The following is a 60948-nucleotide window of genomic DNA, read 5'->3' as shown; positions in this document are numbered from 1 at the left end:
ACATCCAAATTTGTTGAATATGAGAGGGATACTTCCATAGATGTGACTTCTCCAGTGAAGGTGGACAATGTGGAGGTAGTAGCTGAAAAGGAAGCCTCACTTAGGGTGTCTTCAATGGATGACAAACTGCCTAGAAAAACTTGCATCAATAAGGCTCTTGGACTTGCAAATCCAGACTCAGAGATGTCTTCCACAGGGTCTGTGAAGGCCAGGCTATTAAGTATGACTAGTCAGGGGGTTGTACCAAAGCATAAAATTCAAATCTCCCCAGCGAGCAAGAGACATTTCAAGAAGAAGAATGCTTCTCCAAAGCCTAAAAAGGTAGCTTTTGCAGTGTGTCTTTGACTCGAACAAAGGTTACCTGCATAATTACCGGTGATAGTTTAAGGTGATTAGAATTATACTAAAGTTTCAAATTCAACAGGCTCGATGCTGTAAGAAAAGGAAGCAACCATGCAATGGCGATAATCCAGATTGTCGAATCGAAATAGTACGTAAATACTTATAAAAATGATTTGCATGTTACTGTTTGATATTTATGTCTAAACAAGTGGCTAACCATACTTATTATAGGGAGATATTGTACTAGAGATGGGGAATTACCACCGAAAACACGTGCGAGACTAATTGATCTACTTTTTGATAACAGATTGCCAAGATAGTAAGTTTGACTTTTGGTTAACTTGTGTTAGATTTGTTTACCCATGAACTGGAACTAGGAACACTGGTACTTATGTATCATAGACATAATTAGCCGTCAGATTTTCATTTGCGACTCTGTACCCGATAGCGATGCTATTAACAAATAAAGGGAGAATAATGGCAAGATTGTTGTGAGTGACAACTAGGTGCTTAATCTTGTTACATTTCCTGTAACTAGAACTAACTTGATTGATGTCTACCAATTAATGATATTTGAGCAGTGTGCAGCAATTGAAGAGGCACTGTCATATGGAGTTGGCCGTGGACATAAAGGAGATATGAACAACTACAAATTTACTAGGCCTGAAAATTGTCCCAAACAGGGCAATGGGTAAGAGTTATTGTTACTTTACCATAAGACGAATTTATGTAATGTGACTTGATCTAGAATGCTATTTTTTTCCTTATTCAGCAATGATTGCGGGGTTTACATTGCAAAATTCATGGAACACTGTGGTGATGTTAAGTCTAGCTTCAAGTTACATGTAAGCTAACTAAGGAATGAGCAATTTGATTTATTTGTTCTCTTTATCTATATTTTACTATTGCATTCAACTACGAATGAAAGGTGATGCATGTTAAAAGGTGACAAGTTTGGATCGTCTGAGGATTGCATTCGACCTTTTCCTGGACTTAGGCAATGAAGTTCGACACCTCTGCATGTATGATTTCGGCCGGATTGGAGAACTTGTTCGGATGATTACGTTGTAAACTCATGTGGAGCTCAAAAAGCTGCAAGATTTTAGAAAATTAATTGTACATGTTTTTTGCCGTGATATTAGATGGGCATGATGAGTAACTATATCTTTGTTGGTGGCTTGTTATTGGTCTTTTGTAATTTGATTGGTCAGGCCGTTATTGGTCTTTTGTAATTTGGATGACTACGTTATCGGTCTTTTGTAATTTGGTGGCTTACACATTCTATCAAATTAATGACACACAAATTAATGACAGTAAGTTGATATTTATTTACATTAAATTGTTTTTTTTAAACTAAGCAACTAATAATATCTAAAATATCACAATCAAAATTCTGTTATGATCAAAGTTACTGCAGGCAGCACCATTAAAAACGAGAGTGACGGTTACTGCAAAAATTGACTTGTATTTTGCTCTTATCACAGTACAAAGCTTTACAGCCTTCTTCTCCTTCTACCACCAATCATCGAGTGCTATCAGTAACATGAATAAAGGTGTCATTGAATGAAGCAAAAATGTTGGCAACCCCAAAAACTTGCTCTCCGTCCCTCACAGCAGGGCCGAGGGTTACGTTCTCTTCCTTTGGCTCTCTTGTCCAGAAAAGACGACATGATGTTAACTGCAACACACTTTGATGCGAACGAGCAAGAGGCCCATGGTGTTCAAGTAGACCCCGTGAAAGTCCCTCAAGACCCAGTGACACGAGCACGAGGTAAGAGATTCAAGGAGTCACTTCAAGCCTTAGTTCATGCCGTCCAAGCTCAAGAGAAACCGCCCATTGAAGGAATCAACATGGAAGACAGCGTGTTCCCCTACGGTCTAGGCTTTTGCTTCCGCACTCACATCACACTTCCTTATCTAGAAGACGTTCTCTTCCTTTGGCTCCCTCAAGAGTAATGACTTCAACCCCACTTCCTTTAATCGCAACACATTTCAAATTTGAAGTTACAAATGCATTGATATCTGGGTTGCACTTTGAATTTGAAGTCACAATTGTATGCAATGTTCGAGCTTTGCGCCAATCGGTGCTAAAAGTGATATATCAACTTTTGTGTACAATCCTATTTACCAAAGCCTGACCTGCAATAATGACATTTGGGAGCAAGAGGCATGTTATACACCAAAATTGTGGGATTCAAATGAGTTTTTTTTTTATACAGCTGTTATCATTTAGCCATTAAAAAATATTTCATTATACACCAAACAAACAACTAAATAAATATTTCTAATTCAAATAGGCTATAGGTGCAGCTGCATATTATAGATCACAAATAAATGAAAGTTTGGAGTCCGGATCTATTAAGGTAGTTGCAAGGAGTCCATCCAATTCATCTTTATCACGCAACATCGCTTCACATATAATGGCCGGAAAAAAGTACTACGTTATTTTCTCCGACAGGAGAACCGGTGTGATGCAAACTTGGGTTGAATGTCAAGCTGCCACGAACAGGTACAGCGGAGCAGTTTTTCAATCCTATAGATCATTCCTGGAGGCAGATGCGGCATGGAGGGCTTATACCGGCCATACCTCAACAATTACCCCAAATGTCCGTCAGCCCACTGATCTTCCTGTTGTGCCACCATTTGCAAACACACCACAACATAGCTATCCTAATGCCCCACTAGGTCCCTCCATATATTGGCCTTCATCTTCAGCCATCACTCACTGCTCAACAACTGCATCGGCAAGATCTCTGACTAGCAGTGTGAAGGGAAGAACCTCGAAGCCCGCTTCTATCTGTCTCAACTGCCTCATCAGTCTCATAGTCCTCATAAGTCTTATCTATCTCATTTATCTCTTCCGCAAACAAGAGGAACCATCACCAATGTCTCTATCATCCAGATTCGATGCCCCTAAATGTGATTCGAAATAGCTCCATGGCCAAATGGGCTTGAAGATCAAATGTGGCTAAACATTCAGTTGTAAAAGAGTAAAACTAAGGCTAGCAGTATGGTTAGCTTAACATACCACATGTTTTTCTGGTAAAGAAATCTGGAAATCCCAACGCACTAGATGACTCCTCTGCTTGATGGAATGCTCCTCTCACCTTGTTCATGATTTTAATTATTATGTGATTTGTCTGCAAAATGTTAATCAAAAGCTGCGTATTATCTATGTATATATATATGTGTTCTGATGATTGGGAGGAAACCAAACTAAAGGCGCCAACAGCGTAAAATGAAAATTTTAGCGAAATGGCGCCATATAATTGGTAGTCAAATTTTCAATTGAATGGACAGATTTTCAAATTTTCATTCACCACGCACCAACTAATTTTCGAATTTTCTTTCAAAATTTTAAATTCTCATAGCCGGCCTACTATTGTATGCAAGTAATGTCAATAGATGTATGCTACAAACATATAATTAAATAGTGTTAAGGGGCCCTAATTAAAATTGACTTGCATGATTTACCATGTTGCAACGTCCTAATCGAAATTGATAAATTACTAAATTAGTATAGATAAACTATCATAATGCACAATCGATATAGTTGATAGTTAGATTATGGTAAATAAAATTAGTCAGTGACATTCAAGTCCAAAAAAGTTGAAATTGAGAATTGCAAAGTTTTTTTTAAAAAAAAACATATAATCTAGCTAAAAATTGATCTGAACATGTCGGACATATGTTCAATCATTAAAATTATTAAATTTAACAGAATTACAAAAAAAAATATATTATGCTATCTAAATTGTAGATGTGCAAGGGAATATATAGTTGAGTTATTGTCAATCAAGAATCTTAAGGGGCCCTAATTAAAATTGACTTGCATGATTTACCATGTTGCAACGTCCTAATCAGAATAGATAAATTACTAAATTAGTATAGATAAACTATCATAATGCACAATCGATATAGTTGACAGTTAGATTATGGTAAATAAAAATAGTCAGTGACATTCAAGTGGTTACAAGTTGAAATTGAGAATTGCATATTTTTTTTGGAAAAAAAATATATAATTTTTTGACATATAATCTTGCTAAAAATCGATCTGAACGAGTCAAACATATATTAGATCTAAAAACTTATTAAATTTAACAGAATTACAAAGAAAAATAGATTATGCACTGTAAATTGAAGATGTGCGAGGGAATATATAGTTGCGAGGGAATATATAGTTGAGTTATTGTCAATCAAGAATCTTAAGGGGCCCTAATTAAAATTGACTTGCATGATTTACCATGTTGCAACGTTGTAATTGGAATAGATAAATGACTAAATTAGTATATATAAACCATCATAAAGCACAATCGATATAGTTGACACTTATATTGTCAATCAAGAATCTTAAATTGCCCTAATTAAATTTGAAATCGGGAAATTGCTATGTTGCAATGTCTAACTTAGGGGTGAGCAAATTCGGTACATATCGAATTCATAACGGAATTCATATTATGAATTTGGTAATTTGAAATCGGCTATTTGGTAATTTGGTACAAAATTGGTACGTACCACATTCGGTAAAATGAAATAGGGTACCCCATTACCGCATTCGAATACCAAATTAGTTTATAAAATTCGGTTCATAAATAGATAAATGCTATTTAGTATTAGTATATACTACTAATATAGTATTATATTATATAGGTAAATGCTATTAATAAAAGTTAGTATACGATATTATCATGTACTTATAATAATAATAATATATAATAATGTACACCATCCAATTTTAGCCTATGGTTGTATAGTCTACGGTTTATTATTACTAATCATTGTATAGTCTAAGGTTTATTCTAGTTTAAATTAATCACTTTTTATGTGTTCCTTAAATCATAGACTAAGGATTCTAGGTATAAGTGATCAAATAAATGTCAATTAAATTAAACCACAAAATGATTAGAACATATGTAATGTGTTAAATTATGAATAAATTTGGGGATTCACATCAGTAATAATTTTTTTAAAAATCAATTTTTTTTATAAATGAATTCGGTTAACCGAATTCATTACCATTTCTGAATTCGAAATCGGTAGCCTAATTAAAATTCGGTTATAACCAATTCGAAATTGAAATGGTTTCTATAAGTCAAATAACCGAATTCACCGAATTCAACTAATCAGATTACCGAATTTGTACCGTTTCCTCACCCCTAGAATCAATTGGAATTCCAATTGATTAAATTGATCAATTTGTATAGGGGAAACCGTAAATAGACGATGGGTTGAATTGAACTTATGGGGTTGACAGTCAGAAGATCTTCAAATCTTAAAAGAACTGAATTGCTAACTTGTCTAATAAATGATAATAATTTCCAGTGATTTCAATTGATTGGAGACCTTGGGCAAGTATCATGGAATTGGAAAGCAATTTAATGAAATTACAGGACAAGTAAAAAAGAGGTTACTTGCTTGCCAAATAAATGATATGCCTTTCCCTTGTTTCAAAACCCGAAGTCTATTCAAAATAAATACACAATGTTTATGAAGGGGAGTAAAAACCCAACAACCACTATATGTGTAGCTTGAAACGTATGATTTCTATGGAATATATAAATAGTGTTCCATGTATGAGCAATTGGCAACCACGACAATGAGCTTGTGAGTGGGAGAAGAGCAGGTTGATCCAGAAAGGAAGGTGGATTCCAAGAAGGTAACTCTATTCTGAATCTTAATTTTTTTTTTGACATTTTGTTCCTTGTGGCTTGTTCATGTTTCCCTGTGTACTATTTGAACAGATACTTCAAGAAATAAAATTGGGGCTATTGGATAGATAAATATTTTACCTTCAAAAAAAAGAATAGACAAATATTTTATGTTAAAAAAAAACAGAATAGACAATATTATACCTCAACAAAAAAAAAGAATAGACAAATATTTCACTACGAAGAATCCAAAATGAGCCAACCATGAATCATGGTGGGCCTGAAACTGTATTAGGAGATTGGTAGTGGACTATGTTTTTGGGCCGACTAAACTACTTCTTATAAGCCAAGGAAAATACACTAGTTTCCCTTTAAATACACTTCAAATTTTTTGTTTACACGTTAGCAGAATGTTTTGTATTCTTTTGCATGCAAACTTAGCAAACACATTGATGGGGTTTCTGGTTGGATGCATTTTGAAAACAATGGCTTTCAAAACATGTATAATAGTCTGTAATGAGCACCCCTTAACATAAGATAGGACCTGTGGTGTTGAGTATAGTGCAAACATACGATGCAATCTGCTAATGATCCGAACGGAAAATGACCAGTGCAAGATTCGTGGAAAGATTTGACCATATGGGACGCCACTGATGAATTTGAAATATCAGAAGCTGAAGAGGGAACACAAGGAATGTTTGTTAGAGGACAGCTCCATGAAGGAGTGCAAGACTTCAACTATGAGGACTTAGATGAACGAGATGTGATGACAATGAAGTTCAATACAGAAAACGAAGCTGAAGCCTTCTACGTGATGCTTGGTCGAGCAACAGGATTCAGTGTCCGCAAGAGTTATAAACTAAAGGACCCCGAAACCGGTTGGGTCAGATATAGGCAATGGGTGTGTAGTAGGCAAGGGCTCCGGGATAAGAAACACATACAAAGAAAGGATCGGCAAAGAGAGCCAAAGGCGGTCACAAGAGTTGATTGTAAGGCATATTTCAAAGTAAGGCTTTCAGTTGAGGAGGACAAGCACGTGGTCAGTAATATTGTAATGCGTCACAACCACAAACTAGCAAGCCCAACAAGTACGAAGTTCCTAAAATCCCACCGCCACATCTCAGAAGCCGACTATGCTCAAGCGCATGTTCTTCGTCGTGTTGGAATGAAGACAAGTCAGATTATGAAGTTGTTCGTGCTTCAATGCGGTGGGTATAACAATGTTCCTTTCACTATCAAGGACCTATATAATAAGATGAATTCAGAAAGGATGGAAGAGATCGCGGATGGCGACGCAAAAGGGGCCTTTGCATACCTATTTGGTAAGAAAGATGTAGACCTGAACTTGTATTTCAATTTCACAGTTGATAGTGAAAGGAGACTATCAAGGTTGTTCTGGAGCGATTCCAGGTCACGTGAGGACTACAGATGCTTTGGCGATGTTATTGTATTTGACAGCACCTATAATACAAACAAATACTTGCACCCTCTTGTGGTCATGTGCGGCATCAACAATCACTTCTCCACATCCATATTTGCATGCTCGACTGTACGCGAGGAAGACGAAGGGGCATATGAATGGGTCCTTAACACTTTCTTGGAGGCGATGGATGGGAAAAAACCCATATCGGTCATGACTGATGGTGCTCCACAAATGAGAAAAGCTATAAAAAAATGTCTCCCCAACACGAAGCACAGATTGTGCTGCTGGCATTTGAACCAAAACCTTAACTCACATGTAGGTAACAAGGATTTCAGAGTGGGATTTAAAGATTGTATGTACAACAACTGTTCTATAGACAAATTTGAAGCAAAGTGGGCCAAACTGGTATGTTCGTTCAATATGGAGAACAATCACTGGGTTAAGCAAATGTATAGAAAGAGGAAGCGCTGGGCACTAGCATACTTGAGGGGCTATTTTTTCGGTGGCATGCGAAGTACACAGAGGTGCGAGAGGATGCACGCTATGTTGAAGATATACCTTCATAGGGAGTTAAGGCTATTTGAGACTCTTAGAGCTTTCGATTTGGCAAATGCATGGCTTCGCCATGAAGAGGCAAGAATGAATGTTGAGACAAAGCACACTAGTCTACTACCAGCAACCGAGACCCACTACTTGGAGCAGCATGCAGTAGAAGTTTTCACTCGAAGGATCTTTCTCAAGGTTAGAGCTGAGATGAGGAGCCAAGGGTTATACTTCAGATATAATGCCATGGACGATGGAGTCCAATGCATTCATTTTATTTCCCATTCCTATTCAAATAGGGAGTTAGGGTTTTATACAATAGAACTTCTGGCATAATGAGTTGTTCATGCCTGCAAATGGAGACCGTAAGACTTCCTTGTAGTCGCATGTTTAGGATAATGGTGATAGAAGGAATGAAGAAAATTCCACCTAATTGCATTATGCAAAGCTGGACTAGAGATGCAAGACTTGGGAGAAGTGGCAGTCTACAAGAAAGATCAGAGGTCACTAATGTTAATGAAATGGCAAGGTATGCTCGTTTGTCTAGTGGTTGCAATACTATGTGCTACTATGGGGCAAAGACTACTACTGGATACACTCAATTATTGAATGTAATAGATATACAAACTGCCGAAATGAAAACCCTATCCTTAGAAGAATCCACTGCTACGGGCAGCTCATCACAAGCGCATAGAAAGGGAGATGCATCTGGTAAAGTGGGTATCGGTGATCCTCATGCAAACAGGCTGAGGGGTGATCAGAGAACTTAAGGAAAAGAAAGACACGTCCGCAACAAATGTGGAAATTGCGGGTTAGTTTTAACAGTTGTTATAAGTTTTCGACTTTTCATATTTTGTAGTTTCTATGGCATGTTCATATTTTTGAGTTGCTTCTATGGCGTGTTTTTTTGGTGGTTTCATGTATATTCTAACTTTTTGTGGCAGTGGAAGGGAAGGCCATAATAAGAGAACTTGTCCCCTCCATATAGAAAATCCCAACGACGACTTGTCTCACGCTCTAGGCCTGTCTCGAGACATCTTTGAGGATAATACAAGCGCTGCTTGGGTGAGAGGGAGAATGAACATGCATTTTAACTCGGACAATGACTGGGATCAACTGGACCATCAGGTGGGTTGTGCAATTTGTCTTTCTAGAAAATGTTTTTTTTTTGTTTTTTTGGATACTATATTGTAAGGTGGCTATAAAATGTTATTTTTAATGTTTTTAATCATCACGGTGGATTTGTTTATGCTCTTTAATGTTAGTTGCATGATGTTGGAGTAAAGCAGGGGTTGGAGCCAATTCACGGATTCCAACAATCGGTGGACAATACGAATTATACGTGGCTGAACGATGGTAATCTTTCTAATTACCAACTAGTAGATGACGAGGAGGAGGAAGACATTGACTTAAATAGGGATATCATGTATCCAGCTTGGTGAAGGGATGTAATAGTATTTGATGTTTGTCTTTTAAACAATATGTTGGGTTTCATCTTTTTACTTTATCATCAATTGCATTTTTTGCTTGCTTGTTTTAATGGATTTGCTATCATTAGATAATCCTATCACAACAAAATCTTTTAATTCACCACTTACTTTTAAGTGTAAATTTTGATTTTTACTATGGTTTGATTATCCTTATCATTAGATCATTTTAATATTTAAAAATTCTCAAATTTTGACACTAATTTACTGGTCAAATTTGTGATTTATAGTTTGTCATGTCCAGTACAACTAGTTGCAGAGTTAGAATTTAAATTCATAACCATCTAGTTATTTCAATAGTTCAAACGTTCAATCTTTGAAACTTTTGTATTATGTGATTTATGTTTATGATTATTTTATCTACAATCTCAATTCTAGTTTCTTGGTGTATTATGTTAATTATATTTATGATTACTCATCTACAAATTTGATATCGATTTGAAAGTCACCATGTCACGTATAAGATTACTTATCTAATTTCTAAATTAAAATTAAAATCTACCAGGTCAATTATGTTACGATTCTGGTTTTTTGTAACACTATGTTAATTATGTTTCTAATTATTCATCTACAATTTTGATTCCAATTAAAAAATCACTATCTATGAGGACTTAGTTAGAGGATCGTTGTTAGTATAAACTTTTTAATATCATTTTCTAAACTTTCAATTTTATCCTTAGGGAAAAACTTTTAACTTTTGCTCTAATTGCTTAATCACATTTTGCCAATATAACTACCCTAAGTATTGTAATTACCAAATTACTATAACCTTATGAACCAAAATTCTTCAATAAATTATTGTGAAAAATAAAATTTTATAAAATTATTCCTTTTAATTATTTATGTATATAATTACTCATCTACGCAAACCAACAATTAAATTTAATCCTTAAGATTGGAGTACACATAAATACATTTATGGGCTTTTAACTTACCAAAATTGCCCTTCAAAATTTGTCCTTCATCAATTTGGCCTGGGACCTGCTCCCCAGCTGATGCCAATTTTTGGGTGTAAACAAGTGCCCATAAATTGTTGAGGGGCTTACATTTTATTTTTCGTTGAAATAGAAAGGGACCACATAATCAACCGCTTCTACCCGGTATCCAGTAGCTCATTTAATGGCTACATCTTTCCCGACCCCACAATGATGTCTTGGCCAAATTTCGTTTGCTCTTCCCACCATGCACAGATGAGTCAGCTTTCCACCATAGACGGAACCCTAGGTTGGTGATCATGATTTTCAAATTCTGAGTAACAAAACAAAAAAATAAATAAAAGTAAATTTTAAATTAGTCTTACATAATTAGCTTTTGGAGTCAAATAATTAATGCTTTTTAACCTTTTCATCCTTTTCCACATTCTTTCAATCCGTGCAGATTTAAACTCTAAGAATCCTCTCCTGATAATACTTAAACATTACACACCATAACTTGATCGGCCAGATAAGAGAGTACATGAGTAAGGATTGAGAATGCACGCTAAAGCATATATGGCATGAAGGAAATCAATGCATCGACTGGTTGGTTAAGAGCAACATAAGCAATGAACCAAGATTGCACGTGGTTAGGTAATCTCCAATTGAACTTGGAGAATTACTTGGAGCAGTTGGAGCTGACATATTAGGGGTTGCTACTCCACGTTTGATATCTGTTTAGAGGATAAACCTCACCTCTTTTGTAGAAAAAAAAATTACATATGACTATAAAATTAGGGCAAATTACATTTTATCCCTTTGTGGTTTTCGCAAAAACCACATAACCCCCCTATGATTGTAAAAGCTATACATAAACCCTCTGTGATTTGGGTTGAAGTGTCAAATAGACGAAAAACACCCATCGTGACGATTCGTGTCTTACACGCACTTGTACTACTGGTAGCAGTAAGAAACGTTCCCATATTACCCTTGACCACTTTAACGGATCCAATAAAGCCTAGATCTGTGCTCCTTATCTCTTTCAATGATGGTAATGGATATGGCTCTGCAGACGGTAATGGTGGTGGTTATGGGGCTGGAAGCGGAGGCAGCAATGACGACAGTCCACTGTCGTTGATTTGGCTCTGTAGGTGGTAATGGTGGTAGGTCGGATCAGGTGGAGGTGGTGGTCCAGGCGGTAAATATGGTTTAGATGGCGGCGGTAATGGTGATGGATGGAATGGTGGTAGCTATGGTCCTGGTGCAAGCAGTAGGGGTATGCATCGAATTCGAAATCGGTAAATCAGAAGTTTGAAATCGAAATTTTTCGAAATTTGGACATAGATTTTCTCACCGATTTCGAATTCGAAATGGCTAATTCTGATTTCGAATTCGATTCCGAATACCGAATTCAAAAACATGTTTTGCCAAGATATATTGGGGAACCAGCTCAGCAAAACCCTAACCATTAAAACCCCGCTGTATATATCCAGCCATTTTGCCATCCCAGCTGCAACCACGGTGAACGAATTGCGGCGAAAAAAGCCAGGGCGGCGGAGTGGACTAAAGGCTCCGGTAGGCCATGAAAGCCCTTCAATTGCAGGCCGAAATTGAGAACCTTGGAGGCCTTTAGTGCGAGAGCCAACATCGTAGTCACCGTCCTAGTTGAACCAGTGAGCAAAGATAGAGCGGGGTTCTGGTAACCAGAGGTTTTGGCAGATGAGTTATTGAGAAGGGTCGACGAGGAAGCGGTAATTATTGCCGGCCTTTTAGGTTTTGCCAGAGAGAAGGAAAGCCGTAGAGGATAGTTGCAGCGGCGAGGTTGTTTGGAGAAATAATGGTAGGTTTTTGGAGGATTAAGGTCTGAGAGGCTATCAGGGAAGAAGCCATCTGGTTTTGGCTGGAAACGAAATCTCCGGATTCTGAGGACTGTGGAGTTGATTCTAGATTTGCCCAAGCCGTCTTCCTTCAATTGGGCTTGAAGTAACTTATGCAAGCCTTATCTATTGTTTTTTTATTCCAATAGTAGTACTTTATTGTTAAAAAATATTATATTATATATATAAATATTATAAAATGAAATCAAAATTATATTTTCGATTTCGATTTCCGATTTCGAATTCCAATTCGAAATCGTTAATTTCGATTTCAAAAATTATATTTTCTAATTCGACCTAATTTCAACCAATTCGAAATTGGAATTACCGAATTCCATTCTAAATTACTGAATTACCGAATTCGAAATTCCAAATTCAATTTCGAAATCGGTTGGTAAATCGAAATTTTTCGACTTTCCACACCCCTAGCAAGCAGCAGGCAAGGGAGTTGGGGCAGCAGCTATGACTATGGCAGGGGCTGGTGCAGGGGCCCTGGCTTAAGATATGGTAGCAGTAGTACTGGTCATGGCAGCGGAGGTAACAATGGAGAAGGGCAGTATGGAATCACTGGTGGGGGCCTAAACAGGGACAATCAGCAGCTCCCATACAGCATGAAACCATGACTAGAGCTCTTGTTTCAGAAATCGTTTTTTTGGGTAGTTGACCAACGGAAAAGCATGGGAGAAAGAAAGATGCAGAAACCGGAATCCTATCTCTTGAAGAGAGGTGCAGAAAGCTCTCCATTTGACTCAAGTAGGCCTTCCACCACTTTGACTGTTGCGGACGCGGTTCCTCTCGTTGTGAAGAAAGAAGTAATGAAAGGAAAGGGAAGCCCAGGCCGTGTTCGTTGTTGCCTTTTTTGTATTTATATTAGGGTAATTTAGACATTTCGCCCACAAATCGTCATGGTAAGTAGTTTCCGTCTATTTGACACTTCAACCCAAACCACAGAGGATTTATGTATAGCTTTTAAAATCATGAAGAGGTTATGTGGTTTTTGTGAAAACCACAAGAGGGTAAAATGTAATTTACCCATAAAATTATACTACAAGATATTTAATGATGAATTACAAGTTGTAAATTGGTGCTTAGTACTATGTATCACTCCCCTATCGGTGTTGGACTAGGGGTCTACGGGTGCTAGGTGTAACCATAGGATCTACAGGTGCTAGGCGTAATAGTAGGGTTTCTTGTTCGTGGCTGAGATGGTCACAGATGAATTTATAGTCAATTTTGACTATCCTATTTAATTTTGATCATACAACGACCTTTACCATTATAAACAACCATTAATACCAATTTACAAATTACTCCCTCCGTCGCAAATTGATTATCATATTTCAAGCATTCAACCTTTTTAAAAATAGTTATTTGATTGTAATATTTGTATTTTTTTTTCCATCTTACCCTCACAAATTCAAATTTTGAATTTGAATAGTAACATGCATATGATAAAAGAAATATATTATATTGAAAAGAGAAACTAATAGATATTTTAACATGACAAATATTTGAAACATTTTGAAATGAAAAGTATAATACTTTTAATGGAACGAAGAGAGTATATTTAAGCTTAAAAAGCACTTTGATTGCTAAGCACATCGTGGTTAACATGGCTTTATGTTGACTTCAAATTAGGATTGCAAACGAATCGAATCGAGTCAAATTTTAAACTAATCGACTGGAGTGTCGACTTTATTTAATTGACATCGTGCTCGTATTTGATAAGCTCTCAATGTAAAGTTCGAATTCAAACTTGAATTCGAGTCAAATTCAAATTCGAGTCGAATCGAGTTTAAATTTGAGTTTAAAAAGAATAATTATTTTATTTTTTAAAAAATAAACAAAATAATTTTTCTTAATAAATAATAAAATATTAAAAATATATGTATGTAATTTCACTATCAAAATTTTAAAAAAATATATAAAATTAAATTAATTTATGAGCTAACGAGTTAAATATTTTTTAGATTGAGTTTAACTTAATCAACTCGCACTCGATGTCAAGTTTTGATTCGAGCTCTTGCAGTTGCCCGTGAACACAGTCAAAACTGAACTTTGCCAAAAAAATTGAAATTTAATTTTAGAGTCTCAAATTTAGCAACATTAATAGCTACTTGATTTAACGTGCTAATTTAGTCAGTAAAAGTCAATTGACTTCTTGACAAAAAGACGAAGCTCAGTTCTCAATTTCACTTGGGGGTTAGTACACTCTTAGTAGCAGGGTGGTTGAGTGAGTTCTAGTCCCACATCGGGGAGAGGGTTGGGGTTTGTTGGGTAGATAAGTCTCCTGGGGCTGCTCCAAGAGTTGCCGGCTTTTGGAGTATGCTCTGGGATTAAGGTTTGTTTAGTCAGTAAAAGTCAATTGACTTCTTGACAAAAAAAAAAAAAAAAAAATTTTAACGTGCTAATCATATAGCATTGCAATACCATGCAATGAATCTGGCCTCTGCGATTGTACGAACTGTTAATGGTGGAAATCGACCTAGCTGACTTCGAACTGATCTGGGCCATTGAAAGTGCTAACGGTCCTCTCTGCACCGCATCTGCACTGACAGCCTCACACTATTAGCATCTTTCAGAACAAGATCTTCTCCATTCTGTCTTGCATCTTACAAGAATGATGCGACCGGCAGATAGTAATTATTATGAATAAGATCAAAATTAATCAATTATAATTACTCGAAAAGGCCCTTCTCCAACAAGAATTATTAAATGTGGCTCAGGAGCAAAATCCTGGTTTGTCCTTTCCTTTCACCTATATTGTACCTTGTACTAGAACTTTTTTGAACAAGAAAACTATACTCCTATAATATGTTCCCTGCAGACGTAGTCCTGCTTTCAAGAGACACTCCCCTACCCTAGACTAGAAAAGGGCTACTAGTATCATACTCTTACAATCCCCAAATTGTTGGTAATCCTAAGTTCAATCAGGAATCAACAGAAGAATAACATCGATATGGGCATTTTGGAAAAGGTATCAAAAGCATTGGAGCTCAATGAAGAAAAGAAGAACAGCGTCCAAGCTTTGATGTATTTGGCGATCAGTGAATGGAAGGATTTTGATAGCCATTTAGTACTGATGCAGAACAAATTCAGTGAAGGCTTTAGTGAAATTGAGTCAAGAGAGAAGAAGCTGAAAATGGTCCAAGAATCTGTCAGCCAGAGTACTACAAAAGTCGCTGCAAGGAGATTATGGGTAGAGGAGAAGATGAAGGAGTTGGATGAAAAGGAAATCTTGATGAAAGGGCTTTTGCAGAGAATGGAAGAGGAGCAAATGCAGCTTGGGAATCTTAGGGATTTTGTTGATGAAAAGCTAAAGCACGTTGCTTTAGAAGAGAAGCATTTTGAGGGTCTATCACAAAAGCTGGAGTTGATTCAAGCTGAGATGGAGAGAAGGGAAAATGTGCTTGATTTGGAAGTGAAGAGGCAGGAGATAAGGGAAAATGAGCTTGATTCAAGAGAAAGAAAGTTGGAGGTAAGGGAGAATGAGACTGATTTGAGGGAAAAACATGTTGATAGAAGGCAATATGAACTTGATGTGAAAGAGAAAATGTTGGTGACAAAGGATAATGAGCTTGATTCAAGAGAGGAAAAGTTGGAGGTAAGGGAGATTGAGACCGGTTTGAGAGAGGAAGCTGTTGATTCAAGGCAAAATGAACTTTATGTGAAAGAGGAAAAGTTGAAGACAAAGCATAATGAGTTTGATTCAAGAGAGAAAAAGTTAGTGATAAGGGAGAATGAGACTGATTTGAGAGAGAAAAATGTTGACAGAAGGCAAAATGAAATTGAAATGAAAGAGAAAAATTTGAAGGCAAAGTATGATGAGCTTGATTCAAGAGAGAAAATGTTGGAGATAAGGGAGAATGAGACTGAATTGAGAGAGAAAAATGTCTATAGAAGGCAAAATGAACTTGATGTGAAAGAGGAAAAGTTGAATATAAGGTATAATAAGCTTGATTCAAGAGAGAAAATTTTGGAGATAAGGGAGAATGAGACTGATTTGAGAGAAAAAAATGTTTATAGAAGGCAATATGAACTTGATGTGAAAGAGGAAAAGTTGAATACAAAGGATAATGAGCTTAATGCTACAGTGGAATATTTGGACAAAAAGCAATCAGAGCTTGATAGAAAAGGTAGAATTTTTCAGAGAAAGGAGAATGAACTAGATATGAAGGAAAAAAATTTGGAGAGGAGGGAAAATGATATTGAATCTAAAAAGAAAGAGTTAGAGGGAAAGGAAAATGAGTTCAGTGCAAAAGAGAAAAAGTTTAGGCAAAGTATTTTGGATTTAAAGCTGAAATTTGTTGCAATCCTGGAATCTCCTGAACAATTTCACAAAGAACCTAATGCAGACGATCCAACTCAGACTGCAGAACAAACACAGAAGAGCAGGAAGAGAATTAGGAATTCGGCATTGGCTTCAGACAGAACTCTTGATGGTGACGATGAAAATGGCAACAATCTGTCTAAAAGGAGCTGTATAAATGATAAAGAGGCAGAACGAGTTACAATTCATGATCCTGGTGAATCAGGTATGCATTCCGTTCATAGCATAGATAAGGAATCTAGAGATATTTTGCAATTTCAGAGTTTAGTATTTATTTATTTTCAGGTGCAAGTAGTATAGACAAAAATCAAGTTAAAGCACTGGCTTCCAGCATTCAACAAGTAGTACTTTTTGATGTTTCTCAATCAAATTCTGAATCAAGGGATAATTTACATAGAAATGGCTTTAATAATCCAGGGGCATTGGCTGATGATATTGGGAATGAGAACTTAGAAAGTCGCTTTAAAGTAGGGGACACATGGGCCTGTTTTGATGCAAAAGATCACATGCCAAGATCATATGTGCAAATCACAGAGGTCACTAACATGGGTGGAAACATCAAGCTTGGTGTTGCATTGCTGAAGCCTTTTCCTGGGCTTCCAGGCGAGGAAGAGTGGATAAAGGCTGGCTTACCAGTTGGCTGTGGTGTGTTTAATCGTGCAAGTACCAGTGTAGAATCTCCTAATATATTCTCTCATCAAGTTCTCTGTATTGAAAAAGAAGGTTATGGTTTCTGTATACTTCCTAATGAAGGAGAGACTTGGGCAATTTACAAGGACTGGGATATTATCACCTGGGGCTCTCATCCAGAAAATCACAGACAGTGCAAGTTTGACATTGTTGAGATTCTTTCGTACCTCACAGACAAATCATCCTTTGGCATTAGAGTTGCTTACTTGGACAAAATGGAAGGACAAGCCAAATCATATCGGAGGAGAAGTGAGAATGAGAATGATTCATTTCTGATAATGACTAATGACATCTACAGGTTCTCTCATAAAGTTATCTCTGCTCAGATGAACTCGGATTTTGACTGATGGCGTGTGGGATTGTATGTTTGAGATTGAACCTGAATTCCTGCCTCCAGGCCTTTGATGAGTTTTGTGACATATACTCAGGTGGAAATCTAGCTGTTACTCAGGTTCCTGTAGTCTTATTTTTGCAATTTGCGGTTGCTCCAAATTGGCCTCATTTTTGTATATTTCTTATGACTGGGATATGTAGTTTAGTGAGGAAACCTACAATTCCTTAATAGAATCTGAAGTTAGAGCGACCAAATGTGGTTCTATTTAGTTACCTGAGCAGTTTTCCTCTGTTTTACCAGGGTTTAATTCCTTACAGAACAATTAGTAGATTTGTGGTATGTAATTGTGCTTAAACCTTTATTACTTGGTCTACAGTTTTTAGCCTCTTTTGTCACTTTTGTGCACAATTGGATTTTCTTTTGTGTTAGCCTGCTTTGACTCATGTACAACTAGATGCTGAGGAGCCTGAAGCACACCTTACACAACATTGTTGCATACAGTTTTTGCATTTTTTTTTTTGGGATCTGTCTTGTTGGTAGGATTTTAATCTCTGACCACCTATGCTGACATTTGATGTTAACTGAAATATGCAGGAAGTGTTGTATGTCCCTGGGCTTCAGCACTAATTCTTTAGCATGCAACAATATAGTAGTAGTATTATTGCAGGAAAGCCAAAAATTATCTGCTAAAGTGGTAAAATCTAAGGCTGATTAAAATCTCCCCTTTAGTAGAAGGTGTTTTTTTTATCTGTTTCCTTCATAAATAAGCAATGAAAGTAGGATTTTAAACCCTGTTCCCCATGGAATCACTCTCTAGCATGATCTGCAATTAGTGGAGATGGTGTCCCTGATGAATTTTTTAACTGCAGCCTACATCCTTGACTCCAAGATTGTTATGAGTTCTTTCATGTACTAATATTTCGCATGTTTGTCTAACATTATTCGGTCTGCAGACTTTCTGCTACACAGCCAACATTAATTTAGCGTCAACTTTGTGATTAATCCTCATTACAGAAATCTTTTAGCTAGATCAAGTAAACCATTTTACTAATCAAAGTTGCCTGCAGAACATTTTAGCAGTGTAAAAGTTGCATGGAAATGATTTCTGAAGCAATTGAAGATATCTAGGTGCCTGAATAAGCACCAGCAGTAATAATTGTGGCATTTGACACCATCTTGCATATGAACATAACAAGAAACTCTTATGCAATTTGGTAATCAGAGAGGCCTTTAACTTGTGATAATGACAAGTTCTTTGTTCTGGTACCACAATCGAGCTCCCAAGGCTGACTGATGGAGGTTTTCTTTGACTCGGAGGGAAAAAAAACCGGACTTCAACCGGTTTTGTCGGTTCCCGATCAAACCCGGGTTTTGATGGGATTTGACCGAGCTTTTAGCCGACGGTTTTTTAAGGAGATTCGGACCCAATACTTGGCCGGTTCTTGGTTCGATCGGTTCAACCGACCGGTCCGATCCTAGTTTAAAAACATAGGCAGTAACTAATAGCTTGGGTAATACATCCTTGATTTTTGTGGAACCATTGCTTATTTAGCCATATAAGTTCTTTATTTATCATAATCAAACTTGCTCTTTTCAACATATGGCTTCCCAATTAGAGAATGCATCCACATTTCATTATCTTTTGTCGAATCACTGTGCCAGCCAGCATATTTAGAGTAACCTGGGATCTGTTGTTTTAGTTCAAGAAACTGTTTAGAGTTGTCTAATTGGGTAAATTAAATTTTGGGTTAACTTCTGTAGTTGTGTACTGGTTTTTGTGGCGATGGATGAGCATTACTAAACATAACCGCTTTTTGTAAAGAGAAATCTGCAATTCAGCAATTTGCAGCATGCACCTTTTCCTTCAACCATCAAAGTTCAAATTTTTTATTTTTATTTTTATTTTTCCTTGGGAGTTACAAAATCTATTATCTGAAGCTGAAAGTGTGCAAGTTCTATGTTGCAATTAGAACTTGTATATGTTTTTGCTGTCTTCTCCTCACCCAGTGCCCTGCATCTGTGGTTCTATAGCATGTAATTGATAGAAATTACAGCCTATTCTGGTAGAGTATACTGCACGTATGCCAAAAATTATTTAAGGAAAGTTCAAATTTGGTCGAAAATTATACTGCATATATGTTTCAATAAAGTCAAAATTTTCCACGTTAATCTTTACGGGTAATACACTTCAGAACCATGAATGTCGTTGTTTCTTGCTTTTCTACATTTTTATTCTTTCCTTTCCAATTAAACTTCTTGTTTAATTTTCAGTAATTGTCTCCCTTTTCTTAACAATGAGAGTTGAGATCTGTGAATTTGAACAATGAAAGTTACCACTGGAAATTTTTACATCTTATGCAATTGCACACAATGCAAATCCAACAGAATTGGAATTTGAATGCATGCTTTTGCTTTTGTAGCTACATAGACATAATTGGTCGTTCATGTGGCAATACCCCTCCCTAGGCTCTATTGGGATGGTAGCCATACAAAGAGTCCCCAATTTCCTGTCGCACTATCTCTGATGGACCTGTGGTAATTTTGATGTAAATTATGTGCACTATAAATGGTCCATGTAAAAGACCATATATTAGCTTCAAAATTGTTATCGGATTAACGGCCTATAGAATTGCCACATGCAATTGCAAGGGTTAATTGGGGTTTGGTTTTGGGCTATTGCTACAGATTACGGTTAATGTGGGGGGAGGGGGAGCAGAGATGGATTGAGTAACTCGTAGAAAGGAAGGGTAAGTGAGAGATTTCGAGTTCAAACTCTTTCATTTACACAAAATAATATTAAAAAAAAAGAACCATGTTAGGCCACAATGTGGCCTATGCCTGATCATTAAATTTGGGAAGACAAAGAAAAAAAAAGTTTATATTCAACCAAATTAATAGACCCGGATTGGTCCAAAAAAACCTAGATTCAGTCAATTGAGAGATCAGCACGTTTGGGTTGCAGGCTAATCTTATCTGCACAACCTAATCTTACCATGTTGATGAACATATAATTATATCTCTATAATTACATTAATGGTACGATTTTGATGATGGGTTTTTCTAACCGGTGCTCATTGGCTATTTGTTAACACACATAAATTCCACATAGCCTACTATGTATATGTACACATGAATAGTTATTACCCTCCCTTACATTTATACATTTTTCTTAATTAATTTTATCTTTCAAAAATCTAAAGTATATTTTTATGAATGCCTAACGAACTAGGGGTGAGCAAATTTGGTACATATCAAATTCATATCCGAATTCAAATTCAATTTAGTAATTTGAAATCGGGTATTTGGTACAAAAACAGTATTTACCGAATTCTAATATGGTATGAAATAGGTAATGAGATTATGAATTTGGTAATAATCGATTTCAAATTCAAATTCGGTAAAATGAAATAGAGTACCGTATTACCGCATTCGAATACCAAATTAGTTTATAAAATTATATAATATATAGATAAATGCTATTTAGTATTAGTATATACTACTAATATATTATTATATTATATAGGTAAATGCTATTAATAATAGTTAGCATATGGTATTATCATGTACTTATGATAATAATAATAAATAATGATGTACAATATACTATTTTAGTATTTGTTAATTGTTATATGACTATAATAATACAAATATATAACAATACATAACATAATTATAATACTTATTATTTTATACATGACTAGAATTAGATAATAATTAATAAGTAGAGGTATAATACTAAATATTAAACAATAAATATAATTAATAATTAGAATTTAGATATTGGTAATTTGGTATATCATTCATGTTTGAATTATTGATATTTGAATGTGTAACTTGTAACTTGCAAATATTAGTGTACTCTAAAATTACATTACATATTTAACATAAAAATTCATATTCTCTATTCACTAATCTTAAGGCTTTAAACATAGGCAAAACAACTAAGCAGTCTAAGTGAATGCATATGAATTGCAAATTAATGTATTAGTATATTGGCTTTCACTATTAAAAGCAAATTAAGTGATTTGCATATTTTTCCAAAAAAGCTATATAAGAAATACGAAAAAATGTAAGTATAATGTATTACATACTTTGTAATTTATAAGTAAATAAGTGATATTGTGTATACAACTACACAATAACATACTTTCACTATAATGTTCTTTTAATGAATTCGGTTACCGTTTCCAAATTCAAACTCGGAATTGAAATGAATTCGGGTATCTCCAATTTGAATTTGAAAATGGTTTAAATTTCTATAAGTCTAATAACCGAATTTACCAAATTCATATACCCGAATTACCGAATATGCCGTTTGCTCACCCCTACAACGAACATCCGTTAGGCAAACCCTTTGATGATTGATTGACTATTGGTATTGTGACTTAATTTTGTCAATTAAATTCTATTTTAAAAAAATTCAAGAAATGATTAGATGATTTTCTTGTACTATTTGAATAGTACAAATCCTTATATGACTTAAATTTCGATGATTGATCGGGCTACTAACTGAATTTTGTCCGTCAAAATTTATTTTTGATTAAAAAATTCAAGAAGTGTTTGGATGATTTTATAAAAATTACTATAGTACCAATTTTTTTGGTAGATTCGTCTGTGTTCAAAAAAATTTTCAAACACATGGTGCTTAGGAAAACATGTCCATTCAAAGAAAATTTAGATCAAGCCACATTGGTCGCTAGACCTGTCAATTGGACCTTATCGTTCATAAGTTTGGGCTTAGTTCATTTAATTTGTAACACTTTCGGGGTTTAAATCATGAGTTTTGGGTTCAAAAAATGTGAAGATCATGTTCAACTCATAAAATATTCGAGTTTTAAGCCTTGTTTGAGTTTAGTCCAAACTTACTTATTACTCCTCAATTTTCTTAATATAATTACTATGATTATAAAGTTGTAAAACTAATTTAATATTCACAGAATTACAACATTAAAACTAAATATGAACAAGTAATAGTTCTTAAAAAATACATACTGATAGGTTAGGTTTATTGGATTTTTTATGGAGTAAAACGGGTCGGATATTTGGATGGCCCAGCCCTATTGACTGTTATTGGCAACTTCGTCTGAGGTGCTAATCAAATACTGGAATTACGCTTACAACCGTATACGGTCTCATCCCACATCAACGAACAATCATGACCAAATTTTTACCCAAATAAGAAACTATTATGTTTATCGAATTCTGTATGTCCTCGAGACAAATCACATGCTTAGATTTAAAGAGAAAAAAATTGAGTAGAGTAAAATTGAGAAGCGACAAAATTTATTTCCTTTTTGTGTATCTCCAATCTCAGGGTATTAGTACAAATTGTACAATTGCAAATTTTGCCTTTTTTAGAATGTTAAAAAAAAAGGTAAACAAATGAGAACCTTTTATTTGACCAATTTCATGTAAAATTTGTCTTGTCTTTGTATTCTCCGAAATTCCCATTTTCCTAATAAATGGGAAAATTGTTCACAATGTCACATTTCGTAAATGAATTTTTTCGTCCTTCACTTTTAAAATAATAACCTTACATTTCTTACAAAATCAATTTTATAAATTTTGATCATAATTTAAATTTTCGATCACTTTTACTTTGAATCTATCACATGACCCATACATGGTCAATTTTTAAAGGTAAAAAGTTTAGATTCTATTTGTTGTTAAACAAATGATCTATTCGACATTTATTTTTACCCCAAAAAATAGGATCTGACCAGTACCATATTCATTTCTTCTTTTAAAAAGTAGGATTAAACTTAATTCACATCTATTTTTTGCCACCAAAAAATTAGAATATGACCTTTTTATACATAAAACATAATTACATGTAGGTTATATGGTGATTTCAAATTAAAAGTGGTCGAAAACTTAGATGGAATCAAATTTTATTAATTTAAATTTGTAAGTGACGTAAAATTAACATTTAAAAAGTGAATGATGAAAATATTCATTTGTCAAAATGTGGAAGATGTTTTGAGCAATTTCTCTCGAAATGTTTGGTGATTGGAAAATCTTTGAAAAGTGTACTTCCTATCATTTCTGTGTCTTTTTCTATCTTTTTCGCTGGTAAACCAGCAAGGATAGGTTCCGTCCATGGTGGAAAGCTGACTATCTGTGCATGGTGGGAAGAGCAAACGAAATTTGGCCAAGACATCATTGCGGGCTGGGCAAGAGTTAGCTATTAAATGAACTACTGGACATGGGGTAGAAGCGATTGATTATGTAGTCCCCTTCTATTTCAACGAGAAATAAAAAACAAGCCCCTCAACAATTTATGGGCACTTATTTGCACCCAAAATTTGGCATCAGCTGGGGAGTAGCTCCCAGGCCAAATTGGCGAAGGACAAAATTTGAAGGACAATTTTGGCAAGTTAAAAGCCCATAAATGTATTTATGTGTACTCCAATCTTAAGGATTAAATTTAATTGTTAGTTCGCATAGATGAGTAATTATATACATAAATAATTAAAAGGAATTAATTTTATAAAAATTTTATTTTTAATAATAATTCATTGAAGAATTTTGGTTCACAAGGTTATAGTAATTTGGTAATTACAATACTTAGGGTAGTTATATTGGCAAAATGTGATTAAGCAATTAGAGCAAAAATTAAAAGTTTTTCCCTAAGGATAAAATTGAAAGTTTAGAAATGATATTAAAAAGTTTATACTAATAGCGATCCCTCTAACTGAGTCCTCATAGATAGTGATTTTTTAATTGGAATCAAAATTGTAGATGAATAATTAGAAACATAATTAACATAGTGTTACAAAAAATCAGAATCGTGACATAATTGACCTGGTAGATTTTAATTTTAATTTAGAAATTAGATAAGTAATCTTATATGTAACATGGTGACTTTCAAATCGATATCAAATTTGTAGATGAGTAATCATAAATATAATTAACATAATACACCAAGAAACTAGAATTGAGATTGTAGATAAAATAATCATAAATATAAATCACATAATACAAAAGTTTCAAAGATTGAACGTTTGAACTATTGAAATAACTAGATGGTTATGTGAATTTAAATTCTAACTCTGCAACTAGTTATACTGGATATGACAAACTATAAATCACAAATTTGACCAGTAAATTAGTGTCAAAATTTGAGAATTTTTAAATATTAAAATGATCTAATGATAAGGATAATCAAATCATAGTAAAAATCAAAATTTACACTTAAAAGTAAGTGTTGAATTAAAAGATTTTGTTGTGATAGGATTATCTAATGATAGCAAATCCATTGAAACAAGCAAGCAAAAAATGCAATTGATGATAAAGTAAAAAGGTGAAACCCAATTATGTAAAAAAACAATTACAATGTAAATAAAAATTAGTTGCTTAGTTTAAAAAAACAATTTAATTTAATGTGAAAATTTTTTATTCCACCTTCTGTTTCCTCCGCCTCTGATGATAACAAATTCACAAAGGACAAACTTGGCTCTTATTGTTATTCCAGTATAGCATCTATAGTTTCACTAATTTGCTCTTAGCTCCTCCAGATGATAATAGGCTTGCCGGTCACCTTCTCTCAACTGGCCCCAAAAACATGGATAGAGATGCTTGTGCTGAGCTGTCCTTCTAGCACTCTTTCTGCCCACGGTGGGTAGGTCAACCTACTTTCCACCATAGAAGCAACCCCAGAAAAGCAAGATAAGCCAGAGAAGATGGTTGCTTCTGCGGTGGAAAGCTGAGTCGTCTTTGTATAGTAGGCAGAACAAAAGGAATGAGGATAGCACATGAGAATGGGCCCGGCAAAGGACAGCGTCCGTGAAATAGCTACCGAAACCGGGTGAAAGGAGTTGTAAACATAGGACCCACTTTAGTATATGGACTGTATTATTGTGAATAAACATGCACCCCAGACAAGTTGTGGGCATGTTTTATGACCCCCAAAACAAGTTGTGGGCGTCCCCCATTTTGGAATATGCGGGAGTAGATCGTTGATTATAAATTGGCGCGAAGAGAAGTAAAAAATAGTGGGAAGAGTAGAAATAATAGGATCGAATTTGTTTAAAAAAAAAGAACCGAAATTATATATATAAACCATACATATGATCATAAATCAAGATTATTAAGCGGTAAATGTTTATTTAAAGAAAGAATTATGTTGATTTAAACTAAATTGTTAGTTGATGCAAATGAGTGAATATATACATAATTGACCCAAAATTTTAGGTGAGTAATCGTAAACATAATTAACACATTATTTGAAAAAAATCAAAATTTGTGGTTGTGGATAATTAATCACAATCATAATTAACATAGTGAATTTGATTCACAAACATAATTATATAGTTGACATAATGACTTTTAAGCCAGTATTGAAAATCAATCTGGAGTGTAATTTACACTTTGCAATAGCAGTTGTTCAATTCCAAATTAATTAAGACTATAACAATTGTTTGATCTTTATTACAAACAAAATTAAACTTATATTCGTTAATTATCATCGATTTTAATCTCAACTTCTGATTGAGTGACAACATCTTATCTTAACACATGTATTGAACATATCCAATCTCTCTTTCGATTTCAAGTTCACTATGTCAATTACAATTTTTGCTCATATTGAAAAGAACAATTTATGTTCTCCCTCAAACATATATTCAAGTCCTCTATGTCAATTATGTTTATAATTAGGCACCAACAAATTTAGTTTTGTTTTTAAAACAAAATTTTCAATTATATTTGTGATTACTCATCTGCAATATCAATTCCAATTTCAAAGCTATGAAATGAACTGTGATTGTCATATATCATGTACAATCATAATTATAGGAGTACAATGTCAATTATAATTAGAGAGTTTTTGGTGTCCAATTTAATATTGCTAATTATAGAAGCATAATGCTAATTATAATTTCACTAGTGAGTATAAAGGCATCCGTCTGGTTCGGTGTTGATTCGTTCAGCCCTCTCCAAATTTCCCATTGACTTCCTTGAATCCACTTAGGGGTGACAATTTCCGACATGATTTGAAAACACAATACGAGTCTTATACGAAATTAATAGGTTTAGGTTGAGGTTTCGCAGGTTTGGATCAGAACCGGGTCGAACCCGATGAACCCAAAAAGAAGTCGAATACGAGTCAATCCGTTGGTGACCCGATAACCCGTTTACGAATTAAAAATTATTTTATCTAACTAAACTAAGTTATTCTTTTTTTTTTCCAAAGGCATTAATCACTTAATCTTAAATGAATTTATTTAACTTGTGTGAAGTTAAAATTATTATATTTGGACAAATAATGTATTATATTATTTTTTACTTTTATACTGTTTTAATTTATTTTATATTTGGTTTGTGATAATACACTTTTACGGTGTTTTATTTATTTTAGATTTGGTTTGGGATTATTTATTTAAATTTTTATTACTTGATTATGTAATTAGTTTTGTGCAAAATTGGTTTTATTAAAAATTACAGTGATAAATTAATAAATTAAAATTAAATTTCGAGTAATTTCGGTTCAACCCTCCAACCTGAAATTTTTTGGGTTCGGGTCAAGTATCCTGACTCTTTTCGGTTTAGCGGGTCAAGTTCGGGTCAGCGAGTTTTCTTAAAAAGAATACATTGGAATGTCCTTCTTTAACAAATCCCAAAAAAAAAAAACAAAAAAAAGAGCCTACAGCCAAAATTTTTCATATATCCAAAATCTGGGAGACTAATGAGAATTTAAAGACAGACAAGACTTCCACCCGGTTTCGGTAGCAATTTCACGGACGCTAGTACACAGATAGACAAGACTTGCTTAAACAAGCAGAACCCGATGATGTTGCAAAACATGACGACCTGGAAAAATACGATTACGTCTACGGTGGAAATTGGGCATTAGATGATGAATAAATTTTTAAGAGGGCTTTTATTATAATTTTAAAATGTATTGCATTATTTCATCCAAGCACAACGCTTTCTCCAGTGTCCGGTACATTATTTCTTTGTGCGTCCCCACAGAGCACAGTTGGCCTCCTTGCATTGCTTCTGCCTACTGTGGGCAGAAAGTGAACTTTCCACCGTAGACGTAACCCTTTTCTGGTAATGTATAATTCTGAACATAGTTTTTTTTTTTTCAAATTTTTTTCTCTTTTGGGAAAAAGCCTCCTCTGCTTTCTTGTCCTGTTTTGCATGTCTTTCGTTTTTCCAAATTCAGATTCTGATCCTGCTGTTCTGGCTTTCCTGGTAAGTTTCTTCGTCCATTTTTTTGCTTACTTTTTTCTTCATTCTGTATCCTTTATGCTCAGAAGTGCAGTTTTGTTTTATCCATTGCTTTTATTAGAAAAAATACCTTAGGTTTGTTTCTGTCATGCTGCTTTCTCTGGTAAGAAAATTTTCCTCCTACCACTTCTTCATATTACTGTTTCCATCCATTATATTTCTTCATAGATATTGACCGAATTTTGGGATTATCTGCAGGCATTGCTATAAACTGCTGTTAGTTCTTACTTACAAAAAACAGGTCCTACTCTGTTCTATGTTTTGGAACTTATTTGTTGCTTTTTGCTTCCTTTTCCATTGTTTATTTTTTGAGTAAAATGTATAGTCTCTTTCTAATGTAATATCCGGTTTCCAAGTTGTTTTTTTTTTATGGTTTATTTTAGATGATCATGCTGTTAAGCTATTACTCTTACAATGTCTTCTGCTCATTAGCTATACCATTATGTGTGCAAAGCAACTTTTAAAATATCAGAACAAAAAGAAAAAAGAATGTATCCTATGTATAGTTTAATTCATCTCAGGGAAAATCGCCAATTTAGTCCCTAAACTTTTTTTTCCCGTCAATTTAGTCCCTATATATTATTTCTAGCCAATTGGATCCCTAAACCTATATATCGGTTCCAATCAAGGATCTTTGCAGCGGCGCCACCGTATAATTTCCATTAGGTTCATAATCGTGCAATACAAAAGGGGCATTTTAGGGAATTCCATTCTGGCGCCTTTTCCAATTAAAAAGTAAACGAAACAAGTCTGCGATAAATACACACCCAAAAATCCAAAATGAAAACAAAAAATGTCTTGGACAAAATCCAGGGCTTGAGTCGATGATCTGCTAAATAAAATCAAAGCAAATCGTGTTAAATAAGGAATCGGAGGGCATAAGAAAGCAAATGATGGAGGCAGTGGGGGACAATATGCAGGAAAGGAGCAATGTTGAGGAGAGGAAGTCAAGAAAAGCAAGTAAGTTTAAATAGCCTGCCTGCCTGAAACCCGCTTGCGGGTTTCCCCCTTATGTAAAATGACTAAAAGCTGCTTTTCTGTTCTATTTATATCAAACACATACTCTCAAACCCTCACCTGAAGGGTGAGGATGAGAGGGGAGGTTTGCTGGGCATCCTAGGGCCCTCCGATGGGCATATGCAACTCAACGCAGCTTGCATGTAAAAAAATTTTTTTTTTTTTAAGTAATTTGTTAAATAGCCTGAAACCCGCTTGCGGGTTTCCCCCTTTTTTTTTTAAAAATAAATTCTATGCTAAAATGACTTAAAACAAAAATAAAAGACTAAAAGTAAATAAAAACTAGCATGAAAAATAAAAATAACAGTAAATAAAAATACACTAAAAATTTGGTGTCTACAGTAGTTACTGAATAATCTGGAAACAGATTGAATGAAGACTCAGAAGAAACGGAAGCTGGTCTCTTATTATTAAAGAGTGAAGGCTAAAATAGGCATATCAGGTGAAAGTTTGTGGTGGAAATCTGTTTTTCGCATATGCACGCGCCTTTGCAGTTCGTTTAAGACACACGCCGAATATTTGACGATTTCCGTCCACTTTTCCGTACATAAAAACCCCTTGTGGTTTCATATCATACCAGTCGATACCCCGTGGTTTGAATTAACCTGAAAAGTGGACGGAAATCGTCAAATATTCGGCGTGTGTCTTAAACGAACTGCAAAGGCGCGTGCATATGCGAAAAACAGATTTCCACCACAAACTTTCACCTGATATGCCTATTTTAGCCTTCACTCTTTAATAATAAGAGACCAGCTTCCGTTTCTTCTGAGTCTTCATTCAATCTGTTTCCAGATTATTCATTAACTACTGTAGACACCAAATTTTTAGTGTATTTTTATTTACTGTTATTTTTATTTTTCATGCTAGTTTTTATTTACTTTTAGTCTTTTATTTTTGTTTTAAGTCATTTTAGCATAGAATTTATTTTTTTTAAAAAAAAAAAAGAGGGAAACCCGCAAGCGGGTTTCAGGCTATTTAACAAATTACTTAAAAAAAAAAAATTTTTTTTACATGCAAGCTGCGTTGAGTTGCACATGCCCATCGGAGGGCCCTAGGATGCCCAGCAAACCTCCCCTCTCATCCTCACCCTTCAGGTGAGGGTTTGAGAGTATGTGTTTGATATAAATAGAACAGAAACGCAGCTTTTAGTCATTTTACATAAGGGGGAAACCCGCAAGCGGGTTTCAGGCAGGCAGGCTATTTTAAACTTACTTGCTTTTCTTGACTTCCTCTCCTCAACATTGCTCCTTTCCTGCATATTGTCCCCCACTGCCTCCATCATTTGCTTTCTTATGCCCTCCGATTCCTTATTTAACACGATTTGCTTTGATTTTATTTAGCAGATCATCGACTCAAGCCCTGGATTTTGTCCAAGACATTTTTTGTTTTCATTTTGAATTTTTGGGTGTGTATTTATCGCAGACTTGTTTCGTTTACTTTTTAATTGGAAAAGGCGCCAGAATGGAATTCCCTAAAATGCCCCTTTTGTATTGCACGATTATGAACCTAATGGAAATTATACGGTGGCGCCGCTGCAAAGATCCTTGATTGGAACCGATATATAGGTTTAGGGATCCAATTGGCTAGAAATAATATATAGGGACTAAATTGACGGAAAAAAAAAGTTTAGGGACTAAATTGGCGATTTTCCCTTCATCTTAATACAGGAGGAAAAAAATAAGTTTCCCAACAGGTTTATTCACTACTAAATCACTCAAGTAAAACAGAAACATATGTACAATTATCCAAAAATACTAACAATTTTGTTGTCCGCAAGTATCACTAAATTTATCTCAAAAATGTAATACACCTGTATATTGTAATACATTATACACTTTAGTTTTGTACACAGTATCTACAATTACTATGCAACGAGAACTTCTGCTATTTGCTTCTAAAAGGTGTTTCTCCAGAAAAAAATATCGCTTAAACCTGCATTGTCTTTCTCTACCAAGTGGGTACCTTATGGTACTACTCTTTCAACCAAAAAAATGTGTGTCTATACTAGCAAGAAACACTTATTTACCATTATAAAGAAAAACTCACATACTATGATAACTTTGCAGTCTCCAAATTGTTGGAAATACGGAAGTTCAACTGAGGATCAACAGAAGAACTACGCAGAGATGGGTATTATGGAGAAGATATCTAAGGTAATGGAGCTCAATGAAGAAAAGAAGACCAGGGTCCAAGCTTTGATGTCCTTGGCTCTTGGTGAATGGGAGGAATTTGATAGCCATTTAACCCCATTGCGGAACAGTTTTGATGAGGGATTTAATGAGCTTGGGTCAAGAGAGAAGAAACTGAATTTGCTTCAAGAATCAGTCAACCAGAGTACTACAAAACTTGACGCAAGGAGATTATGGATAGAGCAGAAGATTAAGGAGTTGGATGAAAAGGAAAATTTGATGAAAGGGCTTTTGCAGAGGATAGAAGAGGAGCAAATGCAGCTTGGGAATCTGAGGGGTTTTGTTGATGAAAAGCTGAAGGATGTTGCTTTACAAGAGAAGCTTTTTGACGGTCTTTCAGAAAAGCTGCAGTTGATTCGAGCTGAAATTGAGAGAAGAGAAAATGTGCTTGATTTAGAAGTAAAGAAGTCGGAGATAAGGGAGAGTGAGCTTGATTCAAGAGAGAGAAAGTTGGAGATAGAGGGGAATGAGCTTAATTTAAAAGAGAAGAAGCTGGAGATGAGGGAGAATGAGCTTGATTCAAGAGAGAAGAAGCTGGAGATAAGGGAGAATGAGATTGATTTGAGAGAGAAAAATGTTTATAGAAGGCAACATGAACTTGATGTGAAAAAGAAAAGTTTGAAGACAAGGGAAAATGAGCTTGATGCTATTGAGCAACATTCAGACAGAAAGCAATTAGAGCTTGATTCAAAAGGGAAAATTTTACAGAGAAAGGACAATGAACTTGATATAAAGCATGAAAATTTGGAGAGTAGGGAAAAGGATATTGAATCTAAAGAGAGAGAGTTGGAGGGAAAGGAAAATGAGCTCAATGCAAAAGAGAAAAAATTTAGGAAAATTATTTTGGATTTGGAACTGAAATTTGTTTCCATCCTAGAATCCGCAGAACAATGTGACAAAGAACCAAACGCAGACACTTCAACTCAGACTGCAGAGCAAACACAGAAGAGCAGGAAGAGATTGAGGAATTTGGCATTGGCTTCTGACAGAATTCTTGATGCTGCTGAAGAAACCGGCAACAATCTGTCTAGAAGAAGCTGCATACATGACAAAGAGGCAGAACAAGTCACTACTCATGATCTTGGTGAATCAGGTATGTCTTCTGCTCATTGCTTAATATTTAGAATCTATATCATTTACATTTCTAAATCTAGTGCATTTCCAGGCGCAGTCAATATACACAAGAATGACTATAAAGCACAGGCTTGCAGCACTCAACAAACCTTAGTTCTTGATGTTTCTCAATCAGAATCTAATTCACGGGATAACTTACAGACACCTCCCTTTATTAATCCAGGGGCATTGGCTAATAATACAGGCAAGGAGAAACTAGAATGTCTCTTTAATGTAGGAGAGACATGGGCCTGTTTCAATGCCAAAGATCACATGCCAAGATCATATGTCCAAATCATAAAGGTCATTAAAAAGGGTGGAAATTGTAGGCTTGGTGTTGTGTGGCTCAAGCCTTTGCCAGGGCTTCCAGGTGAGAATGAGTGGATAAAGGCTGGCTTACCAGTTGGCTGTGGCATGTTTAATCGTGAGAGAACAAGTGTGGAATCTCCTAGTGTGTTCTCTCATCGAGTTTTCTGTGTCGGAAAAGAAGGTTATCCTTACTGCATACTTCCTAATGAAGGAGAGATTTGGGCAATTTATAAGGACTGGGATATCATCAAATGGGGCTGTCATCCAGAAAATCATAGACAGTGCAAGTATGAACTTGTGGAAATTCTTTCGTATCTAACAGATCCTTCTTCATCTGTTGGCTTTAGAGTTGCTTGCTTGGACAAAATAGGACATGTAAATTCATTTTGGAGGAGAAGTCAGCATGAGAACAATTCATTTCTAATAATGCCTAATGACTTCTATAGGTTTTCTCACAAATTAACCTCTAGGCAGATGAACTGCAATGTGACTGATGGTGTCCAGGATGGTGTATTTGAAATTGAACATAAATTCCTGCCTCCAGGCCTTTGATGAGTTTTGGGACATGCATTGAGGTGGAAAACTAGTTGTTCAGTCATATTTTGAGTTGTTTGTCTAGCAGTTAACTTTTGCAATTTACGGTTGCTTCAATGTGGGTTCATTTGTTATGTTTTCTTTTTATTACTGAAACATGTAGCTTAGTGAAGAAACCTTTTAACTGAATCTGAGTTTCAAGCAACCAAATATGGTTAGTACTTGATTACCTCCAAAACTTTCCTCTGTTTCTCCAGAGTTCCTTTCTTTACAATAGAACTAATAGAATTGTTGTTTGTAATTTTGCTTTAGCCTTTTAAACTTGGTAATCAGTTTTCGCCTCTATCATTTTTGCACAACTGGAAGTTCTCTCCTGTTAGCCTGCATTGTATCATGTACAATTAGATGTAAACGACCACGAAGTACACCCTGCACAACATTGAGAACTTATAATATTGGCATTTTTCTTTGTTTTGTTCGTTTGGTAGGATTGTAATCTCCAACTGAATATGCTGATATTGAAATTTGGATTCCAGGCTTCAGCTCTAATTCTTCACCATAAAACTATGTACTATTAGCATTATTTCAGTAAATCTAGAAATTTATCTCTTAGATTAGTGGAAGCTAAAGCTGCTCAAATCTTCCCGAGTAAAGGACAGTATCGAACTGTTACATTCTCGCTTCAAAAGTAAGCAATGGTGGTGGATATTTTAAACCTTTTGTGTGTTTATGTAAGTTTACTTAACTTGCTCGAGTTTCCTCCCTGAATGCACTCTCCAGCATAATCTGCAATTCGTTGAGAAGATGTCCCTAATTAATTGTTTGAACTTCATTCCTACATCCTTGCCTCCAGGATTTTGATGTTTGTCTAGCATATTTGCTCTACCTGACTTTCTTCTACAGCTTACAGTATTCTAACTTCAGTTCTGCTATTAGTCCTTGTTACTGAAATTTTTTTACTACATCAAGCTGTCTATAAAATCTATCTACTAATCAATGTTGCTTGGAAAAGTTTTTAGTAGACATGAAGTTGGATAGAAATGAAAAATCAATGGTGCTTGGAACGGTTTTTAGTAGAGGATAGAAATGAATTCTAAAGCAACGTAACTTTGGTGATGTCTAGGTGCCTGAATTAGCATTTTAATTTTGACGGTAGTTTTCCCGGCCATGGCACAAGAAAGTTTCATGTTAAACATCCCTCTTGCAATTTTAGATGCAACTCTTTATGAAAATTGGTAACTAGAGGCCTTAGACTTTTCAGGATGACAAGCTCTTTTCTAACCAAAATATCATCAGGATTAGTATTTTGGGTAATTTATCCCTGAACTTTGTATAATCTTTTCTTACTTAGCCAAATAATTACATTGCTTATCAAAATCAAAATTGCCCTTTCCACTTCTGGCTTCCTAAATAAGAACGCGTCCACCTACGTTAACCTACCTGAAGTCACTGGTCCAACCCCGATTATACTGAGATTTGGTATCAGATGATGTAGTTCAGAATCTATTGATTTGATGCTGATCGAGAACATAACTAGAGACAAACGCTTCTCTGTAAGGCAAAACTGACTTTTCACCATTTCGCAGCATGCACCTTTTCCACCAACCATGAAAGTTAGAATCATTTGCCATTTTCATTGCTGTTATTCATTTTCATTTTACCTTGGGAATGATTGAAGCTCAAGTTTGTAGGGTCCATGTTGCAACTGGAACTTGTAAATCCATTTAACATGTTCTGATCAACCAATGTCCTGCATATTTGGTTCTAGAGCATGTAAATTTTTTTTTTCCTTTTTGCACCAGTTCTATAACACGTAATTGATAGAAAGTATTCCCTGTCGTGGTGGAATATACTATATATACATGCCTTGAAAGATATTCAAGGAAGGTTAATACTTGGTAGAACAGTTGTTGGATACTTCAAACTTGTTCAGGAATAGATAATGAAACATTAGCTTTTATGTGCAACATATTATATATGCCATACGCATTCATCAAAACAACCAAAATAATATCGTTGTGACTATAGCCTTTAAAGCATTCCAAAAGAGCCTACTAACAAAAGAGGGAACATTATCCTATTTGATTAGGAAGTGAATTAACAAAAACAAGTTTCATACTAAATTGTCTAAAAGAGATTGATTAAGGAACAAATTTCATCAACCCAAAAGTCAGCAGCATCATCTTTTCATAAAGCTATTTAATCTTTGTGGACATAAATTCCAGCAACAGAAGTTTGGGATGAGAACATCACAGTGCCATGTCTACTGTTTTGTTTTTGAATCTAGTACAAACAAGTTTAACTATCAATACTAATTACATGCTTAAATTTAGCACCAAAAAAAAAAAAGAATTTAAGAGTTGCACTACATATAAGTGTACCTGAAAGCTTGTTAAGGCACTAGATGTGGATTCTTGATGTGGTCCAAATGAAGTAGAGACTCTATGATGTCCAGTAATTGTACTCTTATTAGCCGAACCAATTGACCACTATAGATTGAAAAAAATAGAGATTAGAAAAATTTAGCATTCAAAATCAGATTAAATCAAATTTTATGACTTACTAAGTACGTTGGTTGCACATGGAGTGCATTGGAGGTGCTTCTATAGCCCTATAAGTCAAAAATAAAATATGAGACATCGTAAAAGGATTTTAAAAAAGGTTGTTGTATTCTAACAAGCATACTTGATCATCGGGAATAAAGTATGTTCCTGTTGATATCCCAATACTATTCCAAAGACTAATACCACTGTATGGTCCATGATTACTTCTTCCTCTACCCTTGGTACCTTTGCCCCTACTTGCATTACTAATTATTGGTCTAGAATTTGCAACTGCTCTGCTTGCAGCATTAGATTGACTCCATTGGGTACCTAAACTAGTGTTAACAATGTTAGGTCTGGTCCAAAAAAATTGATGAAAATATTTTTGACAACTCCAAAAGACAAATAACAAAGTAAAAAATAAATAAATTAAGAACATAGGAATTTACATGATTCGATCAAATTGACCTACGTCCACAGACGAAAGAGAAACAAAGTTCTATTATAAAGAAGAGAGTACAAAATGTTTTAGAAAAGTGTTTCTAAACCCAAAACATCTAATACTTGAAACACAAGAGAGCCCAAAGATATTTTACTAAACAAAAAATTTAATGATTTAAAGGTCCAAATAGCCCACTAAAACTCTCTTAATTTGGTATGCCTAATCCCATCTCAGACCCACTATATTTATAGGTAACTGAGGAAGAGACTCCCTTTTATAAAAGGCGATGTGGAAAAAAGTCACTTTAACAAATCGCGACCTTGGCATATCCCCAATATTGATAATAGCAAATCTGTTTCATCTTCTCCACATAATCCCTAATGGGTCTAAATCACCAACAACAAACACTAAGCAATCCCAAACACTGTTTGAACTTGTAAACTAGAAGAAACTTCGTGAACATGTCAGCAGGATTCTCATTGGTACTGTTTTCTGAATAAAAATTTTTCCCTCAACAACAGTATCTCGAATGAAATGAAATTTCAAATCAATGTGCTTCGTTCTCTCATGATACATCTGGTATTTAGTCAAGTGAATCGCACTTTGACTATCACAGTAAATAGTAGTAACACCTTGATGCAGATTGAGTTTGCCAAACAAATCCTTCAACCACAAGACTTCTTCAATTGTCTCGATCATGATTATATATTCTGTCTCTATAGTAGATAAAGTTACAGCATGTTATAAAGTAACTGTTCAACTAATTGCACAACCACCAATGCAGAATACATAATCTGAAAGTGATATTTTCCTATCAAGATCCCCAGTATAGTCAGAGTCTACAAAACTAACCAAAATATCATTATTTCTCCCAAACTCCAAACAACAATTTGAAGTCCCTCACAAATATTTGAGAACCCATTTCACAGCCTGTCAATGTACTTTTTCAGGATAAGATATATATCTGCTAATCACATTGACTGTTTGTACAATATTTAGACGAGTACAAATCATTGCATACATAATGTTACAGACTACACTGGAATATGAAACCTGTGCCATATACTCTTTCTCTTCAACTAACTGTGGTGATTAAGCAGCAGATAGTAAAAAATAACTAGCAAGAGGAGTAGTCACAGGTTTAGTATCTTTCATGCCAAATTTCTCCAAAATTTTCTCAAGATAATTTTTTTAAATCAAGAATAACTTTCCAACTCCTCGATCTATCTTGATCTCCATGCCAAGAATTTTCTTAAGTACTCCCAAATATTTCATTTCAAATTCACTACTTATGCAATTTTTAAGTATGAATTTCATACAAATTCTTGGCAGCAATGAGCATGTCATCAATATAAAACAGTCAATAAATGAAAAATCATCATCTAACTTTCGAAAGTAAACACAACTATCATACATACTCCTTGAATAAACAACTTCAAATCTCTGAGGTTGTTTAATATAAATTTTCTTTTTAAATTCACCATATAAGAAAGTTGTCTTAACATCAAACTGCTCCAATTTCAAATCATACATGGCAATTAAAATAAGTAAAACATGAATAGAACTATACTTAACAACAGGTAAAAATACTTCATTAAAATCAACACCTTTTACCTAACTATAGCCCTTTGCAATCAACCGTGATTTGTACCTAATATTTTTTATCCGTGGAATATCTTTTTTTCTTTTTGAAGACCCATTTGTATCCAATAATTTTCTTATCTGAAGGCGATTTCACAAGAATCCAAGTTCCATTTCGATGGAAAGATTCAATTTATTCATTCATTACAATCACCCACTTAGTAGAGTCATCACAAAAACTGCCTTTGAATAGGTAGTAGGTTCGCCAACTACATCAGTTTCTTCTGTAACAGACAAAACATATGCAACTAAATTTGCATATCTTTATGGTAGTCAAATATCCCTCCTTGGTCTATCTTTGACAATGAAATATTTTTTCTCTTTTGAATTATTTTCATCAGTAGATTCAGATACATATACTGACATTTGTTGAATAGAAGGACCAGAACTACCAATCTCAAACTCTACCTGCTTTTGCATACTATCATCTGCAGGACAAGAACTAAAAATTCCTTCTTGGAAGATAATACAGAGAATTCATCAAAAGTAACATCTTTACTGATTATAAATTTTAAAATTTTGGGATCAAAACACCATAATCTGTACCCTTTCACCCCAGAAGCATATCCGAGAAAAATAAACTTTTTAACTAGGGTATCTAATTTTCCATCATTTACATGCATGTATGCTGGACACTCAAAAAGTTTTAAATCAGAATAATCAGCAGGAGTACCTGACCAAACTTTCTCAGGAATTTTGAAATCAAGAGTTGCAGAACGAGCACGATTAATAATATAACAAATCATAGAAATCGCCTTTACCCAAAAGTCCTTTGTTAATCCTACATTAGAGATCATGCACTTCGCTCTCTCCAAAAGCGTTTTATTCATATGTTCAGTCACACCATTTTGCTAAGGTGTCATCTTGACAGTACGATACCTAATAATTCCTTCATTCTTGCAAAATTTATTAAATTTTCTTTCACAAAATTCTATATCATTATCTATTCTAAACTGCTTAATCTGTTTACCTGTCTGTTTTTCAATCAAAATTTTTCATTGCTTGAAAGTGAGGTAAATATTATTCTTATGTTTAAGAAAATAAATTCAAATTTTTATTGAGTAATCATCAATGAAAGTCAACATATACTTGGCACCATTCTTAGATGGAATACGAGATGAACCCCATAAATCTGAATGAATATAATCAAGAATATCTTTCAACTGCATCTTTAGATTCTTCTTCTTGAGACTATTACAGTTCCATGTCACTTGGGAGGATAATTGTACTCTCATCTTCTTTAAGGTCGATGTTGGTTTGTGAGGGCAATTTTTCATAAATTGAAAAAATCAATTTGCTCATTGTAGATGCCAATTCACACCTTTTGCCTTCCATTTTCCATCCTTTTAATTATCCTTTGTGTGTGCTGTTGAAAATGATATGTGTTAGTAGCTAGTAATACCTGACATGGGTGATGGTTGTTGAGAGTCTTGTTGTTGCAAACTTATTGTCCTTTGTTCATAATTAAGATTGGAATTATCCCACCATCCTTGATTATACCCGTTTGAATAAGGGTCATACCACGTTTGATATTGAGGTGAAAAATCTCCAAAGTATCGATTGGAGTACTTAGGCCATCTTAAAATGCGTGATATATGTCGATTGAATGATTTGAGGCAAAATAACTTTCAAAATTTGTAACAACCAATTGATCATTAGAAAAAGCATAAGTCTCATAACCCCTTTTAGAAATAAAATCCAATCTATCACCAAAATATGGAATGTTAGCAGCCATAAACTGATAGGTTGTAATTTTATCATTTATTTTATTATTAATTTACTCTATTACCTGACCCAATGTGGATTAATTGTTAGATTCTACTCACTTTTGGTATTTTATATTTATTTCAGGGAGTATAACGAAAATATGATAACAAGTGCCTTTTTGACAGTTATCAGAAAAGAGTTCAAGTAACGGGCGTCTAGGGGCATTTTTGGAACATGAAAACGCGACCATTTTTGGTAATTTGCAGAAGACAGCATGGAGGGAAACAACGGAAGAGCTAGAGTCTTATTCCGTTGGAGCCGCCGCACAGTAGGAAGCATTAGATAGAAATTAGAATTAGGAACAGAGAACTAGCACTATCCTTTGAGCTTTTGCCTTTGACTTTTCCACTTTCGTTTTTCTTAGTAGTTTTTCCCTCGCATGTGAGGACAAAGCGAAAGTATTGAATTCCCCTCTGTAGCTTCGTTATTTCCTGGATTATTTCAAGCAAATTGAGTTCGCCCAATTGGAGACCATGACCGCTATTCTCGCTACAATTGTGTGTGGGTTTTTCGTGTCAAAGATGAACTAACTCTCCTATTCTAGTCAAGAAACAACGGATGCTTTGGATCGCCTGAAATTGTGAGATCGATTTAATTTTATCTTTTCCTCTTATTTATTGGTATTTGCATATTCCCTGATTGCAGTGCTTATGGTTATTTAATTAATTGATTGTCTTGAATCCGGATAATAAGTTGATTTAATAATCTATTGTCAATTGGGGAATTAAATCCGTAATTGTTTAATTGTCTCGAAATAGTGACAACTGGCATGATTAGATTTGTATTAGGGGAATACGCACACTAATCTAGAATAACCCTGGTAGTGCGTTATTTGGTTAGAATAGGGCCCCTCTAATACATAAGGCAATTGGAAAATTAAATTTTACGGGCGTACCTAAGATTATATCTCAATTAGACCAGTGATTAACGGGCGCACCTTGATCACCGACACAGTAAGGAGGGGTTGATTGTCATCGCGTGTTTGGCAGTTATAACCTATTTATTAATAAATAATTGGAATTGCTTGTGCATCGATGATCAATTAGGTGAACCATTGCTGAAATTATTTCTTGGCTAGACCTTTAATTATTATTATTCTGATTTTAGTGAATTGTCATTTAATTTCTAGTTAGCTATTTTTTTTATTTTTGAATTTCTTTGATTGTCATCTTTATACAAAAAACACCCCCCGTGTTACTTTGGATTTCGAAAGAGACAAATATCCCCAATTCCTGAGATACGACCCTACTTGCCCTGTTACAAATTAATAATTATTTGTAAAAAAGCATTCCATTCGGGTATATCGGATCAAGTAAACTCTTCGGGAACAGGGTGAATCAAGTAACCTATTGCACACCTAAAGTCCCTACTCCAGTACTTGGAAACGGGTTTTAATTACTTTAATTGACAATTAGGTTTATTTTTATTATTGCACAGGCATCGATAACCTGTCAATTTCTGGCGCCGTTGCCGGGGACTGGCGTTAATTATTTGTTTCTTTTTGAATTCCATTTTATTTTAATTTTCTAGTATTTTTTTTCTAATTTATGCCTCGTTCTTCTTGTACAGGCGAATTGATTTTCGACCCTGAAGTAGAGAAGACTGCACGTCAAACTAGGAAAGAAATTAGACAGCTCAGAGAGGAGCAATCCAGTGCTGTACCTCAGGGACTTAATCCAGAGGTGGAGTCGACAAATTTGCGTGGTGATAATTCAAGTGATACAGACCAAAAGAAAGTCACCATGGCGAATGCACAAATATTAAGGGACTTGACCGCACCTAATTTAAATCAACAACCCTTATGCATCACTTTTCCTAATTTGAATAATAATACCCCGTTTGAATTAAAGTCCGGATTGATTCACCTTTTACCATCTTTTCATGGCCTTCCAGGTGAGGAGCCGCACAAGCACTTGCAGGAATTCGATGTGGTCTGCACTAGTATGAAACCCTCTAGAATTACTGAAGAACATATTAAAATGAGAGTATTCCTTTTTCTCTTAAGGACGCGGCGAAGGATTGGTTATACTACCTACCTCCAGACAGTATCACCACCTGGGAGTAGTTGCAGAAAAAATTTCTAGAAAAATACTTCCCTGCATCTTGGGTTGCCAGTTTAAGGAAAGAGATATGCGGCATCAAGTAATACTCAGGCGAGTCTCTTTATGAGTACTGGGAAAGGTTCAAAAAATTGTGCATCAAGTGCCCTCAGCATCAGATAAGTGAGCAACTGCTTATCCAATATTTTTATGAGGGGTTACTCTTCAGGGACAGAAGCATAATCGATGCTGCAAGTGGAGGAGTGTTGATAAACAAAATCCCTCGAGAAGCATGGGAGTTGATCGAAGGGATGGCTGAGAATTCACAGCAGTTCAGTTCAAAAGAGGATGTCCCAACGCATAGGGTGAATGAGATAGAAACATCCTCCATCCAACAACAACTCTCTGAATTGACATCCTTCGTGCGACAACTGGCTCTGAGAAATGTCCCACAAGTCAAAATATGTGGGATATGCACTGCCTTGGGGCATTTTACGGATATGTGTCTGCTGGTTCAAGAAGAAAATACGGAACAAGTAAATATGGCTGGCCATGCGCCCGCGCCAAGAAATTAATATGACCCGTATTTGAACACCTACAATTCTGGTTAGAGGAACCATCCCAACTTCAGTTATGGAGGAAATACGCAGTCCAATTTTATGCCAAGTAGACAACAAGGGTACCTGTAGCAGTATCAACTTCGACCACCACCACCTACACCGAGCGCCAGTCCATCTTTGGAAGATATGATGAAACCGTTGATGGCTAGTACTGCACAACACCAGCAAAAGACGGACTCCAAACTGCTGAACATAAGAAATCAGATGGGTCAGATGCAAGCGATGCAGAGTCAGATAAGTCAAATGGTAATATCAATCAACCGTCTGGAGTCTCAAGTAAACGAAAAATTGCCATCCCAACATGAACTGAACCTGAAGAATACAAGTGCAATGACCTTAAGGAGCGGGAATGAGATTCAGAGGCCCGAACTCAAGACTCCAAAGGACAAGGATGAGGAAAAGATTAAGAAAGAACTTGAGGAGGAGGACAGAAATCGCAAAGATCCAGTGGTACTCCCTGACCCAATCATTGAAGTTAAAACTAATCCACCTTCTTTTCCTAACAGGTTGGAGAGACCGAAGATGCAAGACAAGGAGAAAGAGATTTTGGATGTATTCCGCAAGGTAGAGACCAACATTCCCCTACTAGATACAATCAAACAAGTGCCAAAGTACACGAAATTCTTGAAGAACTTGTGCGTCAACAAAAAGAAGTTGAGAGGGGATGAGCATATTGTGGTAGGTGAGAACGTTTCAGCAATTTTACAAAGAAAACTACTACCTAAATGCGGAGATCCAAGTATATTTACTATTTCCTATAAGATTGGACATTCTAAAATTAAAAATGTCATGTTAGATTTAGGGGATTCAATTAATGTGATGACTAAATCAATTTATGATTTCCTAAATTTAGGACCTTTAAAAGAAATAGGAATAATAATTCAATTGGCTGATTGTACATTTACTTATCCGCATGGGGTAGTTGAGGATGTTTTAGTGCAAGTAGATCGATTAATTTTTTCTGCTGATTTTTATGTGCTTTACATGGATGATGAAAGTGTCCCAAATCCATCACCTATTATATTAGGAAGGCCGTTCTTGAGTACTGGCCAAACTAAGATTGATATTAGTAAGGGTACTCTCACAATGGAATTTGATGGAGAAATAGTCCACTTTAATATTTTTTATACAATAAAACATCCTGTTAACTCTCACTCTATGTTTGCTATTCATGCTATTAATCCCTCTGTGCAAGAATTTTCTGAGTTTATTTGTAGGGTTAAATTCAAAGTTGCTGCGAACAAATATCAGGGAATGAAAACAATTAATGAGGTGAAAATGAATAGAAAATTAAAAAAGAAAGCTGCACTCAATGGCTATTTGGATCCCGGAGGAGGGCCACCGATTATAAGAAAAATTGAATTATATCAAGATTAAAGAGTGGTGTTTAATGTCTAACCAAAGATATTAAAGAAAGACGTTCATTGAGAGGCAACCCGATTTCTTTTAGTTGTTTGTTCAGTTTTGTTTGATAGTTTAAACATGTTTTCCTTTAGTTTGACTAATTTTTTGCTTCAATTTTCATTTTTGATGATTCATAGGTATCTCTCTGACATGACGCGCCCGCGTCGAGTCGTATAGAGAGCTCTTCGTTAGAAGAGTTCTTGCCTTTTGGACGCGCCCGCGTCGAGTCGCATGGAAAACTCTTCGTCAGAAGGGTTCTTGCCTTTTTGACGCGCCTACGTCACGTTCGCAGGAAAGCCGCCATCCTCTCCCCTCATCGCCATCATGCGATGCCGACCAGCAACCACCGTCTCCATTCCTCTCTCTCTCTCTCCCCACCTCCTCCACCCCCAGGGGCTGCTGAATGGCACCAACTTCGGATGCAAGTTCAGAATTTGGAGGCTCAGATGACCAACATCGATGCTAACATGTATAGCATGACGCAGAATTTGGCAGCATTCATGCATCATGCGGGTCTTACGCCTCAATTTGGTTTTCACCCCACCACTTTGACCCCACTTCAGGGAAGTTTTGTTGTCATTTCTCCTACTTTTGATGTTTATTTGCTATATTGAGGGCAATGTATCGTTTAGCTGTGGGGGGATCGGTTGAGGTGCTAATGTTTCTAGTTTTTAGCAGTTTTTAGTTTTTAGGTGTTTTTCCTTTATTTTTAGTTTGTTATTTGTTTATTTTCGTTCAATCTCTTTCTTTCTTTTTAGTGATTAGTTCTCATGTGAATGCTAAAGTTTGATGTTGGATTATTGACTCTAATTCTACTATTGCCAAGTTTTAATAATAAAAGTGTATCTAGTTAATGTGGTTGAATCCAAGAACATCTCTTTGGTGAATATCGGTGATTGTTTGACTCTTTTGAGATCTTGATTAACTTTTCTAGGCATAGGGAATGATTGTTGGCACTTTCATGTGAATTGATCCAATATTAGTTTTAGTTCTCCATATTTGAAGAAATGAGGCTAGCGGTTGCTATTTTTTTTTCTTTTGTTATGTTATTTTGAGTTATTGTGTTATCTGACTGTGAAATAAAGTTGACTGTACTCCGCTAGTCGTTAATACTGAGTAACTGGGGGTCTTCACCAAAAGTGTCGATTCTCGCGTCAAAAAGTAGTAATTGCTATGAGTACGTGGTCGTATAGCGATAGGAGTTGAGTAACCGGGCTCTTTCATCTGAAAAATGTTGGAGTTCGCGTCAAAAGGCTCCAATGGCTAGAGACTAAGTCTTTTGTGCTATTTTAAAAATTAAAAAAAATAAAAATAAATAAATAATAGAAAACGTGAAAAAAGTGTAGGTTGTGTTAATGTGTAATAGAAGTCAGCTTGCCGATTTATGGATTTAATGTTGAGATTTTGGTTAATATTTGAACCATTTACTGATAAATGTTATGTGTCATTCCTTTTTCTTAGATTAGTTAACCTGAAATTGAAGGAGTTTGTGGTTTAGAAACTAACCGGGGTGATGTTTCTCGGATTTTGATATATGATTTTTTCTTGTTATCTTGGTAATATGGTAGATGGAGCAATGACCATTGTCAAAATTGGTGTTTGTTTGCTGTTCTCATGCTTGAGAACAAGAATGGTTTAGGCGTGGGGGGAATTGATATGTTACAATTTTATCATTTATTTTATTATTAATTTCCCCTATTACCTGAGCCGATGTGGATTAATTGTTAGATTCTACTCACTTTTGGTATTTTACATTTATTTCAAGAAGTAGAACGAAAATATGATAACAACTGCCTATTTGGCAGTTATCAGGAAAGAGTTCAAGTAGTAGGCGTCCAGGGGCATTTTTGAAATATGACGACGCGACCCTTTTTGGTACTTTGCGGAAGACAGCATGGAGGGAAACAACTGAAGAGCTGGAGTCTTATTCCGTTGGAGCCGCCGCACAGTAGGAAGCATTAGATAGAAATTAAAATTAAGAACAGAGAACTAGCACTATCCTTTGAGCTTTTGCTTTTGACTTTTCCACTTTCGTTTTTCTTAGTAGTTTTTCCCTCGCATGTGAGGACAAAGCGAAAGTATTGAATTCCCCCCCTGTAGCTTCGTTATTTCCTAGATTATTTCAAGCGAATTGAGTTCGCCCAATCGGAGACCATGGCCGCTGCTCTCGCTACAATTGTGTGTGGATTTTTTGCGTCAAAGATGAACTAACTTCTCTATTCTAGTCAAGAAACAACGGATGCTTTGGGTCGCCTGAAATTGCGAGATCGATTTAATTTTATCTTTTCCTCTTATTTATTGGTATTTTCATATTCCCTTATTGCAGTGCTTATGGTTATTTAATTAATTGATTGTCTTGGATCCGGCTAATGAGTTGATTTAATAATCTATTATCAATTGGGGTATTAAATTCGTAATTATTTAATTGTCTCGATGTGAGAACCCGTAATTTTCATTTTCTAGGTTTCTCGTATTTTTATGGCTTGTTTTCTGCATTTTCGTGCTTAGGAAAAATTCTAGATGAATTTAAGGAGCAGATATAATTTTTAGATGCTTTTTCTAGTATCAAATGGATTTTGAGAAATTAAGAGCGTATACCGGACGTGGGACCCACTAGTGCGAAAAGTTCGAAAAAATTCGGCCAACTATATTAAGTTTTGAATACTGAAATTAATTTACCGGGTGTTAAGAGATAAGTAGAGGGTGCTAAGTGGATTGATATAAGAGAGACAAGGTTGGTGAGCATTTATTAAAAGGTGACAAGTGTCACCATTTGAGAGGTTGAACCTTAAGACCACTATTCATGGTCTTACCATTTGACTTAAATAAACCAAAAATGACCCAAAAATCATCAAAAAAATCCTCAAGGTGGCCGGCCCTCTCTTGCTCTCTTTCTCTCTCTCTTACTCCAAGCACAAGGAAGAAAACACTTCAATCTTGTTCCAAATCATCAAAACCAACCATCCAACCTTGATTTTGCTCCATAAAACCACTTAAGGAAGTGTTGGTGAGTGGTTGTGTGAAGTTTTTTTGGAAAGATAAGGTGACCAATAGCTCTCTCCCTCTTGTTTTTAAGGTAAGTTGTGAAGAACCACCCTCCTCCTTTAATTGATACTTAAATCATGTTAGTGGTAGTAAGAGATGCAATATTATGGATTATTTTTTGATTTGTGGTTAAAATGATGGAATTTTATTATTTTTGGGGATTTTTCTGTTTTAATATAAGCACGATTGTGTGGCTATCTATGATGATTAGAAATGGTATATAATGACTCTAGGAGGTGGAAAAAGTGATTAATTGCAACCAATTTCTGGTTTAGAAGAAATTTCAGAAAACTAGGGTTCTTGAGGGAGCATTCTGCCCGAATTTTTAGCTCCTAGATAGAGGTCGAATTGGCCTTGGCTTAAAACATGAAAGTTGTAGGGAATGACATTTTAGAGGTGCCTGCAAAATTTCAGGTTGATCGGAGTAGTGTAGAATGAGATAAATCGGAGTAGTGCATGAAACCACATTTGTTAGCTTGGTGAGTGTACTACTCACTTGTGTGTTACTATATGGCTTTGAATGTAAATTGCTTGAAGTGAATTGAATGTGAATTGATTGAAGTGAGAATGTACTTTATCACTCTCGCTTATTGTTTCGCATGTTATTGAAAAGTTATTGGAATGTTATATGAAATGTTACATGAAATGAAAGTACTTGACTTAGTGTTGATTGGACGAGTATCCAACGACTACAAATGTTATCATTGAGCTCAATCCCATTGGTAGTTGATTAAATCGAGCCGGCGAGGGTTTGGTCGTGCCAATTAATGAACCTTGGGTAAAGTTATATGGAATCTTGTACTATGCGAGACTCTCGATTCCGGTATACTCGAGTAATACCAAAGTGCAAGTGTTTGGAGTTCGGGCCCGGTAGGGGGATGTTAGGTGGAAGGAGTGGAGAGAAAGTGGAGTCTACGGTTGGTTACTTTTGAACATTGACGGAGAGTCAATGACGTCCGATCAAGAAATGCAAACGAGGAAAGGGCTCTTGAGAGCCATCTGTATCCTTTTATCACCATATTTGACGTGTGCCTTTGCTTATTTTTATTATATGGAATGAAAGCTTGATGCTTATATGCACTTGGTTGCGTAAGTGATAGTATCTCACTGGGCAATTAGCTCACACCGTTCCTTTTGTTTTCCTTACAGGAATATGGAATATGACTCTTTTTGGAATGAATCTTGATAGATGGTTGTCGAATGAACTAGATGTATATTTCTTTTGTATTGTATATGAAGTAAAACCCTAAATGTATCTTTTAGGGCCATTTTCACTTTTAATTTGGCAAACCGTGTATATATGCACTTTTGACAATTTTTGTATGTCACTTTGGATTGTATTTGCTAAAGTTCAATTGCGTTCTGACGGGTCGGTTACTATTCATGGCCGACTCCGAATTTTATTTTTTTATTTTGGGTTATTTTGCCATTTTGCCTTGTTTACGCGCTTTATAAGTTCCGGAATGCGATAGACCGCTCTAAGCTGCACCGTTAGTTCTGGCGAGAGCTGGGCAGGCAGTCCACTAACCTCTTTGGTTCGCCTTAGGGGAAGGTGGGGCTGTCACAGGTGGTATCAGAGCCACTTCGCGTGGTCTCTGCGCGGAGTGAGCCTAGGGCCAAGTGGTGTTATGGTCCTGATTTCATGAATATATCTAAGTGCTCGGTTGAGCGTAAGTTATGAACGGGGCATGTGATAAGTGTAAAACTCTTTAGCATGAAACTTGAGAAAGATAGATATGTATGTCGGGTAGTAATCTATAATAGGGATGAATTACGCTTGGGACCGGCCGGCTCGAGTTGTGAATTATCTTATTTGGGATTCTTGTGCCCGGCTACTAAATCAATAAGAGCCTAGGTTAGAAAGGACTTGGGCGAACTAGAAATGCGATTCTATGGATGACTTTGTATGTACCTGACTGACTGTTCTGTATACTTGTTGATCCTGTTATGTGTTCTCTGTATATGTGTTATGTGTTTAAATGCTCTACGAGGGAGTTGAGTAGTTAATTGTTCTTGTTTACTTGTTTCTGTTTAGTGCTGCGAAAAAGAGGGGTTAGGTGCCCTTTAACAGTATATTTATTTTGTGACCTAGATCGACTTAGATTGTATGGAAGGCACACGTAGTGGACGGGGGCGTGGGCGCGGGAATAGGCAACCTACGCCAGACCGGGGTGCTGGGGAAACCTCCTCTGGACCCCATCTTGAACCGAGAGTTGACCCCAATATACAGATAGCTGCCGCTATGCAGCAAATGACAAACCTGCTGGCACAAGTGGTGCAGCAACAAGGCCAGAATCCAAACCCTAATCCTGGAAACCCTGGCAATCATGTTGAGAGCGAAGACAGAGCTCTTGAACGATTTCAAAAGTTTGCTCCACCCAAGTTCATTGGGGGACCAGATCCGGATGTCGCCGAAAGGTGGCTCGAAAAGATGGTCGATATTTTCGCTGCCCTGCACTATACTGAAGAACGGCAGGTGACTTTTGCCGTTTTCCAGCTGGAAGGGGCGGCCCGCTCCTGGTGGAATGTCATTCGGCAAAAATGGGAGCGGGAACAAACGCCCAGGACTTGGGTAAATTTTATGAGAGAGTTTAACGCGAAATTCTTCCCTCCTCTGGTTCAGGAGAGGAAGGAAGATGAGTTCATCCGACTCCGCCAAGGAGTTCAATCGATGGCGGAATACGAGAGCCTGTTCACCCGCCTTTCCAAATTTGCGCCTGAATTGATTGTGACGGAGCAACGGCGAATTAGGCATTTTATCCAGGGCCTAAACGTGGAGATTCAGAAGGACCTCGCAGTGGCTCAAATCAATGCTTTTAGCGAGGCCGTTGAGAAGGCCCAACGGGTAGAGAGTGCTAGATTGCAAGTAAGAAACTTCCAGACGAAAAAACGAGGATTTCCTGGAAGTAGTTCGGGGCAGGGGGATGAGAGTACCCCTTCCAAGTTTGGGCGAGGAATTGGAGAAGAAAGGATACCGGGAGTGTCACGAGAGAGCCCGTCGCGAGGCGGCCAAGTTGGGAGAGGCCAGACAGGAGACTCGGCTTCTGCAGCACACGGACCTTGCGGGTATTGCAGAAAGCCAAATCACTCGGAGGACATTGCTGGAAGAAGGAGGGAAAATGTTTGCGCTGTGGAAGTGCAAACCATCAGCTCGTTACTTGTCCAGTCCTATCACGAGATAGAAAGGGGAATCAGCAAGCGACAAAGACTAATTCCGAATCGGCCAAGGAGGAAGGGACCAAATCTAAGGTGGCAGCTCGAGTGTATTTACTGGAACCACAACAGGTCCCCGATTCTCCTGAGATTGAGGAAGGTATGATTACGGTATTTCTGCGGAAATATTAGTAGATCCCGGTGTTACTCATCCATTTGTCAACCCCAATTTTGATGGACGAAATAGATACCACGCCTGCTTGTCTACCCTACGACCTGAAAGTAGTATTCCTATGGGGAAATCATCGTTTGAGCATTGGTATGGGTTGTAAGGATCGCAGAGTTTGGGTAGGAGAGAGATTAGTGTTCAAGCGGAAAAAAAAAAGGAAAAAAAATTCATGGGATAGAAGAGGCTACCTGGGAGGTGGAAAAGAAATACCCTGAACTGTTTATGAACCAAGGTGAGAAATTTCGAGGGCGAAATTCTTTTAAGGGGGAGAGAGTGTGAGAACCCGTAATTTTTATTTTCTAGGTTTCTCGTATTTTTATGGCTTGTTTTCTGCATTTTCGTGATTAGAAAAATTTTCTAGATAATTTTAAGGAGCAGATATAATTTTTAGATGATTTTTCTAGTATCGAATAGGTTTTAAGAAATGAAGAGCGTATACCGGACGTGCAACCCACTAGTGCGAAAAGTTCGGCCAACTAGATTAAGTTTTGAATATTGGAATTAATTTACCGGGTGTTAAGAGATAAGTAGAGGGTGCTAAGTGGATTGATATAAGAGAGACAAGGTTCGTGAACATTTATTAAAAGGTGACAAGTGTCACCATTTGAGAGGATTGAACCTTAAGACCACTATTCATGGTCTTACCATTTGACTTAAATAAACCAAAAATGACCCAAAACTCATCAAAATATCCTCCATGGTGGCCGAGCTTCTTGAGCAACAAAAGAAAGAAAACTCTTCAAGATTTTGGCTTCAATCTTGCTTCAATCAACTTACTCAACCATCCAACCTTGATTTTGCTCCATAAAACTCCTCCACTTAGTGATTTTGAGGTGACTGGTGAAGTTATTTGGAAGGTTAAGGTGACCAATAGCTCTCTCTCTCTCTTGTTTTAAAGGTAAGTTGTGAAGAACCACGCTCCTCTTTTAATTGATGCTTAAATCATGCTTAGTGGTAGTATAAGATACAAGTTTATGGATTATTTCTTGATTTGTGGTTGAAATGATGAAGTTTTATTATTTTTGGGGATTTTTCTGTTTTAATATAAGCATGATTGTGTGGCTATCTATGATGATTGGAAATGGTCTATAATGACTCTAGGAGGTGGAAAAAGTGATTAATTGCAACCAATTTCTGGTTTGGAAGAAATTTCAGAAAACTAGGGTTCTTGAGGGAGCATTTTGTCCGAAATTTTAGGTCCTAGATAGAGGCCGAATTGGCCTTATCTCAAAACATGAAAGTTGTAGGGAATGACATTTTAGAAGTGCCTACAAAATTTTAGGTCAATTGGAGTAGTGTAGAATGAGATAAGTCGAAATTACTATTGCTGTTCTGGTTTTACCCGAAATTGAGAAGTGCGTCTGTAATGGGTTGTTTTGGCTGTAATTGCTTCTGAATTGGTTGTTGAGGCCTTCTGATGAAATTTATCCATGTTTCTTAGATTTCAGCTGGTTTTGGAATTTCTGGATTTGGACTTGGAGAGCCTGAGTTATGATGTTTCCGCTAGAATGCGTTTTGGTGAATCTGTTTTACGTTTTTGATGTAGTATCTTGCATTTTTGACCTGTTTGCACTCAAAACTGGGTTGAGTGACCTTCTGTGATGTTGTAACCCTGTCTTTTAGCTTCGAAATGGTGGGTCTTGCACCCTCATCCGATAATCGTAGTGAAATTGGTGCCATTACCGTAAAATGAGGACAAAAACTGTTTTTTTTTAGGGCCAAAGCTAATTGCATTTCCGAAATTTCTGGTTTCCTCTAATGTTTGTATATGCTTATGGAACCCTATTGGGGTCATGTTTGGCCTTGGTTTATGACTCGTTATCGAGTCTCATTGTACTTGTTTACGTGTTTTAGGGCGTGACGGTGGTGCACAACGTTCTTTTGACGGAAGTGCATAAAACTACATTTGCTAGCTTGGTGAGTGTACTACTCACTTGTGTGTTATGATATGGCTTTAATATTTGAACTTTACACTCTCACTTATTGTTTCGCATGTTATTGGAAAGTTATTGGAATGTTATATGAAATGTTACATGAAATGAAAGTACTTGACTTGGTGTTGATTGGACGAGTATCCAACGACTACAAATGTTATCATTGAGCTCAACCCCATTAGTAGTTGATTGAATCGAGCCGGCGAGGGCTTGGTCGTGCCAATTAATGAACCTTGGGTAAAGTTATATGGAATCTTGTAGTATGCGAGACTCTCGATTCCGGTATACTCGAGTAATACCAAAATGCAAGTGTTTGGAGTTCGGGCCCGGTAGGGGGATGTTAGGTGGAAGGAGTGGAAGTAAAGTGGAGTCTACGGTTGGTTACCTTTGAACATTGACGGAGGGTCAATGACGTCCGATCAAGAAATGCAAACGAGGAAAGGGCTCTTGAGAGCCATCTGTATCCTTTTATCACCATATTTGACGTGTGCCTTTGCTTATTTTACTATATTAAATGAAAGCTTGATGCTTATATGCACTTGGTTGCGTAAGTGATAGTATCTCACTGGGCAATTAGCTCACACAATTCCTTTTGTTTTCCTTACAGGAATATGACTCTTTTGGAATGAATCTTGATAAATGGTTGCCGAATGAACTAGATGTATATCTCTTTTGTATCGCATATGAAGTGAAACCCTAAATGTATCTTTAGGGCCGTTTTCACGTTCAACTTGGCAAACCGTGTATCTATTAACTTTTGAAAACTTTTGTATGTCACTTTGGACTGTATTTGCTAAAGTTCAAGATGTGAATGTTTGTTCGATATTTGGTTGCGTTCTGACGGGTCGGTTACTATTAATGGCCGACGCCGAAGCATTTTTTTATTTTGGGTTATTTTGCCCTTTTGCCTCGTTTACGCGCGTTATAAGTTTCGGAACGCAATAGATCGCTCTAAACTGCACCGTTAGTCCTGGCGAGAGCTGGGCAGACAGTCCGCTAACCCCTTTGGTTCGCCTTAGGGGAAGGTGGGGCTGTCACAGTTGGTAACAGAGCCACTTCGCATGGTCTCTGGCGGAGTGAGCCTAGGGCCAAGTGGTGTTATGGTCCTGATTTCAAAGATATGTCTAATTGCTCGTTTGAGCGTAAGTTATGAATGGGGCATGTTATAAGTGTAAAAATCTTTATTATAGAACTTGAGGACGACAGATAAGTATGTCGGGTAGGAATCTTTAGTATGGATGATTTACGCTTGGGACCGGCCGGCTCGAGTTGTGAATTATCTTAAATGGGATTCTTGCGCCCAGATACGAAAGAGATGGGAGTCTAGGTTAGAAAGAAGTGGGCAAACTAGAACTTGCGATTCTATGGATGACTTTATATGTTCCTGACTGACTGTTCTGTATACATGTTGATCCTGTTATGTGTTCTCTGTATATGTGTTATGTGTTTAAATACTCTACGAGGGAGTGGAGTAGTTAATTGTTCTTGTTTACTTGTTCCTGTTTAGTGCTGCGAAAAGGAGGGGTTAGGTGCCCTTTAACAGTATATTTATTTTGTGACCTAGATCGACTTAGATTGTATGGAAGGCACACGTAGTGGACGGGGGCGTGGGCGCGGGAATAGGTAACCTACGCCAGACCGGGGTGCTGGGGAAACCTCCTCTGGACCCCATCTTGAACCGAGAGTTGATCCCAATATACAGATAGCTGCCGCTATTCCGCAAATGACAAACCTGCTGGCACAAGTGGTGCAGCAACAAGGCCAGAATCCAAACCCTAATCTTGGAAACCCTGGCAATCATGTTGAGAAGGAAGACAGAGCTCTTGAACGATTTCAAAAGTTTGCTCCACCCAAGTTCATTGGGGGACCCGATCCGGATGTCGCCGAAAGGTGGCTCGAAAAGATGGTCGATATTTTCGCCGCCCTGCACTATACCGAAGAACGGCAGGTGACTTTTGCCGTTTTCCAGCTGGATGAGGCGGCCCGCTCCTGGTGGAATGTCATTCGGCAAAAATGGGAGCGGGAACAAACGCCCAGGACTTGGGTAAATTTTATGAGAGAGTTTAACGCGAAATTCTTCCCTACTCTGGTTCAGGAGAGGAAGGAAGATGAGTTCATCCGACTCCGCCAAGGAGTTCAATCGGTGGCGGAATACGAGAGCCTGTTCACCCGCCTGTTCAAATTTGCGCCTGAAATGATTGTGACGGAGCAACGGCGAATTAGGCGTTTTATCCAGGGCCTAAACGTGGAGATTCAGAAGGACCTCGCAGTGGCTCAAATCAATGCTTTTAGCGAGGCCGTTGAGAAGGCCCAACGGGTAGAGAGTGCTAGATTGCAAGTAAGAAACTTCCAGACGAAAAAGCGAGGATTTCCTGGAAGTAGTTCGGGGCAGGGGGATGAGAGTACCCCTTCCAAGTTTGGGCGAGGAATTGGAGAAGAAAGGATACCGGGAGTGTCACGAGAGAGCCCGTCGCGAGGCGGCCAAGTTGGGAGAGGCCAGACAGGAGACTCGGCTTCTGCAGCACACGGACCTTGCGGGTATTGCAGAAAGCCAAATCACTCGGAGGACATTGCTGGAAGAAGGAGGGAAAATGTTTGCGCTGTGGAAGTGCAAACCATCAGCTCGTTACTTGTCCAGTCCTATCACGAGATAGAAAGGGGAATCAGCAAGCGACAAAGACTAATTCCGAATCGGCCAAGGAGGAAGGGACCAAATCTAAGGTGGCAGCTCGAGTGTATTTACTGGAACCACAACAGGTCCCCGATTCTCCTGAGATTGAGGAAGGTATGATTACGGTATTTCTGCGGAAATATTAGTAGATCCCGGTGTTACTCATCCATTTGTCAACCCCAATTTTGATGGACGAAATAGATACCACGCCTGCTTGTCTACCCTACGACCTGAAAGTAGTATTCCTATGGGGAAATCATCGTTTGAGCATTGGTATGGGTTGTAAGGATCGCAGAGTTTGGGTAGGAGAGAGATTAGTGTTCAAGCGGAAAAAAAAAAAGGAAAAAAAATTCATGGGATAGAAGAGGCTACCTGGGAGGTGGAAAAGAAATACCCTGAACTGTTTATGAACCAAGGTGAGAAATTTCGAGGACGAAATTCTTTTAAGGGGGAGAGAGTGTGAGAACCCGTAATTTTTATTTTCTAGGTTTCTCGTATTTTTATGGCTTGTTATCTGCATTTTCGTGATTAGAAAAATTTTCTAGATAATTTTAAGGAGCAGATATAATTTTTAGATGATTTTTCTAGTATCGAATAGGTTTTAAGAAATGAAGAGCGTATACCGGACGTGCAACCCACTAGTGCGAAAAGTTCGGCCAACTAGATTAAGTTTTGAATATTGGAATTAATTTACCGGGTGTTAAGAGATAAGTAGAGGGTGCTAAGTGGATTGATATAAGAGAGACAAGGTTCGTGAACATTTATTAAAAGGTGACAAGTGTCACCATTTGAGAGGATTGAACCTTAAGACCACTATTCATGGTCTTACCATTTGACTTAAATAAACCAAAAATGACCCAAAACTCATCAAAATATCCTCCATGGTGGCCGAGCTTCTTGAGCAACAAAAGAAAGAAAACTCTTCAAGATTTTGGCTTCAATCTTGCTTCAATCAACTTACTCAACCATCCAACCTTGATTTTGCTCCATAAAACTCCTCCACTTAGTGATTTTGAGGTGACTGGTGAAGTTATTTGGAAGGTTAAGGTGACCAATAGCTCTCTCTCTCTCTTGTTTTAAAGGTAAGTTGTGAAGAACCACGCTCCTCTTTTAATTGATGCTTAAATCATGCTTAGTGGTAGTATAAGATACAAGTTTATGGATTATTTCTTGATTTGTGGTTGAAATGATGAAGTTTTATTATTTTTGGGGATTTTTCTGTTTTAATATAAGCATGATTGTGTGGCTATCTATGATGATTGGAAATGGTCTATAATGACTCTAGGAGGTGGAAAAAGTGATTAATTGCAACCAATTTCTGGTTTGGAAGAAATTTCAGAAAACTAGGGTTCTTGAGGGAGCATTTTGTCCGAAATTTTAGGTCCTAGATAGAGGCCGAATTGGCCTTATCTCAAAACATTAAAGTTGTAGGGAATGACATTTTAGAGGTGGCTACAAATTTTTAGGTCAATCGGAGTAGTGTAGAATGAGATAAGTCGAAATTACTATTGCTGTTCTGGTTTTACCCGAAATTGAGAAGTGCGTCTGTAATGGGTTGTTTTGGCTGGAATTGCTTCCGAATTGGTTGTTGAGGCCTTCTGATGAAATTTAGCCATGTTTCTTTGATTTCAGCTGGTTTTGGAATTTCTGGATTTGGACTTGGAGAGCCTGAGTTATGATGTTTCCGCTAGAATGCGTTTTGGTGAATCTGTTTTACGTTTTTGATGTAGTATCTTGCATTTTTGACCTGTTTGCACTCAAAACTGGGTTGAGTGACCTTCTGTGATGTTGTAACCCTGTCTTTTAGCTTCGAAATGGTGGGTCTTGCACCCTCATCCGATAATCGTAGTGAAATTGGTGCCATTACCGTAAAATGAGGACAAAAACTGTTTTTTTTTAGGGCCAAAGCTAATTGCATTTCCGAAATTTCTGGTTTCCTCTAATGTTTGTATATGCTTACGGAACCCTATTGGGGTCATGTTTGGCCTTGGTTTATGACTCGTTATCGAGTCTCATTGTACTTGTTTACGTGTTTTAGGGCGTGACGGTGGTGCACAACGTTCTTTTGACGGAAGTGCATAAAACTACATTTGCTAGCTTGGTGAGTGTACTACTCACTTGTGTGTTATGATATGGCTTTAATATTTGAACTTGAAATGTTGAATGTTAATTGATTGGAGTGAGAGTGTACTTTATCACTCTCACTTATTGTTTCGCATGTTATTGGAAAGTTATTGGAATGTTATATGAAATGTTACATGAAATGAAAGTACTTGACTTGGTGTTGATTGGACGAGTATCCAACGACTACAAATGTTATCATTGAGCTCAACCCCATTAGTAGTTGATTGAATCGAGCCGGCGAGGGCTTGGTCGTGCCAATTAATGAACCTTGGGTAAAGTTATATGGAATCTTGTAGTATGCGAGACTCTCGATTCCGGTATACTCGAGTAATACCAAAATGCAAGTGTTTGGAGTTCGGGCCCGGTAGGGGGATGTTAGGTGGAAGGAGTGGAAGTAAAGTGGAGTCTACGGTTGGTTACCTTTGAACATTGACGGAGGGTCAATGACGTCCGATCAAGAAATGCAAACGAGGAAAGGGCTCTTGAGAGCCATCTGTATCCTTTTATCACCATATTTGACGTGTGCCTTTGCTTATTTTACTATATTAAATGAAAGCTTGATGCTTATATGCACTTGGTTGCGTAAGTGATAGTATCTCACTGGGCAATTAGCTCACACAATTCCTTTTGTTTTCCTTACAGGAATATGACTCTTTTGGAATGAATCTTGATAAATGGTTGCCGAATGAACTAGATGTATATCTCTTTTGTATCGCATATGAAGTGAAACCCTAAATGTATCTTTAGGGCCGTTTTCACGTTCAACTTGGCAAACCGTGTATCTATTAACTTTTGAAAACTTTTGTATGTCACTTTGGACTGTATTTGCTAAAGTTCAAGATGTGAATGTTTGTTCGATATTTGGTTGCGTTCTGACGGGTCGGTTACTATTAATGGCCGACGCCGAAGCATTTTTTTATTTTGGGTTATTTTGCCCTTTTGCCTCGTTTACGCGCGTTATAAGTTTCGGAACGCAATAGATCGCTCTAAACTGCACCGTTAGTCCTGGCGAGAGCTGGGCAGACAGTCCGCTAACCCCTTTGGTTCGCCTTAGGGGAAGGTGGGGCTGTCACAGTTGGTAACAGAGCCACTTCGCATGGTCTCTGGCGGAGTGAGCCTAGGGCCAAGTGGTGTTATGGTCCTGATTTCAAAGATATGTCTAATTGCTCGTTTGAGCGTAAGTTATGAATGGGGCATGTTATAAGTGTAAAAATCTTTATTATAGAACTTGAGGACGACAGATAAGTATGTCGGGTAGGAATCTTTAGTAAGGATGATTTACGCTTGGGACCGGCCGGCTCGAGTTGTGAATTATCTTAAATGGGATTCTTGCGCCCAGATACGAAAGAGATGGGAGTCTAGGTTAGAAAGAAGTGGGCAAACTAGAACTTGCGATTCTATGGATGACTTTATATGTTCCTGACTGACTGTTCTGTATACATGTTGATCCTGTTATGTGTTCTCTGTATATGTGTTATGTGTTTAAATACTCTACGAGGGAGTGGAGTAGTTAATTGTTCTTGTTTACTTGTTCCTGTTTAGTGCTGCGAAAAGGAGGGGTTAGGTGACCTTTAACAGTATATTTATTTTGTGACCTAGATCGACTTAGATTGTATGGAAGGCACACGTAGTGGACGGGGGCGTGGGCGCGGGAATAGGTAACCTACGCCAGACCGGGGTGCTGGGGAAACCTCCTCTGGACCCCATCTTGAACCGAGAGTTGATCCCAATATACAGATAGCTGCCGCTATTCAGCAAATGACAAACCTGCTGGCACAAGTGGTGCAGCAACAAGGCCAGAATCCAAACCCTAATCTTGGAAACCCTGGCAATCATGTTGAGAAGGAAGACAGAGCTCTTGAACGATTTCAAAAGTTTGCTCCCCCCAAGTTCATTGGGGGACCCGATCCGGATGTCGCCGAAAGGTGGCTCGAAAAGATGGTCGATATTTTCGCAGCCCTGCGCTATACCGAAGAACGGCAGGTGACTTTTGCCGTTTTCCAGCTGGATGAGGCGGCCCGCTCCTGGTGGAATGTCATTCGGCAAAAATGGGAACGGGAACAAACGCCTAGGACTTGGGTAAATTTTATGAGAGAGTTTAACGCGAAATTCTTCCCTACTCTGGTTCAGGAGAGGAAGGAAGATGAGTTCATCCGACTCCGCCAAGGAGTTCAATCGGTGGCGGAATACGAGAGCCTGTTCACCCGCCTGTTCAAATTTGCGCCTGAAATGATTGTGACGGAGCAACGGCGAATTAGGCGTTTTATCCAGGGCCTAAACGTGGAGATTCAGAAGGACCTCGCAGTGGCTCAAATCAATGCTTTTAGCGAGGCCGTTGAGAAGGCCCAACGGGTAGAGAGTGCTAGATTGCAAGTAAGAAACTTCCAGGCGAAAAAGCGAGGATTTCCTGGAAGTAGTTCGGGGCAGGGGGATGAGAGTACCCCTTCCAAGTTTGGGCGAGGAATTGGAGAAGAAAGGATACCGGGAGTGTCACGAGAGAGCCCGTCGCGAGGCGGCCAAGTGGGGAGAGGCCAGAGAGGAGGCTCGGCTTCTGCAGCACACGGACCTTGCGGGTATTGCGGAAAGCCAAATCACTCGGAGGACATTGCTGGAAGAAGGAGGGAAAATGTTTGCGCTGTGGAAGTGCAAACCATCAGCTCGTTACTTGTCCAGTCCTATCACGAGATAGAAAGGGGAATCAGCAAGCGACAAAGACTAATTCCGAATCGGCCAAGGAGGAAGGGACCAAATCTAAGGTGGCAGCTCGAGTGTATTTACTGGAACCACAACAGGTCCCCGATTCTCCTGAGATTGAGGAAGGTATGATTACGGTATTTCTGCGGAAATATTAGTAGATCCCGGTGTTACTCATCCATTTGTCAACCCAATTTTGATGGACGAAATAGATACCACGCCTGCTTGTCTACCCTACGACCTGAAAGTAGTATTCCTATGGGGAAATCATCGTTTGAGCATTGGTATGGGTTGTAAGGATCGCAGAGTTTGGGTAGGAGAGATATTAGTGTTCAAGCGGAAAAAAAAAAGGAAAAAAAATTCATGGGATAGAAGAGGCTACCTGGGAGGTGGAAAAGAAATACCCTGAACTGTTTATGAACCAAGGTGAGAAATTTCGAGGGCGAAATTCTTTTAAGGGGGAGAGAGTGTGAGAACCCGTAATTTTTATTTTCTAGGTTTCTCGTATTTTTATGGCTTGTTTTCTGCATTTTCGTGATTAGAAAAATTTTCTAGATAATTTTAAGGAGCAGATATAATTTTTAGATGATTTTTCTAGTATCGAATAGGTTTTAAGAAATGAAGAGCGTATACCGGACGTGCAACCCACTAGTGCGAAAAGTTCGGCCAACTAGATTAAGTTTTGAATATTGGAATTAATTTACCGGGTGTTAAGAGATAAGTAGAGGGTGCTAAGTGGATTGATATAAGAGAGACAAGGTTCGTGAACATTTATTAAAAGGTGACAAGTGTCACCATTTGAGAGGATTGAACCTTAAGACCACTATTCATGGTCTTACCATTTGACTTAAATAAACCAAAAATGACCCAAAACTCATCAAAATATCCTCCATGGTGGCCGAGCTTCTTGAGCAACAAAAGAAAGAAAACTCTTCAAGATTTTGGCTTCAATCTTGCTTCAATCAACGTACTCAACCATCAAACCTTGATTTTGCTCCATAAAACTCCTCCACTTAGTGATTTTGAGGTGACTGGTGAAGTTATTTGGAAGGTTAAGGTGACCAATAGCTCTCTCTCTCTTATTTTAAAGGTAAGTTGTGAAGAACCACGCTCCTCTTTTAATTGATGCTTAAATCATGCTTAGTGGTAGTATAAGATACAAGTTTATGGATTATTTCTTGATTTGTGGTTGAAATGATGAAGTTTTATTATTTTTGGGGATTTTTCTGTTTTAATATAAGCATGATTGTGTGGCTATCTATGATGATTGGAAATGGTCTATAATGACTCTAGGAGGTGGAAAAAGTGATTAATTGCAACCAATTTCTGGTTTGGAAGAAATTTCAGAAAACTAGGGTTCTTGAGGGAGCATTTTGTCCGAAATTTTAGGTCCTAGATAGAGGCCGAATTGGCCTTATCTCAAAACATTAAAGTTGTAGGGAATGACATTTTAGAGGTGGCTACAAAGTTTTAGGTCAATCGGAGTAGTGTAGAATGAGATAAGTCGAAATTACTATTGCTGTTCTGGTTTTACCCGAAATTGAGAAGTGCGTCTGTAATGGGTTGTTTTGGCTGGAATTGCTTCCGAATTGGTTGTTGAGGCCTTCTGATGAAATTTAGCCATGTTTCTTTGATTTCAGCTGGTTTTGGAATTTCTGG

The 60948-nt window shown here is 37.0% G+C and overlaps 1 protein-coding gene and 1 pseudogene across 1 annotated transcript; one reads left to right on the top strand and one right to left on the bottom strand.

Annotated features, from left to right (window-relative positions):
• Positions 1-11356: 11356 nt before the first annotated feature.
• Positions 11357-12247, bottom strand: LOC113760163 (annotated as a pseudogene).
• Positions 12248-30964: 18717 nt separating this feature from the next.
• Positions 30965-33047, top strand: LOC113760162 (MAR-binding filament-like protein 1-1). Its single transcript, XM_027302731.1, has 2 exons — positions 30965-32120; positions 32193-33047. Exons 1-2 carry the CDS (start codon positions 30965-30967, stop codon positions 32999-33001), a joined length of 1965 nt encoding a protein of 654 aa, XP_027158532.1. The 3' UTR covers positions 33002-33047.
• The last annotated feature ends 27901 nt before the right edge of the window (positions 33048-60948 follow it).

The sequence above is a fragment of the Coffea eugenioides genome, chromosome 2 (genome assembly GCF_003713205.1).
Source record: "Coffea eugenioides isolate CCC68of chromosome 2, Ceug_1.0, whole genome shotgun sequence".
Taxonomy (NCBI): Eukaryota; Viridiplantae; Streptophyta; class Magnoliopsida; order Gentianales; family Rubiaceae; genus Coffea; species Coffea eugenioides.
The sequence above is the reverse complement of the archived record's forward strand: the minus strand, read 5'-3'. Positions and strand labels throughout refer to the sequence as shown.

Excerpts from the sequence above, each read along its gene's own strand:
- LOC113760162 (XM_027302731.1), top strand. The coding sequence starts at position 30,965 with ATGGGTATTATGGAGAAGATATCTAAGGTAATGGAGCTCAATGAAGAA. Across the intron at positions 32,121-32,192 it reads TCATGATCTTGGTGAATCAG|GCGCAGTCAATATACACAAG; the intron begins GTATGTCTTCTG and ends GTGCATTTCCAG.